This window comes from Dendrobium catenatum, unplaced genomic scaffold (assembly GCF_001605985.2).
Source record: "Dendrobium catenatum unplaced genomic scaffold, ASM160598v2 fragScaff_scaffold_1456, whole genome shotgun sequence".
Lineage (NCBI taxonomy): Eukaryota > Viridiplantae > Streptophyta > Magnoliopsida > Asparagales > Orchidaceae > Dendrobium > Dendrobium catenatum.
In genome coordinates this window covers 1,006,081-1,078,169 of record NW_021319918.1, presented here as the reverse complement: position 1 = coordinate 1,078,169, position 72,089 = coordinate 1,006,081, and the positions used below count along the sequence as shown (strand labels likewise).

Below are 72,089 nucleotides of genomic sequence, written 5' to 3'. Positions count from 1 at the left end.
TTTTTTCGGAACGTGGGAAAAAAATAAATAACATCAAAGTCTCCTTTCTCTTATTCATGTTTGGCTTGAACGCTGAATTGGAGTAAAGAATGTGTTGGAGACATTGTTAGCTTTGAAAAGACATGCCCGACAATGAGATGTTTAAATATCTTTCTCGGCATTCATTTCTTTCTTTTTGACATTTTGTTGGGGCTTTTTGCGAAGTATTTTTTTTTTTTTTTTATGTTGGCAATTATATTGAAATATTTTATTTTAAACTTTTGGGGAGAATAAATTTGCACCAAATCAACTTTCTTGTGATTATAACTTAATAGAGATTTAACATTAGAAACACTACTTGCTTGTTGCTTGATTGTGGAAAGGTGTAGTCTTAACTTTCATTATTAAAAAGTGTGCGGTTTCATCGTGATGACTTTAGTGGAAATGTAATGGACAACTTATCATGTATCCAAAATTTTGTTTATGACTTTCCAAAACATCTTTTTCTAGATTCGGTTAGCTCTTGATTTGTAATATTATATTGGCATAAGATCATATTTGTAAGTTTAAGTCAAATATTCTTTTGAAACTTTTGGGTGACATATGGGGTGGTTGTTGGAAGGAGGGAGAAGTGGTAGCTCTCTTTTCTTCTCAATCCATCCTCTTATTTCGTTATTATTTCTCTATACTTGTGTCTTATGATAAAATATAACGCTTACAAAATTCAAATATCTAAAAGCCAAACAACCAAGTTGGTGTCCAAGCCAAAAAAAGGTATGTTCTTATTTAATTACATTTTATTTTGATTATTCGCTTATTATATATGAATGTGCTCTAATACAATCATTCTTTTCTTTTTCTATGTTTTGCGAGACACCTTTTGGGAAAACAAAGTAGAAGAGATCATTTGGAGTTGTTTGGCAAAGAAGCTTACATAAACAAATCAGTCGTCCCCATTCATTCTGGTGGGGGTGCTACGGGCGGAACCACTGGGTCACAGCCCCCGGTACCGTGTCTTCTTAAAACTTAGAAAGCCTTTAAGAATCCTCATGGTTGCACCTTCCCCCACCCTTTAGGACTTTATAGAAACTTCATTTATAACTAGGATTACTTTATTTTAATTTAGATCTCTAAACCCGTTGACACATGTGCGTATGTCCAAAGGGTTAGAAACAAAATTCTTTTTCATCCCACAACTCTAGTGACACCTAAGAACAAAAATTAAGGACCGAGTCTTAGTTAATATAGACTTAGGATGTATGTTCCCTATAAGATAGAGACATTGATCATAGAAAATTTAATAATACGTTGTCTTAAGTTTAGTGTGCCATAACTTACTAATAATCAACCAACAAATCAATTATAATCCAAGTCAAAATGCACTAAAATCACTTAACTTTTAATCAAAACCATAATCAACATGTATAATCACTAAAATACAAAACTTGAATATAAACTTGAACTTAGTCTAACCAACCAATTAATTAATCTCTATCAAACCTAAAACTTAAAAGATGTGGACTAAATTTGGAGAGTAAACTTAAATTAAAATTTATTAAAATTAAAGAACCCATACTTTAATCATAACCCAAAACCTATTAACTCACCTAAAATTTAATTAAACTCTTAATTAATATTTTTAAATCAATCGACAAATCCCTTAATTGAGAATAAATCATTTAATTCACAATTCTTTTTAATTTATAACAAACTAAACTAATTCAATAAAATTGGTTACTACTGGGTAACTTAGGCCTACAAAACTATTAAGTTAGCCCCAAAGAGGGTGAAATAAACCTCACGGCCTAGATGAACAACAAAGGTGTTAATCAATTAAACACTAAAATAAAATTCTCAAAATCAATATTAAAACTTTAATACTTAAACTAAATCCTTTCTTAACTTTTAAAAAATCAAAACACAAATAACTTGAACTAATCATCCTATATAAGACATACTCAAAATCACAGGGCCTACTACACACACCTTAATTTGTTTATTAAGACACGACTTCTAGCTCTAGGTTAGACCAATATTTTCTTTTCTTTCTGTCTCTGTGACGTGACGTCTTGCATGTAAAGCATGTGCTGATTGTTTTGCCACTTGTGTTAGTTTTTTGTGATGATTTATGTGATGTTATTATCTATTTTCTGCAGTGTTATTAGCGATATACTACCCATAGGTTATGAACAATTTTGATACTTATAATATTTTTTGCAGGTGGCCGTGCTCACACAATGCTAAAAGGGGGTTAAAAATTAATAAAATTATATAACTGCTACAGGTGCTTCAGCTGCTTAGCTCTTAAATAAATAAGAGCACGACTAAGTTTGAGTAATTTTATTTTATATATAACTGCTTTAGATGTTCGAATATAACTATTTAAGGTAACCCTGGAGGAGAGTCTATATATTTTTTTATAATTCTAATATAATTCATTTAATGTATAGAGTTATGAAAGTCTGTAAAATGGGGCATTTTAATAAAATATTAGGAATCCAAAGGGAAAAGAAAGTTCATCTACGGGGAATTTCTTTTTCATTTGGACATCCTATTGAGGATGTACCACCAGAAGATTGAAGGAAGACGATTCATAGAAGAACCAGAGGATGAAGAGCGAAGATTAAAAATGAATCATTTTAAAACATGCGTCATTCTATAGGATTAGAATCCAGGTTGTCAGTGGAGCCTGACCACCATTACTTTTCTGTACTCTGGTTTGTATATTATATGTCACTTGCCATCGATTTTAGACACTCTTTTTTGTGATTTTGATGTGATGATTGTTTACTTTGCTTGCGCAATAGAACTGACATATTTTTCATAGGTTTCTTTATTGCATGTGTATGTGCTTGAGTTATGCTAGGCTCTTAGGAATAAATGTTTTTTAGTCTTAATTAAAATTAAAATTTTAAGAAATTAAATAACATAGAAACATAATGATCTAGGGAATAGCCAGAATCGCTGGGGTAGCATGAATATCAATGCATCCTCTCTTTCTTTTTTAGACATTTTCTTGCGTGCGGGTAGAGTTCAGATAATCCGACTTATGAGGATTAGATTCCGAACCTAGGGAAGATCAGTTTTTTTTAAAAAATATTTTTTATAAGCCTTTTTAAATTTTCATGCATTCTTGATTTGAGAGATTTTTAACTAGCATACATTGCATTAATAACTAACTAAAATTAAAATTTAATTACATTAGTTTTAGATGCATAACACTATTTATAAGTATAAGGCCACTAAGGAATTTCTCTAGATGTCGGCCTCAAATTTAAAAAAACTTGACCACCCACGTATCTTTCGTAAAGACCAGACAACATGGATTTTATACGACTAGGTGATTTTAGTTGGCTTTCTTTTCAGACAAGATATAAGTCTAGATTGCATTAGTTAGGTCGTGGATGTTAGTATTGCATGTACAATACTACATCCCTTATAAATTTAGGATCAAAGGTTAGTGGTACGAGTGTACCACTGTATGCCTTAACGATGGGTAAGCTCTCTATCTTTTGGAGGCTATAAATCCTACATATCTTCGTCACACGGATGACGCCACCTTCATTTTTCTTTAACGCATGCTTGAGGTGTAATGTTTTTTTTTTTTTCAGTTTTCTCTTCTTCAGACCAACCGGGTGAAGATTTTGAGCCACATATGTTGATTAAACCAAATTGAGTCTATCTTTCTCATTTGATTGAGAAAGCCTAGAAATTCTCCTATGCGCCAAACCGTTCTGAGAGAATAATATAACATCCTTAATGGAGATTTTTCTTAGATCAAGGTCTAAGATGCAATTAATCATGGGGGCTTGCGCCCGTGAAAACCGATCCCCACATCAAATTAATTTCATTCGAGCTGATGTATCGAATGGGGGGAAATCTCATGTCTTTGATTAGATTATATATATTATTATCCATCGAGGTGTGTAGGTGAAAGTTGTTATCCTCTATGTTTAATCGTATATATAATCTCATATACTCTTCTATTGGCCTGCTTGTATAGAGAGTAAAGGTTTACGATCATTTTGTCCTACAGGATAGTGCGGTCGTACCCTTTGCATTATGTTCCCTACGAGCATAATCCTTTCGGAGACCCACATAATTCTGACGACCACGGTGGGACAGGTTTTTCTTTCCATCTTCGGATGTTATATGATTCTCTCTCGTGTGCACTCCGGGTTTGGTGCCCAACAGTTAGGTTCCTTCCTAGCCTTTTAGGCTATTCCATCCCTTTCTTTCTCTCTTTCTTTCTCGTGGTTTTATTTTGTGTTAATTGTTACAATTTGTATTAGCAAATAGTACAATGACTTACTCCGGTCCTTCTGTTTCATTCTGTTTTGGCTCTGACAAACGGGTGACACTTTCCGAGTCCCTGTTTTCGAGCCTATCTGCGGGGGGATCACCTTTGAATCCTTTATCGATTCAGCCTACATCACCCTTAGTGGGCTGACCCTCTCCGAGGTTGTTGCCTTCTCTCTGCCACAGAGGAGAGGGTGTGTATCCATGCGTCTTTTTGGACGCCCAGTTGCTCGACAGCCAACCAGGGCACCTATTCATCCCATTACTATCCGTACGCAGCCAGTGCGCCTAGTGGCTAGGTAGCCATTGCCTTGGCCACTCCATGTTCAACCAGTGCACCCAGTGGCTAAGCAGCCAGTGCCTAAGCCACTCCCTGTTCAGCTAGTGCGTCTAGTGGCTAAGCAGCCAGTATATCCTTCAGATTTGGGGCCATAAGACCATTTATATTCTTCAACAGAATCTTAACTGCATGCTGCTCCTACAACTAAGGCTTGCACCGAAGGCTAAGATTTCTCAACCTAATAATATAGTTAGGTAGAGACTCGTGGGGATGCTGCCTGATCACTACCAACTCTCAAACTATCACCCTACGCTATATATTGATGAACAACAACATCAAGTCTTTATCACACTACTTGGGGTCGGCTCCATGAATCATTTTTCTTCATTGTGTCCTATTAAAACTCAAATTCTCGTTTAAATTTAATAAAGAAAGGTCATTCCTAATATTTTATAACCAAGTATTTTTAGGTCCTCCCCTACCTTTCTTAACACAAGTCAAATCTAATACTTCTACTCTCTTAACCGGGTCATCGGAAGGCCGCCTTTTTATGTGACCAGACAATCTAAGGCGACTCTCTCTAATCGTATCTTCTATTGGAGCTACTCTAACCTTTTCACGTATATGCTCATTTCGTATCCTATCTCTAAGGGTAAAGCCACTCATCCACCTGAGCATCCTCATCTCTGCCACAGTTAACTTAGTACTATGCTTCTCTTTTAATGGCCAACATTCGGCACCATAAAGCATTGCAGGCCTCACCAATTTATATCTTTTATCAAAAAATTAATATTTGATAAGATGTTTTTTGATAATTTATTAATTTAATTAAGCATAATAGGTTTTATTATATATATTTTTAATCAATGAAATTTTATCATTAACATTGATATTTTAGGTTTAGTGATGAGACTTTTTGTAGTAGCTTTTTTGAGGAAGAAAAGCTTATTTACAATAGAAGACTTCATGATAGGTGGATAATCAGTATCTAGAACATCCTCTAGTAGTAACATCATAACCAATTCTAGTTTTGTTACATGGGCACCTATGCACCAGAGTTATGGAATATGACATTCTAGTCAGTGCTATAGGGTGATTGGTCAGTTAAATGTGATCAAATAGGGCATCAGGTAGTAAAGTATCCACATGCAAGATTTGACTAATGTTCTGAGCCCATATTTAAGAGCTTTATCAGATGATAGGGAGATCAAGGGAAATTTCTGTTCATACTTTTTTGAGGGACCATTCGATAGAGCTGGTGATTCTAGTTCAGTTGCAAGGAGGTCATCTGATAGTGGTTATAAAAAGCCTAGTAGTTTTATTGGTATAGCTCCAATATAGTTATATGTATGTAATTTGACTTAGGAGGAGGCTCGTGATACTCCATATATACAATTTGATTTTATTACCCATTTCCTCATATAATTATATTTTAGGTTTGAATTAGTTGAGTCGGTATGAAGCTCAGATAGATTGCTTGAAGAAGCAAATTACACTAGTTCTTGGTAGTGAGAGTTATGTATTTCAAAGAGTTAAGAATTTTTTATCCTGTCTGATTTCTATAGTATAAGCAAATGATTATGGAAGAAGGGCTGCATGCTATTTCTAGCATTAGTCTATGATAGGTATATAGATCATGGTCTTCTTTCTAATGTCTTGATAGTACGAAAATTTTCAGATATATTTTATGAGGAGTCAATCAGTTTGCCTTCAAATAGAGACATAGAGTTTTGTATTGATATATTTTTGGGCATGACCCGATTTTCAAAGCAGTATATAAGAAAGCACCTAAGGAGCTTCAGGAGTTGTCTGATAAGGGATTTGTTCATCCAAGTGTATCTCAATGGATTATGAAGAAAAAGGATTATACGATATGTATGTATATTGACTACAAGGAGTTAAACAAAGTCATTATCAAGAATAAATATTCACTGCCATGGATTAATAATCTATTCCAATAGCTTGCTGGATATTCTGTATTCCTAAAGATTGATCTATGATATGGTTACTATCAAGTGAAGATGAGAGAGGCTGCTGTGATGAAGACAGCTTTTAGTACTCGGTACAAAAACTATGAGTTTTTTGTCATGCCATTTGGGGTGACTATTGCACTAGCTATCTTTATGGATTTTATTAACAGAGCATTCTGTGTTTATCTAGATTAGTTTGTGATTATTTTTATAGATGACATTTTGATATATTCTGATTCTGAGAAAGATCACGCTAGATATTTGAGGTTTACTTTAAAGACTTTCAAGCATCATCCATTATATGTAAAATTCTTCAAATGTGAGTTATGGCTGACGAGCATTACTTTTATGAGGCATGTGGTGAGTAGTGCTAGTATTTATGTTGATCCCCAGAAAGTTCACGCAGTCATTGATTGACCCAGGCCTAATACAATGTTTAAGATACACAATTTCTTGCGTATGGCAGTATATTACAAGAAGTTTGTGAATAGATTTTCTTAAATTTATGTACCTCTAACGAGACTTACTCAAAAGTCAATAGCTTTTGTTTGAACGCTGGAGTGCGAGGTTAATTTTTATAGATTGAAGGATTGTTTGACTTATGATCTAATTTTAGCTCTTTTATCTGGTATAGATGGATTTTAGGTTTTGGTGATGCTTCATTGAAAGGTTTGACGTGTTTTTTAATGCAACACGATAGAGTTATAGCTTATGCTTTCTAACAATTGAACCCACATGAGAGAAACTATCCAACGCAAGATCTGGAGTTAGTTGTTGTTATTTTTATTTTGAAGATTTGGAGATCACTATAGAAAAATTGCCTATTGTTGGCAGATTTTTCCGGAGAAATTTGCAATTTCAGGCAAAAATTAAGTATTTGGTGGCTTTCCAGCGGATATTTTTTCACCGGTATTTCATAAATTAGTGTAGATATATATTTTGATGAAATGAAAGAAAACTAGTAGATGTGTTTATTTTGAGTATTTAAATGCTTTAGTAACCATATAGTATGTAATTTATTTTAAATGAATATTTGTAGAAAATTTGAAATAATTCTAAGAGTACATCTTGAAATTTTTTTGTCACAGCTCAACACGGTTGGACCTATCCTAATCGGGTTGGGTTGTGCCCCACAAGGTGTGTCTTATGTGTTTGATTTTTCTGGGAATGTTAAAACCGGTTAGGAAGTAAATTCAATTTGGGAATAGGCATACTAGGTAATCAATTGATTGCCTAATACAAATGAGCCTCTGATTTTACTTTACTCTACATACACCCAACAAAATACAAAAAAACATTCACTTTACAGACAACTAAATAATCTCAAATATTTACTTTACACTGCATTCACTTTACAATCAACCCAACAAACCATTTTAAATAACAACAAAAAAGTATCACTTGCCCATTAAAAATTCAAATGATATAGTTAATGAAGGCTTGTATATTATGCAAATAGTAAAATTTAGTTGCTAAATACTAAATCATGAAAATTTTAAGACTATATATGCAAATTTTTTTTTATTATTATTATGGTAGTTTTATTTTGATGGTTTCAGTAATGATAAAATTCAATTTAATTGTTCTTTTTATTGCTGTTTTGTCATGAAATATTTTAAAGAGAATTGTTAATTTAATACAAATTATGGTACATATAAAATTTCAATTAGCACATGCCTAAAAAATGATTACACAACATAAAATTTTTATGTATTTACACATATCATTTAAATCATTATAACTATTTATATATCATTTTAGTGTTTGCATTAAGTCAAAACATAAGCATGAGAATTTATGTTTTTATTTTTAAAAATTCATGATAGGAGTATTTTTTTTAATGTAATTTAAAGATTTGAGAGTTGTATAGGTAAATATAAAAATGTCAGAGTTAGAAATGTAAATACTTAGAATGTTATGACATGCATGCAAATCTCACTAAAAATATAAATTCATGTTTAAATCAAACTTGATTTAAAATAAAATATAATTTAAATTGGAATAAAAATCATTCAATATTAAGGCTTTGTTTGGGACAACATTCTTACTGCTTTATAAGGCATTTTTCTAGTACAAAAATTTTAAGTCAAAAAAATTTGTATACTAGAAAGTTGATTTGTAAAGCAGTAAGAATATTATCTCAAACGAAGCCCAATTTATCTTCGAATTGATTATGAGTTAACTCAAATTAATTTTGATCAATTTTTTTATAAAATTATTCATATTATTAAATATATTATTTAATTATTGTATTATATTTAATATATACTCATTTTGAGTCTTTTTTTTTAGTTTCATTTATCATTCAAGTATTTAAAAATTAAAACATAAATAAAAAAACAAATGTTACTTAACAACGAACCGGTCAAAACCGGGTTGAACCGCCGGTTGAACCGGCCGACCGTTGAACCGGTCCGTTTTTTAAGAACCGGCCGGTTGAACCGGGAACCGGCCGACCGTTGAACCGGTCCGTTTTTTAAGAACCGGCCGGTCTTAAAATAATTAAAATTTGAATATGATAAATATTCATTTTTTATGTTAAGTATAGTCCTCCTTATATAAATACTTAAATTTTATAATATTTAGTGCTATTAAAAAGCTAAAGGATACCTATTTAAGTATATTAAAATTTATTAATCATCATAGAATATGTGAACTAGGTTTGCGCGCGCGTGCGCGCACACACACACACATGTGTATATATATATATATCACACACAACTAGAAATTTGGACTTTTCGCATCGGTTTTAGAACCGCTTCTAAAAATCTGTTTTAGCATCGGTTAAAATCGGTGCAATTAGCACCGGTTTTAACAGGTGCTAATTGCACCGGTTTTAACCGATGTAAATAACTCCTTATTAATTTAACCCCCGCTGAAGCCCTAATTCCCAGCGCGCAAACTAAATTTCGCGAATCGTCTCCGGAGCCTGGCCTCTTCTCCTTCCTGCGCGTGACTCAAGCGGACCATTCGAGGCTTCGTCTTCGATCCCTCTTCTCCCCCGTTCGCATTTGCTCGGTATTCTCCTCACACGCGACGACACATCTGACTGGCTTCATTGTGACTCTCCTCTGCTTCTTCCTCTTCTTCTTCCTCTTCTTCTTCTTCCCATTCATCTACTTATGGCTTTTTTATTCTAATCAGCTTCTACTTCGTGATAGTATGACTAGTTGGCCGGGTGTTTTAAAGATTTTCTTTTTGTAGCTTATTTTCGTGTGAAATTTGCCTATTAACATGGAATGAGATCTGGTGAGCGCTGCTTCAGCTCCATCCATTGGTAATATGGGAATGCGATGATATTGCTTGTATTCAGCTCAATATCATATATAGCACTTTCTCCTCCCTCTTTCTTTAGTTACAAGTTCTCCCTCAATCTTCTCCTCTGCAATGATCATTATTTAAGTGCTTTGCTAAGAAGAAAAATAGTAATCTTGATCATGTTATAATTGTTAGATAAAATGGCCATTGGAATCTAAAGGCTGTGATCGTTAGAAGAACTGATAATATATGGTTAATTTTTTCTTATTAGTAGGAAGATTTTAGTTATCTTCAAGCAAGAAAATCTTACACCGTTAGGCACATTTGGTTAGAAGAACTCATAATATATGTTATTAGTAGGAAGATTTTAATTATCATCAATCAAGAAAATCTTAGACTAAGACACACTTGTTTATGATTCAAATCCCAAAATAATTATTTTGTATTGTAAATCTCCCTATTCCTTGATTTTTTCTTATATGTTGTAAGTTTGGACTTTTCATATTATTAAATATTTCCCTATAACAAGAAGACTGATTTCTTTTGCTTCCTGCTACAAATTTCCCTATACAAATGACACTGTTGCTTACCCTCAGCAGGTTCCAGCCAAGACCAAGAGTCGCGGCGATGATGATGGTTTCTGGAAAGGATGGTAAGCATATTAAGATTTTTTGGCCATTAATAGCCCTTTGAAACCTACTATAAAGCTTGAAGACTTGTAAAACAGCTTTATTCTAACTTGTAGCTGCTGTGTTTTGTTCTTGTAGTTGTGCTGCACTGTGTTGCTGCTGTGTGTTGGAGACGGTTTGAAAGGTTTGAAGGGACAAACAATATGTGATCGATGGTAAGTTAGTTATGTGTACTTTTTGAGGGAACCAGTTACTATGATTGTTGCTTTTCTTACCATTCTAGTAATGAACCCGACGACTCTGTCTTGACAAGAAGATGCCAAATTTCAGTATTTTGTCTCCTTATGCTAATATTTGGAGCATGTTAGTACCATTTCATGGCTAAGGTAAAGGATCCTTAAGCTAATTATGGATCTTGATACCCAATTAATGCAATACCTTGAAGCTGGAAGATTCCTTTAGTGATAACTTTGTTATTGAAAAATGTTTGGAAATTTCTTTACTTCTATAAATTGGAAATGTGTGAATGAAAAAGTAATTCATCATCAACATGATCGTCATCAATAGTTCTTTGTTGGATATTTGGGTTGGCTTTATAAATCCTCTATTTATTCTTGTTGAGTGCTACAGGAGGTCTAAAACTATTGTGCACGAATGTTTTTGCTTGACTTCAATCCAAATTAATTTTGGCTAAACCATTTTATTTTATACCAAGATATGCCATATATACATCTTAGCATTCTTAATCTTTTTCTAACATTCTCATTTTTTGCAGCTAAGCTAACTGATGTTCTATAAAATTTACCTTTAAGGCTCGACAAAAATTATGTTATTACAAAAGTAAGGGCTATGTATATCTCCATTCTTTGCTAGAAAGTATTCCACTAGTCAGAGTTGCATGTTATATGCATATTGAGGTCGTCCTATTTGATTTTGTTGATTGGGTTTTACTTTGCTTCTTCTTCCCGTTAATTTGGGTATTGCATTGTTTTCACTCCGAGATTAGTTAAGTTTTTTCTTCCGATCGATAACTTGTTCTTGTGTAAAGCAGTGTGAAGTGTTCTCAAGATGGAAATGGATCCACGACAAAGAGAACAACCCTCCACGACCTATATGAAAGCCAAGGACAATCACCGTGGTATGATAATCTCTGTCGTCCTGTTACAGATCTTTTGCCGCACATAGCTAGTAGGGTTAGGGGTGTCACCAGCAATCCAAATTATCTTTGCTAAGCATATTTACCAAATACAGCACATAAATAATACACCTGACCATAATTTATTATTTTTCATCTAAATTATTAATCAAACTTTATCTTATATTTATTTTAAAATATATTTAAAATTTTTAAATATACCATATTAAATTTTAAATCAGATATAATTTTTGATGGCCAAAATTATATATATAAATAATACTCATATAACAATAAAATTTATTTAATTTTTTTATAAATAAAAAAAAAAAAAAACATATTAGTTTGGCTGAGCATCATTTTCAAGCAATCAATTATAGATATTCTAAAATTCAAAAGGTTCATAAGTGATAGCCATTGAAAGTCCTCAAAAGACAAAGTAGAAAGAATAATTAGTCATGAGTGGATAGAGATTCTTTGCAATTGTCCCCAAAGGAAGGCTAATGATTGCCATCATTGCTCTCCCTAATCCTTTCTTAGTTAATTATCATCATACCCTTAAAGATACCAATTTCTCTCATATCATTAAGAAATAGTAAACATGGATTTGTCAAATGGTTAATAGCAATTTGAAGATGAGATTATAGAGCTCATATGAGCAATGAAAATATTGGTGAAATGATAACAAGTGCTCGATTCCTCTTGAGCGGCAACGCTTTTTAAGTGGGGCCTAATGAAGTGCGGGCCTGGAAGTTTCTGGGGTGGGTGTCTCTTCTTAGTCAGCCGAGAATTAGTCACGCTGCCAAGCACCTTTTTGGTGTGGCAACGTGTGGATACCCTGTTTAAAAGAAGAAGAAGTGAATTTGTTCTTATTTGATGATGTTTGTCATTAGTTGATGAAAAGTGATGATTATTAGGTCAATGTGAATGTCGATGTTAGTTGATGAAAGTAAAAAGTTGTTAGGCAATGGTGGTTAGTTGATGATTGTTGTTGATTGCTCAATAGAGTTTTAAATTGATTTAATTTAGAGAACTCTCTCCACTCAAGGTCCTCTTCAAGGGTGAATTGAGGGCCTATTTATAGAGTTTATCTAGTGGCGTTATAGTTATTATTATAAAAAAATGTGTCAAATTTCATAATTAATCTAGATATAGTTATATATCAACCTTAAGTATTTTTATCCTTTGATCAGAATCCTAAACTCTCCCACTGAAGCAAAAAATCTAACTTAGGGTTAAAAAGGGGTTTCCACAAAACTTAGGTTTTGTTTGGGACAGCTTTCTTAATATTTTTTTAAAGTTGTTTTTTAGTATAAAAATTTTTTGAACTAGAAAATTTTGTACTAAAAAACTGTTTTAGAAAACAGTAAGAAAGTTGTCTCAAACTATGATTTAATCTTATTCCAATCCCCATTAGAACATCTTAAAAATTCTAAAAAAAAAAATGAAGTAATCCATATCACATGTAGACAAATTAGATCAATTCTTTTGGGCGTTTTTTTATTCCAAGGGTTCTATATAATCACCAAACCAAAACCCAAAACCTCCATGAAAGGAAGCTCTTAGGTTTTGACTAAGGTTTCGTTTGGGACGGCTGTCTTACCGCTTCTTAAAGTAGATTTTTAGTTCAAAAATTAAAAAAATTTGATAAGAGGTACCCCTAATATTTTCTTGATTTTTTTGATAAGTTCTTATTAAAATGAATAAAAATGTAATAATGTTTATTTCTATAGTTTAATGACAAGTTATAATTACATGATCAAAATAAAATACAGATATAATTCTTCAAATATAAATTATAGAGTGTGGCAGTCCGTAGACAAGTGGAGTTACAATTTTTAACTTAAAAAAAATTACTCCTTCTATAATTATTTTATAATCATATTTACAAAATGCTACAGTTGCCCTAATCAAATCCTGTGTGTGCTAACACCGACATAATTATCTTAGAAAAAAAATTTATTAAAAGCTCTAAACTAAGCACATAGATATTATATAAAACATTTTTTATTATGAACTAATAGAAATAATATTTAAATCAAATTTAGTGGACATCATAAATTTAAAATAGAAATAATATTTTTATGGAACTATTAGCTAAAGATAAATAAGAGAAAGTAATTGAAAATGTTGTGTCATTATGCTTAATTATTTGGTCTATCTTACATAATTTATATTTGGGAAATTTACGTACATACCACTTTATAACATCCTATTTACATATCTAACACCTAAAACTTTAATATTACATGAATACCACCCTATATTATTTTAATATCAAATATACCACTTACATTTCTTTCCTACCACTCATATATTTCATTTCTACCACTCATATTTGGTATGAAAATGAACTATGGGTGGTATGTATGTAATATTAAAGTTTTAGGTGTTAAATATGTAAATAGCATAGTATTAAGTGGTATGTATGTAAATCTCCCTTTATATTTTCATGATTTTAAAGAATATTTATTTTATTATTAATATATTATTTAAATCCAAAATGCCCCATTGCCGACTTTCATAGCCTTGATGAGTGGCACAACTGTAATATTTATAAATCTTAGGCCGTTTTCCGGAGGTAGCCACACGAGAAGCGACTGGAGAAAAGTGAAGGCCGGATCCGAGTCATCCGACCACACACTATACAGAAATAAAGTACGAGATTCCGCAATTAATTGTCTATGCGGATATATCTTAGACCGTTTATGCTTAAAAAAAGTTTCATCATATTAATCCTGATCGTTGAAGTAGTGCGGAAAGGCGCATGAGATTGAAGGGAGGCGAACGGCAGTGGACCGCAGGGGAATCCTAATGGCAATAAGATGTAAATAGCACTGTGTTTGGGGGTTAATTGGGATGGAGGTGAGATATAGAGAAGCTGAGGAGAGAGGTGGAAGGTGGAGCTCGTCGGTTGGTGATGGAGAGGGTAGCGGTGCTCCGGCAGCTCGTCGGTGAAATTCAGGCGTTCCGCGACTTCTATGAGCGAAGGCAATCTCTCTTCATCTATCTACTTATTTGCCCCCGTGCTTTCTTGTTTAGGGTTTTGTTTTGTTTTGAAGATTGCTTTGGGTAGTGAAAGGTTTCTGAATTTTGTTTTTTTGACTGTTGCACTGATAATTTCGGATAGATAGAGTGGTATTATGAATTTTTATTCTTTTTCCTGCCTTTAGGGGATTGACATTTGAGATATGGAGCGCTAATTGGGTTCTTTGAGTTAGAAAATATGTTTAGAAAAATGGTGAAATTTGTGTTGTCCATTTTGGTGGATGTAGTTAGAAATCAAATAATGGTTTCGAATTTAATACGCCTTGTCAAAGTCACTTAGATGGATTGATTTCATTTTCACACAAATAAGCCAAAAAATGATATCATTATTTTTCCAGAACATGTTAGTTAGAAAGCAATCAGATAAGCCCTAATTTCAATTGCATGCCTAGATTCTTGTTCAGCTGTTACTTTTGATGCTGCAATTATTTATGTTGAAGTTTTTCTTCGATGGTAGGAATCTTGTGGTCTTTGTGGAGTATCTAGTGGTTTCGTTCGGCGTTCTGGTTTTGATTTCCGGCATATCCTCGGTTGATTTTAGTTTGCTTTACGTTTATTGCACAAGATGCGCCGCCGCTTTATTGACATTATTATTTATATGCTTCTGCGAAGAGAGGTAAGTTTCTAGATATGGCTTCTACTTTGATTTCATGGAGAGTATGGTATTGGTATTTTAAATTGTTCTCTTAGATGGCTGGTTAGAAGTTCATTGTTGATGAAATTGAAGTAATTTGTGTTTCCATCAAATGTGTTTGCCACTTGGTTTCTGCTGTTGCATTTGATTACTTATTCTGGCTCATATCTTTGTTTCCTTTGTTAATTATCCTCATTATTTGGTTGTCATTGTATTGTCCTTTACAAAAAAAACTTACCATTTTCCTTCCTCAAATGACATAACACTCTGTTGTGTTTTTTATTTTATTTTATTGAGTTGATAGAACCAAGAGATACTTTAAATCTATGGTACAAATTTGAATTCACATAATGCAAAATTCTTATTTTATAGGATGTTCTGATTCATACTTTCAATTTATCTGTAGTTCTTAAATCCATTCATCTAAATCATTGTGATGCATTTTGTTGGCCCCTTCCTACAAGGAAGACATGGCCGGTCAAACATTATCCAAGGAAAGTTGACTTTGCATTTCAGGATTTTGGGGTGATGTAACCTTGATGCTTGTAATCTACTTATAGTCTTTATATAGATTTTTTATCTATCTTTATCTATGTTGCCTGAAATATGGTTTCATGTAGATCCATGGAGCATAATGAGCATAATTTGGCCTTAACTTTGAATTGTGTTGGCATGGATCGGCCTAAACCTAGATTGGATTGTGTTAGACCGATCCATTGGAGTGGTCCAACCGGTCCACGCGGGACCGGCCCAGGAGGAATAGAGGCGGAACGTCCGCCTCTTTCGGCAGCCAATCTCGCCGCAAGTGCCAAACGAGCATTTAGGAAGGATTTTTGAGGGGTTTGGGAGAGAAATTTGAATGTAGGGACTGTTTAGGGATTTTTTTTTTTGATTTGTATGCATTAAATAGTTTGTTTTCCTAGGGTTAGGACATCTTGAATTTGGCTGAAATTTGAGATATCTTAGATTTAGGTTTTCTTTTGGGCTCTAGCGGCGTCTAGAGGTTTGGGAGAGATCGATCCTCCTCTCGAATTGAGGATCAACTGTATCTTGCTATTTTCCGTTTCTATTTCATCAAATTATACAAATTTTTCTAATGTTTTCATGCTTTTGTGTGGATTTTGGTGGAGAAAACTTGTTGGTTTTCGAAGATTGATAGGAGATACTTGAGATCTATAAGTGTTTCCTATCAAATTGGTATCAGAGTACGTCGATCGAAGGGGAACCAATAGCTGGAAGGAATTTGAAAGTTTTGGAGGGAGAATTTGGGCAACTCAAAGTAGATTTTGAGGAAAAGTTGGCTGATTTTCAAAGTCAGATTGCATCTGTCAATAAAAAGATCACAACTATTTATGAAAATTTTTTGAGATTGGAATTACAGTAAGTATAGAAAAAGGTAAAGGGTTGGGAGGAGAAAAGTCTTATTAGGAGCAAGATGCTATAAATCACACTAACATTAATTTTAACGCGCTTTTAACATAGGATTTTGGTGCAAAATTTGATTCCTTCATATTGAAAACTTCATTGAATCTCAAGAATGTTGAGTGTTGCATTTAGCATTATTGAAATAGCAATTAGATTATAAATCTAATAAAAATATATGATTTTATATTGTACTTCCTTAACTTCCTTTAGATTTTACTTTAAAAGGGAACTTAAGAAGTACTCTAAAAAGAAATATCGAATTTTACTGAAGTGATTGAACTCCCTTACAAACATAACATCACAACTATTTATAGGACAACACAAAAAGACATCTGACATTGCAGCGCTTAAAATAGTGGCGTTGTGGCTCCATTAATTAAAGTGAATTAACGCCTGTCGCTGAAACTTTTTCACCGCCGTGGTGCTTGTTGACATGGATCGGGTACTTAAGCGAATAGTTGAGTCTCTTCACTGAGAGAATGTGGCCCTTGAAAGTTACAACTGCAACACCGCAACGCTGTTGACATTCGAGCTCTGCGACGCCTAGGGGTGTAAACGAGTCGAGTCTAGTAACTGCCTTATTAAGCCTGGCTCGTGTAACCCTAATTAGAGCTCGAGTTCGAGCTCGATTAGTGGGCTTGAGCTCGACTCTTTTAGAAAATACCAAGCTCGAGCTCCAGTCATTTGAAAAGCTCGAGCTCGTTTGAAAAGCTCGAACGCGGCTCGTTTAATTGGCTTGACTCTTTAAATGTAAATCATTTTTTTTTTTTTGAAATTTAGTTCTAGAAGAAATCAATATATAGTGAGCAATCATCTTCCTTTAAATTTTTTTTTTTTTTAAATTTGATCAATATCAAGTGCAACTTTTATGCAATTAAGTACAATAAAAATTTGATTAATATAAAAATAAAGCATTCATATCAATGTTAGACCAAATTGTATATCATCACATCATTAAAAAAAAGTAATTAAAATTATACAATCCATTAGGAAGTTTCATGATAGAGCATAAGTAAAAAACACAACAAAAGACAATTATTTATTCCATGTCTGTCTGATATTCCATATTCTTCAAACTCTTCCATCTCTACTCTCTATTACCAATTAATATGATGCAAACCTGAAAAACTAAGAGAAAAGCTAAATAATAATTATTTTAAAATAATAGCAACATAGCAACTGTCTAACATGTAATTTACATATTCTATAGATCTCAAACTTGATGCCTCATATTAAATATTAATATACCTTGATCCTATCATTGGAAAATTTTTTCTCTTCAGCAGATTGTGACCAATCCTTCCCCTGAAAGCAGCAGAAGGCGAAGGACAAATAGATAGATCCTCATTAGGCATGAAAAAGCTGGGAGCATATGATCGGTTCAAGAGCTTGAGAGGGATTGCTCTTGTGATAGCTATGATACGCAATGTGGCCAAGTAACCCGACAACTAGAAAATGGGAATATTGTTTTTGCAATGCTTGAAAATTATTCTCTGATTTGTTAACAAATGGAAATTCTAGTTTTATGGTAGCAACTAGCAATAGATAAACCATGAATTCAGTTCAATTTCAAAACATTTTTTTTTTGAAAGCTGCTGTTTTTATTCTATATCATGGTTGCAACTAGCAACTAGCAATATTTTTGTTACATGGTAGCAACAAGCAAAATTTGAACGTGCAAATTTGTTTTCAGAAAGCTTCTAGTTTCCTGCACAAAACTATTACATTATATTTTCATGGTGTGCATATAATGTGATGATGACAGTCAACCTCAATGGAATAAAATGAAACTTCACACCAATACTATACACCAAAATATCAATTAAAGATGACAATCAGATTACAATGACTACAAAGTAAAATATATTTTTGACCTTAGATTTTCTCATATAATCGGTAAGACAATCTCCACCTCTTCATCATCTTCTTCCTCCTACAAAAGCAAAGATAATCTAATGTGGTTATGTAAGTGTTTGGGATAACAAACAAATGCGTTGTATCTTGTACGTACCATTATCATTCAGGCCATAATGGAAGCGAACCCAGTTGGAGCCACATAGAATAGCTTACATAGTGTCGACCCCTAATTTTGATTGATATGTATCAATCACTCTTTCCCCAGTATTGAAAGTGGAATCTGAAGCTACTGTACTAATAGGGATATATAAAATATCAACAGCCATTCTCGACATTATGCGATATTTGGCTTGATTATTTTTCCACCATGCAATCACATCAAACTTTTGCCCTTCACTACTACAAAGTTCTAAGCCATCTTACAAGTAGTTGTCTAAAATTGATTTTATAGGTCTTGTTCTTGTTTTGTATGAAACATATAGGCACGAATCCTAGCAGCACAACGGTTCAAATGTCTTTTAAATTGAGTAGTTGCACCAGTAATTCCTTCAAGTAGTTACTTTTTTACCATGCACACACTCTCCCTTTCTTTGCCCAGGAATAACCTAAACTCATCTCAAACTTTGGTTCATTTTTTACTTTTATTTCTTCTTATAATATCATCAGCTTCTTCAACATCATTCACTTCATTTTCATTAGTCCACCTTTTAACCTCTTCATAAATCTCAATATTATCATTATGTGTATTATTCTCATTCACAGGTTGACTACCAATATAAGAGTGAAGATGATCATCAAGTCTTCAAGTCTCAGTATTTACATGCTTAATATTATCCCCTTTCATATTTACTGGTGTTGACATTCTAAAAAAAAACATTGCCAAGATTATAATAAATACAATAATATTCAAACATTAATAATATATAAATGTTAGATCTCAACCATCAGCACAATTAAATTAAAACACTTTAATAAATTTTGAGAAGGATTACAATATAATAAAATCCTTTACGCGCTCACAATTATACATGAACATGTTCCAATAAATTTTGAGAAGAAATACAAGCTAATTATCCATATTAACAGAAATATGATTACCAAAAAGATCAAACAAATCTAATTCAACTTCAAATTAAGCCTAAACATTATTACAAAGAATAATTTATTCTATCGTTAAAATGAATCTAAAAACCTTAAGAAGCTGAAATAAATATTAATTATTTAAAATGGCATGCGAATGTGACCAGCATTGAAACTCACCTAACAGACCACAATACCTTTCATTATTTCATATTTACTTGTCTACCTTTCATTATTTCATATTTACTTGTTCAGATACTGAGCCATAAGCACACAATGACACAATACATAATGATCTAGGCATCAGCTTGACGATCTTTTAATCGTTTAAACTTTAAAGAAGACTAGGAATTTACTTTCACATTTATATTCAACAAAATATATAAGCTGATTATAAAGATACTAATTGAAAAAGAGGAGGGAAGTGCCTGCAGCCTATTGATCTCTCACATTTCGGCCCCGCTTCTTACCTCATCTTAGTCATGCCTATTAGCTTCAGCATTATACATATGCTATTACTTATCTTCTTCAATCTTTGTGTATTTTTTTTGTTATTGTAACAAGTCATCTTAAAAAGTTAAAAAGGAGTATACCTGGTCCTGCAATGGTGCAACCGTGAAGACAGGCGTGTAGCCGTGAACACAGGCGTGTACCCGCGAACACAAGCGTGAAGCTGTGAACCCTCGAAGGAAGCCTTGTCGAAGCCTCGTCGGAGTCACAGTGGAAGACGAAGTCATGGCTCACAAATCTGGAAGAAGAAATCGCGACTCTGGAGGACAAACCGAGCAAATGCGGGCTACGGCTCTATAGATGAGAGCCGAAGAGGAATATGAGAAGATTTAGGGCATAGTGCATGCGGCGGGCCAGTGGGGTTTTTTATTAAATAAGTTTCTAAATATTATAAAAAGTAATATTATAAATATTATATATATATATAATTTGTGACACTTCAGCAGTATTGAAGGTGGCGCTGGGACGTTGTTTCATCGAACGCCGTGGCACTACAGTCTCCTTAGAATTTCTGTCATTTTTTAGTTTTTTCTATGCACAAAATAATTAATATAACATATTTTCATAAAAAAGTCAAATATATAACTTATAAGTATGTTATCCTCCAAGCTTTATCCACCCGATCTTCTTTCTTTTGGATGTATAGACCTAATAACAAAAATACTACCAAATTAGTAGTTATAAAATTTAATTGCACAAGTGTTTATTAAATTTTGGTCGCTACCTTTCTACTAGCCCTTTGTTTGATGATCATTGTGTGCACCCATTCAACATGGATCTTGTCTACGAGCTACAATATTGACCTAGATATGCTGATTGGATCAAAGAATAATTGCATTGAAACGTTCACACATAATATTAAGTAATGTGGAATACTTTGAGATGCATGTAACATGTGATCGTGACCATTCTCTTGGGTGCTTCTCAATAAACCATTTATGAGCATTTATATCCAGTTTTTCCAACTCATCCATGTTATATGTAAATTGATTAACTGTCGTACTACTAGCAGCTGCCCATAAAGTATTTTAAATGTTGGTGCATATGACGTACAAAAAACCTATTTGTAACATTTAGCAAATTTTTTTCAAATGCAGGAGCTAAGCCTTCCTGTTTATCCGATATGAATGTAAATTTCGTTTGGTTTTCGATAGTGTAAATCTATTGCCAAAAATTCCAAGAACCATTTCAACTACTTTTTTATTCACTTTCAACAACTGCCCATGCTATGGGAAAAAAGTTATTGTTCCCATCCAAACTAACAGTCGTTAGTAGTTGACTCTTTAAAAGAAGCATCCGTCAACTCCAATAATTAGCTTGCAACACTAAGGAAACCCCTTTTACAAGCGTTAAAACAAACATGCATTCTCATAAATATTTTTTTGACCTTGTAGGTCAGCTTTTCTTGTTGTTAAAATATATTGTGGTGCCTGGATTTGTTCTTATGATTTCCAAACAGTAATCCCAAATCTTTTTGAACTGATCTTCATCCTTCATATGCACCAAATTTTGAGCCTTGCACATGGGCTTCCTTGCCTGTGACTGTAACACTTGCAACTTTAATTCATCAATAATTTCTCTTGGAAAAAAATTTGTCAGGCAATGTGGATTAATTCTAACTTTCTTCACAAGCTATAATTGTTGATGCTAAAGTCTTATTATGATAGTTCCATGAACATGCTTGCTCCTCCAACGACCTAGCGTGCTATGAATAACTTCCTTCGTGCTTTGAGATGTAGAGGAGAAAAGGACAGTTAGGCCTCCCGTAACTAACTTTGCACCATCTTGTCATTTTTTGAGAACTTTATTTCTTTTCTATGAACAATTTACCAGTTCTAAACAACCTCTTTAAATTCTTTCTTGCCATTGAATAATATTCTCACTTCAAAATTTTGCTTCTCATAATCAATCAAATATTGGATTGAAAACTGACCATCTTGCGCTATCATTTTTGTCACCATTGTGAACACTAGCGTTATCGTTGGAATCCATACATTCAATTTCATAGTTTTCAAATTTTTATTTAAATTTATATTTTGAACTCAAATTTTTTCCCATCTTTGTGGTGCTTACATATCTAATAGAAGCATCCACCTTATTTTCAAATGGCTCATCATCCTCACACATCTTATAATCACTGTCATCAAATTGCTCATTGTCATCTATTAAGTTATAGTCCTCGCCCTCATCTTCATACATCTCATCATCATGATAGCTACTCCTGTTAGGTGCCACTACATCCTTATCATCAACATATGACAAATTAACAGCGCGGTTGGTTGGGACAAATCACTAAAAAGTTGTAAGAAATTGGAGCCATCTTGCCACTCAAAAACTAATGCACATAGTCCACCATTCCCTGTTGACTGCTAAAATATATACACATATTGAACAATACAATCATAAATAAACTCACATATAAATTAATGTTCATGCTTATCAATGGAGAAAATCAATGAAAAACTCACTAAAAAAACATTCACATTGATAGTTGATGACACTTGTCGTTGATCACCCTTAATGATTTCGAATGTTTTGCACGAAAAAAATCAATCAAAATTAAAATAACCTTCAACGACCAAAAAAAAGTAGAATGCATAATAAATACTAGATGATTCCATAACATTATTAGAAGGAATCGGTGGTTCAATTGTGTTTTCCCGATTCTCTCCGAATTGGGATGGACCTAATAAATAAAAGTAAAAAGAAGAGTATTAGCAACTTGAATGACTTATTTTATGATATTTTTAGATATCACATACATGATATTGATGTTATCTGAATTCTATCAGAATTCTATCAAAATTAATATCTACAGTCTAGAAAAAATCTTTTATATTCATTTAAAAGCAACTTGAGTAGTCTTTCCGGCTTCTTTCCCTAATTCTTTCCTACTAGTTTCTTCTTCAATCAATGCTAACAAATAGTTTCTAAAATTATACTTTGTTTTAATCTTGCTGAACAAATGATTCCTAAGAACAAAAAAATCAAAATCATATGAACAAACTAACAAAGGATATTAGACAGATAAACAAACCTAACATTAACCGTCTCCGTCTCCTTATGGATTTCGTACATTACTTGCCGTCTTCATCTCTAGATGTCAAAGTGCATCGTGGTTGTTCACAGCAACACGTTGCCTCCCAATGTACATCTCGCTTGTGGCCTCTCGCATCTCACTCGGGTCCTCTTGCTTCTTGATTGTAGCGTGTCGTCTCGCTCGTGGTTTCTTACATATCGCTCGCAACGCGTCTAAGCTTGGAGAATCGTGGTCGCTTGCAACAGCACCATTCGGTCTCCAATTTCGTCTCCAGGGGATTATAGAGGTAAGGTGAGGGATTGGGCAAGAAGTTTTTTTCCTAAAATACCCACAAAAGAACCGAATGCTTACGGCTTCTTCTGTTAATTTAAGTGGAAAATCTAATTGAGAGACTAAATTTGACAATTTTAAAGTTGAGGGACTAAAATGGGGCAATGCGAAACTCTGAGACTAAATTGGGTATTTATTAATACTACAACAACAACAACAACATCAAGCCTTTATCCCACACTATATGGGGCCGGCTACATGAATATGTTTTCTCCATTGTGCACTGTTAAAAGTTAAATTCTCATTTAAATCTAATAAAGAAAGGCCATTTCTAATATTTTCTAGCCAAGTGTTTTTTGGTCTATCTCTATGCTTCTTAACATAAGTCAAATCTAATACATTTACTTTTGTAACTGGGTCATCTGAAGGCCGTTGTTTTATGTGATCAAACCATCTAAGGCGACTCTCTCTAATCTTATCTTCCACTGGAGCTACTCCAACCTTTTCATGTATATGCTCATTTCGTATCCTGTCTCTACAAGTAAAGCCACTCATCCACCTGAGCATTCTCATCTCTGCAACACTTAACTTAATATTATGCTTCTCTAGTTGGGACTAAATTGGATGTTTGAGCTTTTACTCTTATTAAAATGGATTTTTTCAATGCTCTTATTGAATTCTTTTATGGGGCCTTCATTCCTAAATGTTTTCCCTCCACATCTGTTGCATTTTACCCACAAAAAAAAAAAAATCTCATAAATGGAATGACTTTCTACCTATGGGAGTCTTTGCTAGAAGGATCAGCAAATTATTGGATAAAATTATCTCCTCAAATCAAAGTGGTTTTGCTGAAGAATAACATCTAAGACAACATTCTTCTAGCTGAAGAAATTATTCATAACATCAATTCATAACAGAGGGTTTGAATCATGCTGAACATAGATCAGTATATCGAGTTCACATAAATTAATCATTTATGGTTTGACTCCTCTAACACTTATTTTATAACTTTGGTCTTGATTTTAGTTGCAATAATTATAGATTTTCCTTAATTGTTTTTTTTTTCATGATTGATGAATTTGTGCTGGGATATGCTTTGTTGGACGTTTTGCTGGCTTATAACTTAGTGCGTGTTGTTTATAGACTTTTTTAATTTTATGTTTGGCCATAAATTATAGCTTAAAATTATAATTGCTTTTTTCTTGGAACTACATGTTGTTTGATCACTGATATGTACGCAGGTGGTTTGAAGTAGTTATCTAACCATTGTGTTATTATTATTATTATTATTATTAATATATATCAATATGAATATAGACACATTGTGATCTGATATCGAGCTAGCTTGATTTTTGGCTCAATTGAAATTCGACTTGATTTGAGCTTGACTTGTTATTTGGCTAGTTTTATTTTACTTCCAACCAAAAAGTGAACTGATTATTTATCGACCTTCAACTTTGGAGTCAAATTTGGAGCCCTGCTTTTTAGTTTTTATCTATTTGTTTCTTTAGATAAAGGACGAGTCCTGTATGTATGCCTTGAAAGTGTTATTCAAACATCACTTCTTTTCTTCGCGTATGTTTCTGATTTGTTAGTCAAAATGCTCACCTTGTTTTCTTTTGTCTTATTGCAGTGTTTTTTTTTTTGTGGCCCGAGGAAGAAAGTGGTAATTGGTAGATTTTAATGACACCTTTTTTCTGTGCAGGTGGTGTTCATTTGATTTTGATGGTAGTTCAATTGAGGATGATTATTGTTGTTTGGATTTAGAAGAGAAATCTGAAATTGTTAATATGTTGGAAGCCAATATGAGTCCAAACAAAAGATCACGGAGTGAAAAGAGTTGCAGAATATTGTTTACTATTCCAAATTTAATCGGTACAATGGAACAAGAAATATGGAAGGAACTCCCTGAAGATCTTCATGAAGCTGTGATTGCACGACTTCCAATAGCCACTTTGTTTCGTTTCCGCATAGTATGCCAAAAGTGGAATTCCTTGCTGACCTCTAATAGTTTCTCACGGCACTTTTCGGAAGTTCAGCTAATGAATCCGTGGTTCTATACCATTGTTCATGACGGGTTTGGTTTTGATAAAGTTGGTGGAGCCATTTATGACCCTTCTTTAAAAAAATGGCACCACCTATCCATCCCTGGAGTTTATCCGAAGATGTTTCTGTCAGTGGCTTCAGCTGGTGGTCTTGTTTGCCTGTTGGATCTCAACACCAGGCACTTCTATATATGCAACCCTCTCATTAAGGCGTTCAAAGAACTTCCACCAAGTTCTGCTCGCTTTTGTTCCCGTGTGGTTGTAGGAATGGTTTTGACAGACAATGCAACTAATAGAAGTTACAAGGTAGTCTGGCTGGGATGCAATGGAGATTATGAGATCTATGATTCTGTGCAAAACAGTTGGTCTCGTCGAGGATCTTTGCCTCAAAGTGTCAAGCTCCCACTCTCCATAAATTTCAAAGCACAAACAGTTTGTATTGGTAGCACAATCTACTTTATTCGAGCTAACCCCGATGGAATTTTGAGATATGATGTCTCCACAGGCATTTGGAAACAGTTCATTATACCATTGCCTTTGCATATATCGGACCATACAATTGCAGAGTGTGGTGGAAAGGTCATGCTTGTTGGACTGCTCTCAAAAAATGCAGCGACATGTGTTTGCATATGGGAGTTGCAGAAGATGACTCTTTTGTGGAAGGAGGTTGACAGAATGCCAAATGTCTCGTGCTTAGAGTATTATGGAAAGCCCGTAAAGATGAGTTGCATGGGAAATCAGGGGATGCTCATGCTGTCGTTGAGATCAATAAGGTCTAATCGTTTCATCACATATGATTTGTTCAAAAAGAAATGGGAGAAGGTTCCAGACTGCACTCTTCCTATTAACAAGAGGAAGCAGTGGATAGCTTGCGGCACCGCATTCTATCCTTTTCCTACTGCTCTTCCTTGATTATGTTTTTTCATCTTGCGAGGAGGTATGTGCTCAGTTTCTTTGCAGATTGTCTGCTCTCCAACCAGTAGGCTCAAGAGTAGTTATGACTTAATTGTTTGGATTTCAGAATTTATCTACTTCCTTTTGGATAAGTTCTTATTTAGTGAGTCTATGAACAATAATGATAAGCTTTTCTTATGCCATCCTTGTGTAGTCTCAAATAGATGATTTGAGGAAGCTTTAAAGAAGTTGAGGGAGAAAGTGGGAAGTGAAGGGAAGAGGGAAGAACAAGGGTCTCAGTACATAACCTAGGAGAGAGAAACGAACAATGTAGAGTATTAAGTACTAACCATTACATATCAAGAAAACAACAAAATTAGACCCGGACTTCTAGGATGGGCTCATTTTGATCTCAAACTTCTGTTATTTTCCATTTTGTTCTATTAATATCTTAAAAAATGGCACTTTTGGTCCTTGAAAATGACTATTTGACCCCTAAACATTACCTTTGTTGATAAGTTGATGGACCAAATTCGAGAATAAGAAAAATCTAGGTTCCCTTAGATATTCTGGAGAGTAATTTCCATCATTTTCTCATTGCATTATCCCTTATGTCTCTATTTATAATAGAAGATCCTATAAGATAAGATTCAATAAACAAACTTCATCTCTAAACAAGGTTGGAGTAGCTCCAGTAGAAGATAAGATTAGAGTAAGTCGCCTTAGATGATTTGGTCACATAAAAAGGCGGCCTTTCGATGACCCGGTTAGGAGAGTAGAGATATTAGATTGGCTTGTGTTAAGAAAGGTATGGGTAGACCTAAAAAGACTTGGTTAGAAAATATTAGGAATGACCTTTTTTTATTAGATTTAAACGAGAATTTGACTTTTAACAGGACACAATGGAGAAAAAGGATTCATGTAGCCGATCCCATGTAGGGAGATAAAGGCTTGATGTTGTTGTTGTTGTTGTTGTATCTCTAAACAAACACATGCCAATTTTGCACATGAAAATTTAATTAAAAGATGAAGGCTGGTTATGAATTAAGAAAATCAATGCAATTATATGGACAAAAATACTATGAAATAACACAATTCATGTTTGTCCTATATCAATTCTTTGAGGTGCAAAGAACATTACTGTGGAGAATCTGAATGTTGTTGGAGAAAGAATTGGAAAGCCTTATGCTACAATGGAAGAAAAGTTTATTCGGACAGTTTGTCCCAGAAAAGAGATGAAGGGAAATTCATCTCGAGTTAGACGATATGAAAGGGCCATAAAGTGAAAAAATGGGCGAAGAACATCATGTGTAATACTGATGTGAAACAATCCGGTTTAGGAGTTACTTTAAGGAAATTAAAGAGAGCAGATTAAACAAAATAATCCCAAAATAAATTTATTACTTATAACAATGATTGATCCTGAGAATTTTTAGTTTTTAACTTGCTTAGGCAAAGAAGAGCGAAGTCGGTTAACCAAACAATTTAAGAAAATGCCAAGATCAATTGTAAAACTACGACGCTAAACAAGAATCCGCGATTTAATAATGAGAACTTTCACGTTTGGAGCTCATACGCTCAACTAGTCTAGGCTTTAGCGGAACAAGAGTCTCCACATTAGAACTGAGGTCACTCCGAGGAAGAAGGAGCCTAAGATTGTCGTTCTTGGATAGGTGGCCGGAGTGGTGGAGGATGGCGGTCGTCCAAGGATGATCCAACGTCCCTTTGATCTTTGCTCGTATATCACATCCACTAAGGTGTAATGGATACGGTCGATGTAATCTTCAATAGTGTCGTCGAAATCGAAGCCCACGATAAAGAACGGTGATTGGAGGATTTCAACTTGATCTTGATCGTCATGCACAAACCCAAAGTTCCATTCGGGTTCCGCCATGCATTATTGTCGGGAGTTGATGGAGCATCCGAGAGAAGATAGGAGGTGGTCGGCTAGGGTGGAGAGGCCAAGAGGGGAAGTAAGGATTATCAAATCTGAAATAGTGTCAGATTCCTGAATTGGGAGGAAGGACTTGGGTGGAGAAAGCAAGCCAATTCCCAAAGAGGTGCTCGGGTGGGAGAGGGAAAAAAAAAACTTCAGAAAATATTTCATTTAGGAAAGTAGTAAAGGATTCAAGGAGAATTTGATATTTGAATCCTGGAACCATGGGAGGGGGCCGGCGGCAAGCCTGGATGGCTGCTAAGGATGGGCGGCCGGGCCTCTTGGCCGGAGGTGGGATGCAGCCGGCGGGCAGTTGGCGGCCAGATGGGGGGCGGCGGCAATGAGCGAGGGAGGGGAAGAGGTAGGGAAAATTTACAGATTCAAAGAGGGAATTCCAATTTTCCACAAATGCTTCAACCCGAATCTCCACGACGACGAAGTGATCAAGAGAAATAAAGGAAAATAGTAGAGTAAGAAAGAACCTAGAACTCACAAAGAGATGTAGCTTCTCCTACGAACCCACTAAGAGATCGTGGAGGTTTGCACTCACAAAGAGAACAAGAAATGTCAAATTTTTCATTCATCCAAAACTGAAATTACAATGCATGAGGCCTCATATAAATAGACCAAAATGAAATAACAAGAAATGACACAAATGCCCTTTTGGGCTACATAAGCGACTCAATGTCCATAAGGGCAAAAACGGAAAAACATCAAAATAAAATAAACTACTATATAAAATGACAAAATACAACTCATGCTCATGGCCGTCGATCTCCGGTGTCTCATAAAGGTACATGTGTCGAAAATGCTGACGATGTCCTCATCAAATACATCCATAGAAGAGCTTAGTTGTAGAGCCTCTTGAAACGATATCAGTTCTATAAAAGGAATCTTTATTCGAAAGTTTTTGAAACAAGTGCATGAATTGTAGACAAATTTATTTTTAAATCAAATACAGGTTGTTGGCCAGATAGAGAAGATTCAAACACATTTATTCTTTGTTTTTGTGTACTTCCACCAATGTTAAAATCATGCAATTGCTATCTCTAGAAAGATTTTAAATAATGAGAACTTCTTCATGCTCTCCCAAATACCTTAGTGGAGAGGGTATGTCGTGTACTTTAGATTTTGTGTAACACTAGTTGATAGGATGTGTCATGAAAGCTTCCACAATTGACTTAAATTCTTGAAGAGATATTTGCTCTGATAATTGTTAGAATAGCACGACCCAATATTGAGATAAACATGATCAGTCATATCACCTCCTAAATTCCTCCAATCATTTTGTATTTGACATGTATGAAATTTGGACCTCATTGAGCTCCACACTCATTTTAATCACCAAGATTGGGTTTGCTAAGCTTGACTTCAATAGATGGTCGATTACAACATAAATCAAGTGTGCTTGAAAGTAAGGACAAAATTGCTGCGCCGAGATAATCAAAATATAAGACAAGCTTGTATGATGCAACTCAACCCTACGTAAAATTTTGCTCACATAATAAATTGACCATTTGACTTATGTTAAGAAAGGTAGAGGTAGACCTAAAAAGACCTGATTAGAAAATATTAGAAATGATCTTTCTTTATTAGATTTAAATGAGAATTTGACTTTTAATAGGGCATAATGGAGAAAAGCTTGATGTTGTTGTTGTAATAAATCGACCATTTCTTCATCACTTCATGAAAAAGGATTGAGCTGATCGCCTCTTCACTGACTTCGATATATAAGACCAAGTCCTCCCTCTATATGTTAATTTTGAATTAGAGGTGGTGAAGAGGAGTGATTTTAGTTGTTGAAAGATGAGTTTACATTCTTCATTCTAGGCAAAGTGCTTAACACTTTTTAGAATTTTGAATAATGGTGAGCACTTTACATTGACTTTAATATGAATCGACTTAGGCTAGCAAATTTTCCCTATCAACCTCTGCAACTCCTTTGCGTTTCTAGTTGAGAGCATTTCGAAAATTGCTCTAACTTTCTCCAAATTCATTTTAATATTTTGAACTTATTATAAACCCCATGAATTTGCCTTTTCCCGCTTGAAAGGTGTACTTAAAAGGGTTTAGTTTTATGTTGTACTTTTTTAGAGCAGAAAAAGTTTCTTTGAGATCTTCCATGTGTTGTTTTGAAGTTTTGCTTTTTGTTAGGACTTAGGAGATCATCAATATATGTAGCACCTACATTTTTTAAATCGAAGGACATTATATTATAACAATACAATCTTTCACTTGTGATGAATGCTTTTTTCTTGCAGTAGTTGGATGTGTGTTGATTTGATGATATCCTGAGAAGTTGCACAAAAACTTATTACTGGGTAGCCAATTGCAGAGTTGACTAGAGCATCAATATGCGGCAACATATAGTTGCCTTTGGGACAGTTCGACTTCAAGTTGGTGAAGTCGACACACATTTGTCATTTGTTGTCATTTGCCATTTGATTTTTATATTATCACTAAGTTTGAGATCCGTTATAAATATTGCATCTACTGAATGAATCCGACCTCCAATAGATTTTAGACTTCTTTGTGAATGGGCTCGGCCAGCATAGTTACCACTGATCGAAACTTCTACACTATTGGCCTTCCCTTCTTATAGAAATTTAATCTGAAAATCGACATTGATATTTGCACCCGAAATTTTGTTGGTTGATCAAACGAATACCTCCACATTCACCCTAACTGTTGAGATCAACTCAGTGCTTCGCTCTTCATCAAAGAAGATACTGAAGTTCTCTTCAGAAATCAGCACTTTCTTGATGACTTTCACAGTCTCCAACATTGATAGGCTTTGCACTTTGAGTTGAAGAATTTCTTCGTGTACATTCTCCATTGTTTAGAGGTAGCAAGCTCTTGATTGAAACAAGTTGCCTCTAACTGTCACTGCATAATCACTTGTCGGGAACTTCATGGCGACATGATATGTAGTCGACCATGAAAGTGAACATCCTTTCTCCTTCTCCCTAGACTCCTTTGAGGTATTCGTCGAGTTAACCTCTCTTAACTTAAGTTATTTGAAGCTAGCTTGATGAGAAGGCTCCTCACCAGGTCCTCCGTGAATGGTGGGAACCACCCTAGCAATGTTCGCCTATGTTGGCACTGGTTAGTTGCGGACTTCCTCCATTAATGCCTTCCCTAACCTTCATCCTACATCAATAATAACAAATTCTTCAAGTTTACCTACTTTGATTTGTTCCTCTACCAAAGTTCGCAGGAGTCGAAAAGCCTCAGTGTCGTGGTTGTGTTTGTGATAGTAGGAGCGCTATTTTGATTGATCATATAGGCGATCGTTGGCCCTTATGAGCACCGACCTTTTGAAATTGTCCTTAATGTTCCCAATTAACTTGACCATTGAGACTCATAGCAGAGTCACAATTGATAGTGGGCGAATTAGAGGTGGTAGCGGCCTCTCAATACGGTGATCATCATGCTATTCTTCATTGCGTACTTGTCCATCAACGAACTATTTGATGCTAGGTGGATCTTCTTTTATTATGATAGAATCTTCTTTCAACCCCCTCACTCCTTGAGCAACTTCTTTAGTCCCTTGGAAATTATTGGAATATCCCCACCTGATGACTTATGTCATTTCTCCTGGCTGCAGTGGAGGTGCTAGTCTCCATATTGTACTATTTAGCATTTATGTGATTGTTTGTGAGATCAAGCAACTAAACCAAAGTTCCCAGCTATTGCAATCCAAGTGGATGTAAAAAGGTCCTTCTTGAAGACGTTGTGTGAGTGCAGCTCAACCGACAGCTAGCTCTAAATCATTCACATTGAGGATCTCCTTCTAAAATCAAGTGATGAAACGTTTCAATGATTTACTCTGCTCTTGCCTAGTTTATACTAAGGCTTTAGATGATGTAGAACAGGTAGGAGGAGATGCTCGGGTGAGGGTCTCCTCTCCAAACTCTAAGGGAATTTGATTTCTTTGCCCAAAATCTGAGATTCTTCTCAGGTTTTCTCTTGGTTTGATAGAGGTTGCAAGCTCCAAAATTTGAGGACAAATTCAGCTTTTGTTTCGTCCGAAAAACTGCAACAATTTCTTTACAGGAAGTCTGAAATATCTTAGATTTTCCTCTCAGAAATCTGAGAGGAAATCTTGCTCTCGGTGTGGGGAAGAAAGAACTAGCAGGAGCAAAAAGTTCTGGCAGCAGACTGGGAGTGCAGGAGAAATAGGAATTTGGAGAAGGAAAACCCAGTAAAATTACTAGAGAGGGAGGCGGGCAAGTGTGACCAGATTTTGGATGGTTGTTTCCCGCTTGAAGGGGGCTGAATTTTGGGCCCAGAAAATTGAGACGGGACTTGGAAATGAAACCTGAAGTTGAATGCAGATAAGGGGAGACGGTTAGCTGGGAGGAAATACCAGGGAGAGGAGGTGTCGGGATGGATAGGGGTGGCGGGAGGAGTTAGGGAGGGATTTGAAAATTCCTTAATTAATTCCTTAGATGAGGGAATTAATTGAGTTACGGGAGGGAGAGGGAGCTCGGGTGGGAGGAAAAGAGGGAAGAAAATTGATTTCCAATTTCAGATTTGAAATCTGAAATAAAACCTAAAAAAAACTGAAAACACTTAATGAGGGGAAAGGTATTTAGGAGGCATTTAAGAGGTGGTGATGTGGCAATTAAATAGAAAACAATAAGGAGAAGGCCGGCCAAGCATAGAGGAAGAAAATGTTTAACTTAAGTAGGCGGGGACCACTTTGGCTAACAAAGCTTTAAATAAAAATCTGAAATATATTTCAGGTTTTTAAGCTAGAGAAGTTTCCTAATAAGAGGGTATTGACGGGTGATGCGTTGCCCTTCTCCAAGGGACTTCAACTCACGAGCCTGGACCCATCCTGCGGCTGGTGACAACTTTGATTCCTTCCCATAGGAATCTCACTCTCATTCTCTCCCAAGAACAAAGTGTGGAACACAAAATTTTTTTCATATCAATCAAGCATCCTCTTACAATAGCTTGAGGCCCTATATATAGGCCACAACATGAGAAAATTAAACATTACAAAATTGCCCCTTGGGCCATAACACTCACATAAACTAACCTAGGGGTAAAACAGGAAATAACCGAAAACAAGAGCTAAAATTCATAAACTAAATTTAAATGACAAATTAAATTAGAGCCGTCGATTTACGACGCCTCTTGTGATAGATGCGCCAAATCTTCGTGCCGATGTCCGCATCATTAGAATTCTTCAACGACCTTTACACGCTGGCACTACATCATGAATATTCTCTTAAACTCGACACTTGAGTCATTCTCTCCTCAAATTCAACAAGCTGTAGAACAATCACAAATTCTTAATTCTTTTTTTTTTCTTTTAAATTCTTAATTCTTCTTAGTGACAGATTCCTCTCCTCTTCTTGGATGTTGTTTTGCTTTACATAGCACTCTTATTCTAATTACTGAAATGCTTCACACTCACCACACCTTTAAAAAGTTGAATCCATAAATGTTTGTGAATTACACCAAACTATATTGAGAACACTAACTAAAAAAGAGATTAGAAAAATCGAGAGAGATAAGAATACCAGGGTATGAAGCTCTGGAATTTCTATAAAATATTTTTTATTACATAAAATTGCGTAAGCTAAGCTGACTCCTTCGCCCCGTATTTATAGATTTTGGTTAAAGCTTATGCGTAATAGAATTCACTACTTTCATGGCTATATAGAAAATAAGAACAAATACAATAATTTTATAGCCTAATTAGAATGTCCGACATGATGAACTCTTTTGCCAATCTTTGAAGAAGTCATCAACTTGGTGTATATTGATGGTTGGATAGCCGAGTAGTTGATTAATAATTTTCCTTGATTAATTATCCCTTTTTGAGTAATCCCCAAGACTAACCTTATGGATAATAGTCGTAGGAGCCAACTAATGAGCTTTACACATCGCCTGGAAAAATTCTCATTGTATGGTCACGTATTCAAGGTGAGTTCTTATGTCCATCAATTATGAGACATCCTCAGAAACGCCTTATATCAAGTTTAGGTTATAAACATGCCTAGTAAGCCACTAATGGGTTAACCTAAACAAGAAAGATTTTTTTTTAGTTCTTTTCTGTCATCAGAAAACAAATTAATTTAGTCTCCAAATTGCTATATTCTAGTTTAAGTGAGCTGTTTTTGGATGCTCAACTTCTAATCAAAGCATTTCAACTATTATTAGCCACATGCATCATATATTTTTTTTGGAGAAACAAAAGCTTAGGGTTTGTTTATTTTCACTTTTATTTTTTATTGTTTCATTTGTTTTATTTTGATTTTATTTATATTCTAACAAAAAATAAAAATATATTTTAAATTCTTATACATTGATTATTTCCTAAAATTTAAAATAATAAGTTATTAATATACAATAATATAAAGTGAATATACTTAAATATATAATATCAGAAGAGAAATAATAAATTTCCCTCAAGCCTTTATACCTCTTATCAGAAACAGATCCTCATGACTCCCTGTGCTAGCATATTAGAAAACATGCCTTTATGATTTCCAATGCTTAACACATATTAGATATTCAAAATTTCGGTCCCTTGTGACCCTATGCATATAACACCATAAAAGAATTTCCAGCACACATCAGATCTACTCAGAGTCACAAATTTCAAGTAGATAATTATATAATTCGTTGCATTACAGTAAAAGAAGTAGAAATAAACCAATTTCAGAATTTCATAGAAGGCTATATCGATAGGCAATAGATTCAACTATTGAGCAAAATCTCACTGTTTCAAAATAGTACTAAATTTTTTTATAAAAATGATTTTAGATATTTTTATAAAAAATCTACCAAGCGCCGCATCAATCGACCCCAACGCCGCAATGAAGTTCATTTTCCAAAATTTGGTTGGAGAGCTCAATTTCGCAACACTACGATCCCAACGCCGTAGCACTCCTAGGATATATGTATGTATGTGTATGTATGTGTATGTATATATATATATATATAGATTTTCAAACACATGCAGACAGACTTTTAGGACCTATTTCAGAACAAATTTAAATACACTTATGCAACGTTAGTTCATTTAAGCAAGGTTATATATTATTTATTTCTTGGCATAACTATGTGATTGGCTTATGTGGTACTGATTTTGATGATGATGCATTAACTTTATATACCAAAAATGACTCTTTTCTAACAACTCGAAGTTGAAATAGTTATCCACCAAATCACAAATAAGGCTCTAGAGTTCTTTAGCAATCAACTATCTTAGGATGTTATTGGTTCTTCCATTTGATAAGAGATTTGTGTTGCCTAGTGCCATTTGTAGGAGCTTCATTTGAGATTGTTTGGTTCACCTAAAAAAAAATAGGTGGGTGAGACACTTGATATTGGTTAAAGTGTAGTAGTGTTAGTCTCTAAAATTTTAGGTTACAAATTTCCCTTATATGTTAAGAAATCTTTTATATTGAAAGCTCTACCAATATGCATGTCTGATGGCAAGTCTAGATGATAAGAATTGGACCCAACTTTTCTTGTGATTTTGAAATCATCATAAACCCTTGTTTGAAGCTTTTTTAATCTATGTGAGGGATATCGTTTCAAACAAATGCAAACTAATACATATTCACCCTAATTAAACTCTCTAGTAGATCTTTTTAGGTTAATCTTTCAACATATTTGACATTGTTGTCCTTTTTTTGTTATCTCACTTCTTGATGAGACCAGTAAAGTTATTTGTAGAAGTAGATGGGATATTAGATAATATGTGGGTTGGCATATGTGCAATGTCAAGAGGTCTTTTAGGATTATTCCCATAGACAATCTGAAATGGAGTCATATGTAAGTGTATCAATAATTGACCTGACGAAAAATTTGAGTTCGGACTGACTCATATAATTAATGGGTCAGATTTGGGTTGGGGTTTTAGACTTGTTTATTACATAGATCGGGTTCGGGTTGACACATGAATCCATTTTTTACTAAAAAATAACCCGTTTAATTTTTTTCCTTTTTTGTGATTATAATCTTCTTATTTTTTATCAAATATCTTAAACTTTATAGTTAATTATCTATACTACAAATTTTAAACATTAGCTGGTCGGGTTTGGGCCATTCGGGTTTCTAGAGGGTCTGGTTGGTGTTTTTGATCGTTTATTAAAGGTGTATGGTTTAGGTTAACTATATTCTGGGAGGGTCAATTTCGGGTCAGGCTTGAACCTGACCAGTGAACCAGATTTGACACTTCTAGTCTTATGAGCTGTTTTAGAGATTATATTATTATATGCAAATTCAAATGTTAGCATATGTAAACCTCAAGTTCCTAAGTGTTTTTCTACTAAACATCTCAAGAGATTGCTTAATATTCTATTAGCAAATTTTTTTCCTATCCATTTTAGAATGACATGTTGATAAAAAATTAAGCTTTGTCGCTATAACCATTCATAAAATTTTTAGAAGTGAAATGAAATGATTATCTTTATAAAATATAATAGTAGACGCTAAACCATTATGCCTAACAATTTTTTTGAAAAGAATTTCTATAATATGCGAGGCCTTGTTGGTTTTATGAAAGGGCAAAAAGTGTGCATTTTAGATAACATATTGACCACTACAAAATGATACTACAAATCCTCTTGGTGTCTTAAGTAGTCCTAAAGAAAAATCTATAGTGCCCTCCTATGGTTTATATGGAATAGGAAATGCTATATTTTTTCTTCTTGTTGTTTTACTATGTTACCTTGCCTCCCAGTAAACAATGTGATAACTCTATTGACATCTTTCTTGAAAGAGGTCCATAAAATCTGTGGAGTCAAAGATATGATTTTGTCTATCATAAATTGACCAATAATTCTATCACTATGTAATTTCCTCGAATTAAATCATTACTTAACTGAATAAGAATTTTAACCACACTGAAAGATTTGGATTCAAACTCATGAAAAATATGGTGAAAATTTAAACAATCACAATCCATCTTTAAATCTTTCAAATATAGGAATATGAGATTGTACTGAAGAGATGATTAAGGAGGCCCTAGATAGGACATCAACTATTTCGTTTAAAGTCCCCAATTTAAGATTTAGCATAAAAGAGTAATCTTGAAAAAAAATTGACTCACTCTTCATGTTGGTGATTTGAGTTTTTATTTTTATTTTTGGGAATTAATATATTTTAGTGCTTGATAAGCATGAATTTAATGTGAATTTCTTATGGAGAAGAGAATGTCTCAGATGTCGAAGTGATTGAATGATAACATAAAACTCTTTTGTCATATATAGAATATTTTTATTGTGCTTTCTTGGATTTCTTAGTAAAAAAATGGCACTAGGTGTTTTTCTTGAGTTAGTACCCTTATGCCTATTCAAGAGGCATAATTTGTGATTTCAAAGACTTCCTTAAAACCAGAAAGTTTTAGTGATGAGAAGACTTGATTAAGATATTGATTTACTCAAAAGCTTTTTCAAGCATTTGGAGCCTAAGCAAATTTATCATTTATGAACATTAGTCAGAGGAGTAAGAGTAGAACTAAAATTCCTAATGAATCTTATATAAAAGGGGCAAAATCATGGAAACTTCTAATCTTTATAGGAATAGGTTAATTGAATGGCTTAGATTTTTTAAGGACGAGGTTTAAGTCTAGAAGAGAAAACAACAACCTCAGAGTAAGTAACCTCATCATTTATGAACAAAAACTTCTTTATATTTATATAAAGCTTTTTTTTTTCTCCTAGCTTTTGAATAATCTTAGGTATTTTAAATGTTCTCGATCTTGAACACAGAATGTTCTATAGGATTTATCTTATAATGTGGTCAAATAGGCAATTGAGATTATGGTAAAAAATCTATTGCATGTTGAGTTTCTTTTTATTGGAGGTAATTCATTAGGCAATTTATAGGGATCAATATCTTTAAAGTTTAAATTTAGCTATCAATGTCTAAAATCTCAGATAAAAGATTTGATACTGCATGGAAAACTCAAATTCTTAAGTAGGAAAAACTTCAAATGAAGGAAACAACGGCTTTCTTATTGCTTCTTAAAGCACTTTCAATTACAACTAAAAAAATGTTTTAAGAAGCCGTCCCAAATGAAACCTTATGCCTTGTGTGGGACAGTTTTCTTATTGCTTTCTAAAGCAAATTTCTGATATAAAAAATTCTTAAAAGCAGCAAAAAAAACTGGCCCAAATAAAATCTGGGCGGGTATAGCAGATTTCATGAGCTTACAATTGATGCAACTTACTTCTTCTGCAGGTACATGAAGACTCAATAATTCATGTGAGTATTTGGCCATTAAAAATAGATTCTTTGTTGCAGATTCAGCCTATATGAGATCACATTTACCATCCCATACTGTCTGAATGCAAATATTGTTCTGTTTTTAATAAACCAATTTTGCTTCATTGCATGTTCTCAGTTATTTTTCATATATTTATCATTCCATCAAACTAATCAAATATTTTTACCTCTCCAGGCTTGGATTCACATCACCTCTACTCTGCTGATGAATAGGCTTAGATTTTGTTCCTTCACTTCTTCTCTGTTGTGCTCAAACCTTGTTCTAATCACACACTCTTTCTAAATATGTCAATGCCATTACCTTTACTGAGTATTTTAGCTTTGGTGATGGAGAAAACTTACAAAGTGTTGTGTAGAGAAGAATCTATGAATGAGAGTATTGATAGATTAGATGATTGAAGTATGCATTTATTGAAATCATATAGTTGAAGTTATTATATTTATGGTAAATTGTAGTGTTTGAGAAATGATAGAAATATGTATTTATTGAAGGCGGTATAGTTAAAAAATATTATGGTTTCGTTTGGGATGATTTTTTTTACTGCTTTAAGAAACAGTAAGAAAATCGTCCCATACGAAGCCTATATTTAGATAGGTTTTGATATTTTTATTCTAATGTGTGTGTTTTTTATAAACTATTCTAGAAGCTTCTTTTATACCAATGTAATCTTCTTCTCAAGTGAGTCTTTGGATTGATCACTAAAGAATGTTTCAAATGCGAAGAACTCAACTATGTGGAGTTGCTTCAAAGCTCATGGAGTATTAACATTAATGATTTAATTATTATTTAGATTATTAGTCTTAATTTCATTTATTGGGCTTAATCCATTAAAATTTAAATATATATTTTGTCATATCAATACAAAAGCATTACAATCTTTCATATAATTGACTATGTTATGTTCACATCATTCATGATGTATATTTTTATCATGAAATTAGTGTGATAGCAAAAAAAGATGATGATGTTTTTCACATTTAATATTAACAAACATTTCATATGCTCTTTCACTTATTCAATATATGAAATTATAAGAGAAGAGGAAGAAGACATGAAATTGCCACTCTATAGGCAGCCTTAAAAATCATTTCAATAATTTGTGGCTCTCCATGAAAATTGATAACATTAATTATATAAGTTTAAGTCGATCTATTGAATAGATAAGAAATGAGCTAACTTAGGCTTCGTTTGGGACGGCTTTCTTGTTGTTTTTTAAAGCAGCTTTTTAGTATTAAAAGCTGCTTTAAAAAGCAAAGAAAAGTTGTATCAAACGAAGTCTTAGACAAATCTATCTACTGTCACCCATACGATAACAAATGCTTGTTTAGACCAAGACCAATCTTCTCACTTTCTCAAGTGTAGGCAAGAGTTGTGATAACCCATTAGGTTTTTCATTCATTGTCTTTTGTATGAAATCTAACATTTAACAATAAACTCAACTCTCTCTTCTTAGCTAAGCTCATCAAAATTGTCCTTTTTTCTCGTTTAGATGTTATGTTTAAAATGTTGCAACTTATGTGAAGTTTCTTTCGACATAAATATGATTTCAAAAAAAAAATAACTCATCAATGCTAATGTCAAATTCTCATAATAGGAAAACTACATCTTATCGTTAGCATTAATGGAAGTTTTCTTTTGATAATTTTTTATAGGAAATAATAAATTAATTTTCGCCAGAAATTTTGTCAAAATATTCATTATATGCTTGGATATAACAAGTAACTCAAGGCTTCCTCTATGCCCCGTAATTTCTTTTGCCATAGTTACTTCATCTCTTGTCTTTCTAAAGGCTTTGAATCTTTGAACCTCTCGTGTTGACTTGAGGCAAATACACTCTATTGATGTACCTTCTCTCTAAACCAGAAGTCCGGATAAGTTGTCGGTCCATAGGGAGTCTATTCGTCACCGAGAATCACATTTTCTCATCAGTCTCATCTTTCTCATTTTAAGGTAAATTCTCTCTCTCTTTTATATATATATATATATATATATATATATATATATATATATATATATGCCAAATCAGCTTGAGTCAATATAAATGATCACATCAACTGTTTTTCATAATATATGAGGTCAGCCACTTCCTCCCTCACATATGCACCAACCATCTCTACAAATATAGAACCACCTTATGCCTTTGTGGAAATTCCAATTTCAAATGTAATACTTATAGAAATTATTTTAAGAAGTATTGTATTGCTATGATTAAGAGGATTGGGGATTTTAAATGAATTAAACATTTGTATTTTCTTTTCATGCATATCCCCAAATCTTATACAAGGAAATCCAACCCTGTTTCGAAAACAAATTCAAATAAATTGCACAATTTCTTAAGTTTACCGAATAACATTTTCAATTTCCTTTGCTATCAATTCGCCACTCTAAACTCTTTGAAAAATCCATACAAAGTGCATAACTCAACTACAAATATTCTTCTATCATTTACAATGTTATCCAGGGTCAGTAGAGGTCCAACCTTTTTCAAACCTTATTTTCTTAATTGTAAAAACAAGCTCTTGACTAAAGGGGATCAATCCTTATTTAGTAGACCCTAGCCACCCAAACACAATAATACAATCCTTCATATTCAACCCTTAGAGTTCCTAAGAGATATTAGTCAATTACTATAACAAATATAAAACTTTGGGTTATTCAAATCCAGACTCCTATTATCCTATATGATTTATGAAACTCTATTCCATTGCAATAACTGGTAATAATATAATCCAACATTATTAGCTTTTCATCACAATATATTGTTGTTATTGCATATGTTATCTTGTACGAACTAAAACTATTGTTGTTATATTAGAGAAGCTAACTAGCCATTTTATAAGCCTTGAATAGAGGGTTTAGCAATGGTAATGTGAAATATACATGCTGTTTATATCAAGATGAATCCTATGAAGAATTTTAAGATTGGAGCCATATTTTGGTTTATGATAAAAGTAGAAACAACAGGGTATGCATCTATAAATTTGAGTTATATTCATGCTTTTATGAATATTAAGATTTATGTGAAAGCACAAAATTATATAATTATAATTAATTATATTAGTCGAGGGTTAGAATCATTATGGGGTAGATTACACTGTTGAGTTAGTAGTTCAAAGATGTTGATAAGTCAACATTATAAAAGTACCACCTTGCTGCAAGTTAGAGATGACATCTAAAAGGAAGAAATGGGTATCCCAACATGGAATGTAAGGATTAAGGTTATGAGTTAACCTGACTCGTGAGCTGGCTTAGACTCGATTCGATAAATGGCTTGTGAGTTGAGCTCAATAAGTCAAGCTTGAGCCAGCCTTGACTCAACTCGTTAACTCGCAAGCCGGTTCTTTTAAAAAGATATTAATGTAAAATGCACTAAAAATATAATAGCATTTTGAATTTTAAGTGAAAATTTGATGATGAAAAATCATGGGGCCATCCTCTTATCGCCTAGGTTTGTCTTCATTTTCTTATGTTAGTCTTCTCTTATCTCTTCCATATATTTTATGTTCCATATGTTAGTCTTCTCAAATCCCTCAATTTAGTCTTCTTTGATTTCTATCTTTAGTTTAAGTCTTCTTCGATTTCTATCTTTAGTTCCTTTTGGAACTTTTTGAGTTGTGAGGTTTCATTCCCTAAAATACTGTGGAGTTATGATCTTTGATATTTGAGCATACTATCATATCTAGGATATCATTTAAGCAACAAATTGACAATTATTTTTCTCAAATGATGATTGTGTAACAACTAATCTCAATTATAGAGGATCCTATCATAAAATACCTTTAAAAAATATTCTTTTGGGTTAAAATAAATGTAAGTTTAATATTGAACAAAGTTTATAAAGAGTCACTGTTATATTAAGTGTTTTAATGCGACTTCACTCAAAAGTCTTATGCCCATGAGAATGTGACATATATTAGATGATAAGATGATTTCTTAATAATAATAATAATAATAATAATAAAATAAAGAATATAGAAAGTCAATGAGTCATAAGAAAACCTCATACAAAATTTTAAATACTATGGATGAGATGTGCCCTCTTTTTCTACTTATGATGATAGAGGCTAAATAATAATAAAATGGAATCAATAAATAATTTATAAATTATTTTAAAGAGAGTTTCATTGAAATTAAAAGAGATGATCATAATTAATATTTTTTTTCATTATATTTATGTTGACAAATTTAATTTTTGATATTAAAGTCATAGCAAAAATTTTATATAAAGAGAACACTTTTTTGCTTTATTTTCAATATATTTTGTATTTAATATTATTTTTTTGAAAAATACTCTGAATATTCTGATATAATATTAAATGTAAAAAAATAATAAAATTAGGTAAAATAAATAAAATTGGTTAGTTTATTAAAAGCTATTATTTTTCACAATTTGATTATTATGGCTTATTGGACATGGTAGCGTAGCAACAAAATCACCGCTTAAGAAAGCGAGATGAGCAGCGGCGGAGGCGAGACGGGCGGCGGTGGTGGAGGTGGCGGGTCTGTGAAGACGCCAGCGGATTTCCTGAAGTCGATACGCGGACGTCCTGTCGTCGTTAAGCTGAACTCAGGGGTCGATTACCGAGGTCCATTCCTGACTCTTTTCTTATGCATCTATATGCTCCGCCTTCTTGGTGCTATATTGCTATCTTTTCTTTCTCTTCCGATTCTTGAGATTGTAAATGCTTATGTTTAAGATGGTTGTTAGATTACCTGACTCCTTTTTTGAGTTCTAGAGGCTTTGTTTTGCCTTCTTCCAATGTTAGGGTTTCTGAGGGTTAGCTCATTTATTCCTAAGCTTTGTTGGATTGGCTACTAGGGAAAATAAGGAATGAAGCCCACCATTTTCGACGGAAGATGATTGCATAGTTAGTTCACGAAAGATGATTAATGACATCTTTAAAATTCACTGCTGTTCTGAGAAACTACATCAGCTTTTCAGAATAAACCGAAATTAAAATTTCGGTTTAGATAGCTAAGCCTGTGCCTTCCATCTTGTGCTCTTCATGTTACCATTTCTGATGACTGTTATCTTCTTCCAGCGCACCACTAGCATCATGGTGGTTCTAGTCTTGTTCATGTATCTATTGTGTGCTTCAAGATACACGATTTTCTCTCAAGAAATTTTATGTGTAGATTTTTTAGGCCTTCTTTTTACCTGTAAAACATGGTTTATCAGTAAATGATTAACAAAATGCTTGATTTTCTTGCGGTTATTGATATATTGCCTTCAGCCGCACCATTTGCATCATGGTAGTCATAGTTCTGTTGGTTGAACCTCTCAGTGTTATTGCATATGCCTTCAATGAGATTTTATATTGGTTAGAATATAGTTTTAAGAAATTTTATGGAGCTTCCATATCAATCAATTAAAGGTGTGTCGAGTTCTGTCTCGTGCTATAGTTGAATTCCCTATGCTATCCTCTCCTCCTACTTGCTGCAGATTGCATGTTTTATCTCTGTTTTCTTAAATATCCTCCACTAGACAGTAAACGAACCGCTTGAATCTTGTCCTGGATTGGATTGTTGAAAACAATAATCTGGACTATTTTTCTTTGCTGGATGGAAAACACTCTAGCTGATTTTGGCTTGCTGTTCCAACTTTTATGGCATACAAAAACATCGAAGAAGTAACTGATGACAAGGCTTTTTTATTATGTGATTTGGCTTTAAATTAACAGAAAGTAACAGTTGTCTCCTGACAACTTCAATGACCTCAACAACGGCTTATCTAACAGTAACAATTATCTGATAGGCATAAAAAGAGCAGTCGTGAAAACTAGCAAGAGCAGCAATGACAGCAGGTAAGGAAGCAACACACCAACTGGCAAGCAACAACAGTAGCACTCTAGAGTTGGGGCTTATGCTTACCTACCTGCAGCTTTTAGCTATAGGAATCCTGATCAATTTTGTTTGGGAGAGGAAAAAGTGAAAGAAGAGGAAGGATTTTTCGGAGAAATTTTCAATTGCTTTCATTGAAAGAATCATTTCCTTTAAATTGCTAGTCACGACAAAGGATGAGTTCTTATATATGCTTAAACAAATTCCATACCAAGAGGAAACCAACCTATAATAATAGCCTACATAAGTTCCAATTAAATTATAATCCAAGTAGGAATTTCCCTAATATGAATTTAAATTCAAATACAAACTTATCCAAACAACTAATTCAATTTTATCCTTATTTTGATGTTATATAAAATTTGATCCATGCTCCAACTTCCAAAGACTCATCTTTCTCAATGATGTCTGATAGAAAATTTGATCCATGCTCCAACTTCCAAAGACTCATCTTTCTCGATGATGTCTGATAGAAAATCTGATCATTTGTATGGATTGCTAGTGACACTCTCTTTGAATTTTGATAGTGTGATCATCATTCAAAATTTCAAAGAATACAAACTCTTTAACTTTTCATCAATGGATTTCCAAATCTTGATGGTAGTTTCGACTAAAGGACTTCTTTGAAGTGGATGGTCGGATTGACCATCTCCTTCATGATCGGATCTCTGAATCACAGTTCCTCAAAAGTTATATTGTGATATTCATTCATATTTAGATGGCCTTTCCGCCTAACTAGGGTATGATGACTTAACTTCAATTGGGTGCATGCAACCTTGTCATGGGTGTACATCATGATGACTAGCTATAGTGACATTTTTAGTAGTAATATTCCAATGTTGATGTTCTTGGGACTTCTCCCTTCAAATATCAATTTTGGTATATTATGATTTTTGTGCAAAGAAGATAATAAGATAATATTCATGGAGTTATAAAACATGTTATAATGGGATAATATTAATTATACTATTTCTAGTTAGGGGAATATCTTTGAATATGTATTTGATGGCTATGAGGTCAAATTTACACCTATTTTGTGGATGAATTTGGACATATGCAGATCACTCAAACATTTTCATGGGAATGGTGGAGATAATTCTAGTTTTGGGTAAGTGCAATAATAATTCTTCCCAAGATTAGAAAAAAGAATATGAGAAGACGTTCTATTTATGAGATATGTTGTGGTTAGTACATCTTCTCCCAAAATTATTTAAGAATATGGGTAGTAAACATGAGTGATTTAGCTATCTTAAGATGATGCCTATTTTTCCCCGTAGCTATCCTATTTTATTGCAATGTGTCGACGCATGAGCTTTGATGAATAATTCTCTGACTTGTTAGATACTCACTAAAGATTAAGCCAAAGTATTTTTTTTATTATGAGTTTGCAATACTTTATTTATGAGACAACTTGTTTGGGCCAATGAACTTATAGCAATCATGATGGAGATAGGGATACATTTTGTTTTGCGATTGATTGAATAATTTTTGGAGTAGGTCTATTTGCTTATTGCGAAATATGTTTGGTCTTGAAGGAGAGGAGTTATGCCTTTAGGTGGCAATGCTTTATTCGGTCTTATAGGAGAGAATTGCACAATAAGGCACTTAATTAGAGGAATAACAAAAAGATTTGTCGATGAATACCAGAGATTGACGATATTAGATGGTTACAGGAGATTAATAAATCATGATGAAAAGCTAGATCAAACATTTATTTAGTCAGTAGGTATAGATATTGAAGGTTGACAACTATAAGAGATTGATAGGCACACTTGGAAAGCATGATTGACAAATTTGCATGACTGGAGATCAATGAATCAAAAGGCTAGAATCTTGTTGCTTCTAGAAGTTGTTGTTCGATGGTGATGAGAGGGAGTTGAGATAAAAAAGTGTGTTGTGATAATGAGTTGGAGGAGTGATTCACAATGTAGTAATCATTGAAGGCAATTTGCGATGATGATAGATGGATGCTATGAAGGTGATGAAAGCAAGTTGCAAGAGATGCAGACGAGTCATAATATGTCTCACATAAAGAGGTTCAACATGAAGATGGATCGCAATATCAATCTAGGCCCAATGTGGAGATGATGCACCTGTTGAGGACAAAAATGAAGCTAGAGACATCAAATGTTAGTGTGCATGCAAGTGTTAGTCAAAGATTCAGAGTTTCACACGAGGAAGTCAGTGCTATCATGCGATGAATCCTATGCTTCCATGGGTGAAGAGGGCTTGATGTGGAGAGGAATAAATACTTGTAACCAAGAGTGTTGTTGAGAAAAGAGAGAGAAAGTGCTTATGACATTTGAATTTAGGGATATTATGATTGTTAGACAAATAAATTGATATAAATCCTTCGAGTTGAATGCAAAAGGAAGCAAGGATCTTAATCCAAGCTCATATCCTATAAAAAAATGAGAGAATTGTATTCTTCCTTTCGGCATTTGAACTGCTTATGAAAAAAACAAACATGGAGGAGAGAAATTTATTCCTTCCATATTCCATCAAATTAGTGCTTGATTACATTCTTTATACTTTTCTTATTACAATAAGTAAGCCATCTATTGCACTTTATAAATAAATCAAGAAATAGCATAATATAAATAAAAGAAACAAATAATGATACTATTTAATCAGTTTGCCTAATATGGCCATCTTATTCAATTTTCTACATCATATGCAAATCATACTTTTCAAATTACTAGATTTATCGTTTTTATTGAGGGCTTCAGCAATTTGATTAAATTAAGCAACTAAATGTTTCAATTTAGCTTTGGAATTTTGATGATGGCTATTCTATTGGGTCCATTAATGACATGCATTTGATTTAGATCTTTAATGAGCACATGTAATTACGGGTTCCTAATGAGGAACATTTGGGGTGGTGATTTTTATCAATAGCAACCTCCCCTAAGATTTAATTTATAAGTATTTTAGACTAGGTGGATTTTTTAAGCCCTAGACAATGATGATTACTTTATTTATCGTGTTTATGATGTTTGACATGATGGTCACATATCCTTACTAAAGCTACCCTCAACTTGGGCCTCCATAATAAGAATTTTTATATCCCCTACCCCAAGAAATTACCCTAAAAATAACGTTGTTTCCTGACCATTATTTTTTATTTTAGGTCAGCCACTTTATCATTGCAACAATGCCCTGAACATTAATGTGAATCTCTAGTTAGGTTGTAGTCAAGGTTAGACTTTTTGTTGCCACGTTACTTGATCCTGATAAGGGCAATATATTATTGCACAATGATACATGTTGATTATCTTGCCTTAATGGCATTTCAATTGATTGTAGGGTACCATTTACACACACATATCCAGCAAACGTATGTAGAAGATTTTGATAAAATCTTCACTTAGCTAGTAGTTCTTACTAGCAAAATCTCCTCCATTTTGAAAGCATGATGTTAACACTTTTCTCAAAATATGATATTAGCACCTCATTCAAACAAGAGGTATTGCCTTGAGGAAGGCCTTTGGTGCTCAAGGCAGTGACTTAGTAGTATAGTTTGAATTAAGCTTAGATAGTATCCCCTTTCGAACCCTTTATGATTACTAATTTATTGATATAAAATACATAAATATGAACACAAGCTGGGAAGAGAGGTGGATCTAATGTTTATAATTCGAGACAATGATGGAGTTCAATTTTGGTGATGGCCGCAAAGAGTGAGCTAAGAGGCGGTGATGGATATCGAGCTTAGATGTGATGATGATAATGTTGGGTTTAGAGGCGGCTATAGTTGATGAACATGGAGATCATGGTGGATGCTAGATTGGAGGAGAGGGGATTGATATAAAACTCGAAGGTGATGATGGATATGAAGATCAAAGCTAGCAGTGTATGTTGAGATGGGGGAGGGGACTCTAGATTTCAATGCAATTTATAAAAGGACAAATATCGATGTTGTTGAGATGAAAATGCAGGTTAATATAACAGAGATGATGTTGGATGCCAACATAATAAAGACAATGACAAAGGTTGACATTTTTGAGAAGACAATAGAGTCCACCACAATAGAGAGGTCTATGAAGCTTATTTTAGCTATGTTTACTTTAGCTTCATTATTTATTATGGACAATTTCTTTCATTTTGCATATCAACATGAACATTCAAGCAACTAAAGGACTAACATCTATATAAATATGACAAGCAATAACAATGAAATTGTTGCTTGCTATCTTCTTTGGGAGAGCTATTTACGAGATGCCATCAATGACATCAAGTTTATCATTTAAGAGAGAGAATAACATGTGTCACTGCTATGTTTTCATCAACGGCAGGTGGGTGGGGGTTGGGGGTTGGGGAAGGGGGTGCAATTAGACAAGGACAAATATCAATGTCATTGATATGACAATGTAGGCCAATATAACAGAGATGATTTTGGATGCCAGCCGAATAAAGACAATGATAGAGGTTGACATTTTTGAGAAGACAATAGGGGCCACCACAATAGGGAGATCGATGAAGCTTATTGTAGCTATGTTTTTCCTTTAGCTTCATTGTTGATTATGGACAATTTGTTTCATTTTTGCACATCAACATGAACATTTAAGGAGAGTGGCGACAAGCAATTAAGGGGCTAACATTTATATAAACTTGGTGAATAATAGCAATGACGTTGTTACCTACTATTTTGGTTAGGAGGGCTATTAACATGATGGAATCAATAACAATATATTTGTCGTTTAATATAGAGAATAGTTTGTGCACCTACTATAATTTTCTATCAATGTAGCTATAGATCTTTAATGAATCCATATGCTGTAAAATGAGAGGTCAGCTTTGTCTACACCAAACAACAAGGTGGTGGCATCCTATCCTCCATTTCTCCATCCTCTTGTGGGAAGAGCGCCATATGCCTTAGCTTCATTCCATCATGCGCCTTGCTGTTGTCTAGAGAGATAAAGAGACAGAGAGAGAAGAGGGGGGGGGGGGGGGGGCTGATTTCAATGCAGTATTCATATGGATTTTCATATGGAAAAAATATTAATGTCGTTGAGATGACAATGTAGGCCATTGTAACAGAGATGATGTTGGATGGTAACACAATAAAGATAATGACAGAGGTTGATATTTTTGAAAAGACAATAGAGGCCATCACAACAGAGAGATCGATGAAGCTTATTGTAGCTATGCTTCCTTTAGTTTCATTGTTGTTTATGAACAAATTCTTTTGTTTTGCACGTTAACATGAACATTTAAGGAGATTGGCGACAAGCAATTAAGGGACTAATATCTATATAAATATTGCGAATAGTAGTGATAATCAATAATGCCACTGTATGATAATACAATTTTTTCTACTACTATAAGAGACATTTCTTATTCTTTTTTATTGTATTTCAGGAATGTTAACTCGGAAAGATAGAAAGCCACACATATCTTAATGCTACTTATTAATTTTTTTAATCTAAAATTTGAAATTCACACATTTAAAACATTTAGTAACACAATTAAGATCTCTTATATGTTGGCTTCTTGACATTAAATTGCAATTTAATTTTGGAATTTTGAGAATAAAGTCATGAGTTGAATACTTTGAAATGATGACGCACTTATAGTAATTTCTTTTGAGATTGATCTATCAACAACTTAGACCATAAAAATTTGTCATAACTTGGGTTATATTTATAAAATATGGAAGCATCTTCAGTTATGTAATATGATGCTCCCAAGCCCATTATCAATGGATTTGAATTTTCCAAATTTATATTTAAGACACCTAGACGATGACCTTTTTTGCATTAGAGTGTAAATATCATTAGAAGAGTTCTTGTGTTGAGTTTGCTGAAATATTTTTGTAGGATTTCTATTTGTTCTTCATTAAATGAACCTGACTTGCAGAGGATTGATCTCATTTGTAGGGGTGTCAATTTTGTGTCATGGATCGGGTTCGGGTCGAACCCGGAACTTACCCGACATTATTTGTGTTAACTCGAACCTGACCCGTTTTTGTATACGGGTTAGTTTTGCGAACCCGAATCCCACCCGCTTCGGGTTCGGGTCAACCCGACCCGACCCACTTTGGATTCGACAGTGGCACGCCGAGTCATGCTTCGGCGTTCGACAGCAGCAGCGGGCACTGCCGCACTGGGCAGCTGCGACTCGCGGCGGACTCAACCGCGGGTTTGCGCCAACGGCTGGGCAGATCGCAAATGTGACTGGGGACTACTGCACTGGACAGCTGGACTCGGCCAGCTGATGTGATGGTGACGCCGCGACGGCCGCGTCAGTGCGTCACGCGTGGCACTACCGCTGCGGCAACGAGTCGATGCATGCGGGCAGAATGACGCTGGCAGATCGGGCAACCAGGTTATTTCGGGTCATTTCCGGGTTTCCAGGTCAACCCAAACCCGACCCGTTTTTTGAAACAGGTCGAAAACCTTAACTCGAACCCGACCCGCTTCGGGTTCGGGTCAACCCAAACCCGAAATTTTTGGGTCGGGTTCAGGTCCGATTTTCGGGTCGGGTCCAATATTGACACCCATACTCATTTGGGCTGCAGTCTTGCCATGGTTGTCCTTGCCTCGAGGGTGGCATTATGGCTTCCAATAGACTGATTTTCATGAAACTTTTGAACTCATTTCCTTTGTGTGTCCATCTTTTTTGCAGTGCTCACACCATGATTTGCTATTTTTTGTCAATTTTCACTGATAAATTGAGGCAACTAGGGCCGAACATCCTGGGCTAATGCCTTGGGTTCTTAAAATCACATTTTCCGGTTTTCATCTCTCCAAACTTAAGAGAAGGATTTTCTGAGACTTGACAATTGGTTCTTGCTAAGAATTCTTACCTATACGTCATTAAGGGTTTTATTAAGGCCAATTAAAAATTTGTGGATCCACTGTTTTTCAATAATTATTTTGTATTGTTGATTGTTCTTAGAATATTTTTCACTCAAATTCAAGGATATAAAGTTGCTTCCAATTTATTGCCAGAATATTGAATATTTGATTAAAGTGAGTTTATCATGCCTTAGAATATAGAGTTTTGTCATCATCTCAAAGATTTTTGATTTATTGTTTTTGTTGGGGTATTTTTTAGTCATTACATACTATATCTATGTAGTGGTCTTATGGTTCATTAGATTTTCTTTGGTATTATCAGTCATGGAGTTGATTAACCATGACATCACTATATATTTTTTCAAAATTAGATTTTGAATTATATCATTCACATGTGGAATCTCTTCAGTGAGGTAATCTTCCTTTTTTTTAATGAATAAATAGTATAATGGATTGTGACCTTTTGACGTAGTTTTGCTCATTGAGTTTATGTTGGTTCGACTAAAATTCTTGGTGATGATTCCTCTTGGATTGGATGCGACCTTTGAGGCAAAACCATGCCTTCCACTGGCCATGTTGTATTTTGTCATCCCACAATTTACTATACTATATGGTGAAAAAAGTCCTTCCTTTCTTGATTTGGATGGCACCGAAGGTAGAAAAAAAGCAAAGAAGAAGCTATCGTTGGAGTAGCCAATCGATGAAGAAGAAATAATGCAAAAAAAGAATTACTAGGAAAGAAATAGGGATGTCAATAAATGATCCTATATGATATATCGCAACACGAATCTAAAAAAAAAAGAATTTGAGTTGACAGATTGGGTTCGGATATTATCAAATCTTGACTAGTTTAAATTTCTTGTTTGGTTCAGGTTGACTCAGGAACTCGAAATTGATTCAAAAGTGATCTGATTGCTATTCAAGTTTGGGTTAAATTGGTCATGCTCGGATTATATGGGTTGTGTTTGGGTTAATTTGGTCATGTCGATAAAAAAAAAAAATTACATTATCCATATAATAGATGGGTTAAACTAGTTGGGTTTGAGTTAGGTAGGTTTGGGTTCGGGTCAAATATTTTGATCCCCAAACATCCCATGATAACTTTCACATGACTCCAAATGATCGTATGTAGGTAAAATGGAATTCTTCCACTATTAGCTTCACCCCATTGTAAATTCATTCCCAATACATTCATGGTCAACTTGCTATTGCCCCCTCTATCAAAATATGGATCACCTTCATCCATACTGCTAACGGGGCACTTGAAAGGAATCAAAGATATATTATTAAGAATATTTTGTTATTTTATCTGCAAAATATGTGATGATTCAACAGAGATACTATACATGTTAGCAGTTATATTTTTTGCTGCTCCAACAAAATGCTCAATTATCTAACTTTTTTCATTAATATATCGCAGTACAATAACCATTTGTTATTTAGCAAATATGTTATGAAATTCATCAACTAAAATAGAGAAGTAATCTTCTCCAATTTTCTTAATTATGAAGTTTGTTATTACAATCGATGCAGCACTTGTAATATCTTTTTGAATGTAAGACGAAGTTAATTTTAAATTTTCAAGAGCATTTCTTAGTACCACTTTATTTATATTGTTATTATGATAAGTCATAAGCTTCACTAATATAAGAATTTTTTAAATTTTTTTTTGGATTTATAAGACTAATCATGTTCTCAAAAAGCGAGTGATTATCTTGAAGAAACCTCACACAATTGATAAAAGTATTCATATGAGTATTATATGCTATTTTAGCATGATTATATTGCTTCTAAAATATAAAACTAATATGTTGACTCGGTTTTATTAAATCCTCATAATTTCATCGTGCATTATTATTGTCATTTTTATGACCTTGAACATGAAGTTCAAATATATATGATTTTTTCTAATTTAAAATTTTATTTTTATTAGATGTCTTATCATCTTTATTTCCTCTACCTGCTTCTTTGAAAAAATAACAACATAAATGATATGCTTTACATAACCAATTAGAATCTTTATCAAACCAACTAGGATTGAAACATCTATTTTTGTTCCAAATTTACTTTTAGGAAAGTCATAAATGTTAGGCTAACATGGCCCTCTTTGTAAGTATGGTCTTCGAACTTAAGCTTGAATATTTTGGATATGATGTAAGATTTTCTATATCTTATTAAATTTTGGTTGAATCAATCTCTATTTAACTTTATTTTTGTTTTTCTCATCTAAAGGTGTTGATAAATTTAATTTTGATGACTTCTTAAAACATCTCTCCATAGATGTTTAAACTTATAAGTTGAAAAAAACGAAAAGAAATAAAAAATTTAAAATTGAAGCTAAAAACTTTTTTGTTTGATTGTAAATTTAAATTTCCCTATAAAAAGTCATATGTAAAACTAAATTCTATAAAATTGCAAGCTTCAAACATGTTAATAGCAGCACATGGGCCATCATTCAATAATGTGTGTATTAGGTTAGTTAGTGAAAATTAGAAAATAATGAAATAGAGGTTAATTAATTATTAAACACAATCAATATCTTCAAAAATTCAAAAATAAATTGCTTACATGTAAAGGCATATGAGTCATCTTTCAATGATATGGGTGTGTGTTAGTTATATTAGTCGGTAAATATTCGAAAATAATGAACATAGAGGTTAACTAATTATTAAACACAAAAAAAAAATCTCCTCAAATTCAAAAAAAATTGTTAACAAGTAAATGCATAACAAGAATCTACCCAAAATTTTCAGCAATTTTTTATTAGTCATGTAATATAATTCTTAAATATTAATATTATGCATTCAAAAATTCATAACATGCAATCTAATGATCACAAAAAATGTGATAATTATCTGCAGCTTGATATGATATAATCATGTTATATAAAGAGTTTGGGAAATTTCAAAAACCATTTCCTATATTAATCATTTGAATCTATAAATAATGATTTTTTTATAATTAAAAGATAACATCAAAATTTAATGAAACTTTTTGTACGAAATTCCTTGCATTCAATGACATATTCAATTAAAACTTTAAAGGATTTGGCATTCTCAGGTGATCATAAAAAATCATAAAAAAAGTGCTAAAATGTTCCTAAGGAATATTGTCACCACTAGATCTATTTTAAACAGATCTAATAACTCGCATTTTGTCTTCCTAGGATTTCTAAACCTTTAGGGATTTCTAAATCAAATGGTGAGATCAGTTTGAGCAGTTTACTTATCTGTGATTGGAGATTGTTAGATCGGTCCAATGGACTGGTCCAGCCGGTCCACGCGGGACCAGCCCAGGCGGAGAACAGGCGAAATCTCTCCGCCTCTTCCGTCAGCCGCACGCATGCAAGGCTTGAGAACTCTTTTTAGGAAGGTTTTTGAATGGATTCTAGGAGGGAAATTGAATGTAGGGATTGTTTAGGGATTTCCTTTTGATTTGTATGCATTAAATAGTTGATTTTCCTAGGGTTTGAACATCTTGAATTTGGCTGAAATTTGAGATCTCTTAGATTTAGGTTTTCTTTGGGCTCTAGCGGCGTCTAGAGATTTGGGAGAGATCGATCCTTCTCTCGAATTGAGGATCAATTGTATTTTTGCTGTTTTATTCATCTACTAGTGAAATACAAGGGTTTTGTTTGGTTTTTTCTCAGATTTCTTGTGTAAAACTCCAGTTTTTCTCTGTTTGTGGGCTGTTTCCTACTGTGGACAGCAATATCATCGCTGCAGTTTACTGATTTTGGCTAGGAACCCTTGTGAATCCAAGTGTTTCCTAACAGAGATAAGCTGTTTTGAAGTTTGCTGGCGACGGCGAGGCCGACAAGGTGGAGCAATTAGGGCAAGCCATTTAAGAACTCTAAGCTATTAAAAAAAATGGAGATGAGGGTGGGAGGCTGCGGGAAGCAGGGCTACCTCTATATGTATTATGGAGTGGATGGTTTACATTAGATCAGCTTGGCTATCTAGCACCAAAAAGGTGCTCAGAACTAATTTTTCATTGTACTGTCAAGGTCATAATGAAGAGTGTGATTTCTACTGTGACATCAGAAAGAGTTTGGAGAGCTATACTAAGTTGATCCTGAGGTCCAAAAGAATATCAAAGCATTCGAGGAAGTCAGTCACCAACCTTTTGCATGGAAGATGGCCTTCTTTATCATAGCCATCATTTGTGTGTCCCTTAAATGAGCCAATTAAATCACTTGGATTAGAGGGGCTCACACGTTAAGAGAGAGGAATTTGGAGTAGAAAACTTATTGTTGACCCTGGAGTGGCATGCTTGCCAAAAATAGACTTGGACTTGAACTAATTTTTTATGAACTTGTTTCTCTTCAACACATCTAAACTCGCCAATCAATAGTGGGCCTATACATACCTTTTCTCATACTTCGGTTTCGCTTGGGACGGCTTTCTTACTGCTTCTTAAAGCAGCTTTATATTAAAGCCGCTTTAAGAAGCAGTAAGAAAGCCGTCCCAAACGAAGCCTTAGCCTGAGAAAGCAGCTCCATCACTTTCCTTGGATGCCTGCCCAAGACTAAGAAGGACATTAATTATCTATTTTTGTTGATGGTGATAGGTTTAACAAGAAGACATGTTTGATTCCTTGCAACAAAAGCCATCATTGAGTATTTGCAGTAAAGCTATTCTTTCAGAAAGTGTAGAAGCACTTTGGCATACTTCCATCTGTTTACGGTCAACATTCTTATATTTTTTCCAAAACTTGTAAAAAATACAGAAAATAGTAGTTTTTTTTTCGGATATTTCATACATATGAGTGTTATACAGATATAATATGTGAATTTACTAAGTTCTAAACTTCATGAAAATACGTTATGCAGGCATTCTAGCTTGTTTGGATGGTTACATGAACATTGCCATGGAGCAAACTGAGGAGTACGTTAATGGCCAGCTAAAGAACAAATATGGTGATGCCTTCATTAGAGGCAACAATGGTGATTCCTCTAAATCTTGTTGACTTGTCTACAAGTTTCATGAGTACGAGAAATTATTACGTGCAGACTACACATTTGTGTACAAGTGTGTATTCCAAGCAGATGGAGTACACACTTGCGTACTTAGGCTTTGTTTGAGACGGTTTTCTTACTGCTTCTTAAAGCAGTTTTGTAGTTGATTGTTTGTTCGTACGCCGTATATAACACAACCTTACACTTGATTGTTTGTTCGTACGCCGTATATAACACACACCTAATAATTTCTTCTTGAGTACATCCTAATTTCATTTTATTATATTGATAGAAGCTTATCTGTGTCTGCAGTTCTCTATATCAGTACCTCTAAAAGGACAGTTGGAGAAGGAGCATGACTGTTTTTGTTGTTGTACCAAGACTTTTATTAGGTTAGAACATTTTAAAGTTTTCAAGCAAGAATGTAATTTAAATTATTGCTTTCTTATCTCTGGTTTCTTATGAGGATTATATCTAATTTTAGTTTTGATATGAAAATTTACATTCTATGAGCTCTTTTATGCAATATATTTTGTGTTTTTGATACTGGATCTTCTATTTTCTTGTTCCACTGTGAACAGAAGGCACCATGGAGGATTATTGTCCTGTGATGGTTTGGATAGCTTTGCATTACTTTTTTTAAAATAATTTTTTAGTACAAAATATTTATTTCAATTTTTTTTTTTTAAAAAAGTTATTTTAAAAAACATTAAAAAAACTGTTCCAAATGAAGCATAAAGCTTGCATGTTTGTTTATAAATTTACTTATTTGAACTAGTTTGAGCAAAATGTTTAAAACTATTCATATAAATGAATAAGATTGAATATGGACTTGCATGTTTGATGTTTGTTTATGTTTGTGAATATTTTAATTTGTTGTTCAACAAATAGTTCATTAAAAATATGACAAAAGCTCATGATGATTTATTTAATATTAATATTGCATGATTCTTTTTTTTCTCCAGTCATTGTGAGAGTTAAATTTTCATTTAAATTTAATAAAAAGTCTTTTCAGGTCTATCTCTATAACATTGACCAATTTAAATGCATTTACTCTCCTAATTGGATCATTGGAAGGTTGATGTTTTATGCATTCAAATCATGTAAGACAACTCTCTAATTTTATCAATCATTGGAGCTACTCCAACATTTTCACATACATAGTTTTACTTTTTGTCTCTAGAAGTGAAGCCACTAATCAACATGAGTATTCTCATCTCTATTACATTTAATTTTATGCTTCTTTTTTAATGGCCAATATTTTACGCCATAAAATATTGCAAGTCTCACCAATATCTTATAAAATTTTCCCTTAAGTTTTAGGGGTACTTTTCTATAACATGATTGTTCTGATGTATTTCTTCATTTCAACCATCTAACTTGAATTCTACTAATAGTATCCCCATCTGTTTCACCATCTCTTTGAAAAATAGACCCAAGATACCTAAAATATGTACTCTTATTAATAACTTGGTTGTCCAAAGGCACAATCCCTTTACTATATCTATTATTATTAAAATTACAATTTATATATTTGATTTCAGATGTACTCAAACAAAAACTTACAATCTATAAGGTTGACCTCCATAATTCAAGTTTTCCCTCGTCTCCCTCTCTAGTTCTATCTACAAGAAGAATATTATCAACAAAAAGCATACATCAAGTTACATCCTCTTGTAAATGTCTAGTAAGAACATCAATGACTAAAGCAAAAGATATTAGCTTAAAGTTGATTATTGATATAATCTAATTGGAGAATGTTTGATCAAATCATCTTGTGTGTGAACATAAGTAACAGCTCATGCATACACATCCTTAAGCATTGTTAACTCTTTTTGTTTTGTAGAGCTCTCCAGAGTGCTTCTCATGGGACTCTATCATATGCTGTCTTTCTATTTAAATTTAAATTTAAATTTTTATTTACATTTCTCTAGATGAATTCAATAGCATCAAATAAAGTATATTAATCTTTATTTATTATAAATTTAATTATATTTAGTAATTAGATTATATTTTTAAATTAATAGAAATAAATGTATAATTAGTTCGGTTGACTTGGAGCTTTATTTATTTTTTAAAATTCAATAAGAAAATTAAGCTCAATTTTGTTTTGAATTTGGTAAGAAAATAAATGACTGAATCTGAATAATGTAATAGTTGGCTTGATTTGTTCATTTATAAGTCCAAAGTTTCATTAATGATAAATTTAAATTTTGATCAATTCATTTAGTTATTTGTTCAGCATTTTGAATCTAATATATATATATATACTAATACCTATGGTAATATAAATAAAAATTTAATATGCATAAGGTAAAATAAAATTGAAATAAGAATATTAATGAACAAGTGGATATAACTCCTGTATAATGAAATATTATATTTATGAAAGTAAATGAATGAGGGAAATAATGTTCAATTTTTTTCATTTATGTGCCAATGGTGCCCACACCAACTCTCATAATATCATCAAAGGACAATGACCTAACTTTTCCTCCCTTATAAGAGAAAATGTAGATATATTTAGTTTAAATTTTTAGTTAAATTGGATCTAAAAATTTTTAGATCTGATTTGAGTTGTGCTTAAAGATTCAAGAGTTTTGAAGTAAGCTTGACGAATACAACAATAACAACAACAAAAACAAGTTTTTATCCACCATGTGAGGTCGGCTACATCAATCTTTTTTCTCCATTGTGTCATGTTTATGGTCAAATTCTCATCTAAATATAATAAAGAAAGGTCATTTCTAATTTTTCTAACCAAATCTTTTAGGTCTACCTCTATCTTTCTTAAATAAGCTTGACGAATATTTGATTAAAATTTATGTGTTGTTAAATCATATAAGGGCCATGTATCAATATATGCATTATGTTTAGTGTTTGACCTAGGTTTAGCTTAGAGTGGATAATTGTCCACCTTGGAAATTAGTTTTCTTTAACATCTTAAGTGTTTTTGAGAATTTGCCCCGCATTTTCAAAATATCAAATTCATTTGGCAAAATTAAGAAAACTCCTAAGGTTCATCATGTGTTACTGCATCTTATCCCACTCCACATTCTTCTTTTTTTCTTCTTCAACATTAATCTATCTCTCCCTCTCTCCTTCTTTCTCGGATGTCAATAACCCTTGCGAGGACTTTATGATCTGAGTTTTGATTTTCTATAGGCACAAGTCCCTATAGTTAATTACCCCTCCCAATCACGAGAGAGAACTTTCAATTAATGCTAGTCGTCAAACAGATACGTAGAGATACACATTATCTGACATATAGTAGCAGCATTGATTTAGGTATTTGAGAGTTTGATATTTAAAATTAAAAATTTTTACCATCTTTTAATTAAAGTGGATGATGAGGGAAGTGATGATGAACCCGATTATGATCCCATGATTCTGTCATCTTGGGCCATCGTGGTCCCTATTTTACTTAGTCATAGGAGGTATTCTACCCAACGTAATGGGAGGATCCTTGTCAGCAGCCTTGGGTTACATCGTTGAAGGGAACCTCATAAACCTTGGGGGGGGGGGGGGGGCTTTTTTCCAGGGGGGGGTGCTTATTTTATCTAAGTGAATAAATTTGAATCCACCTTAACTAACATAGGGTATTGTGCCCTATTGATTCATATTTCAAGGATGTAGTTTCATTGGGGAGCATACGAGCTTTGGCCATTACCATAATTTAGTGGTGCCATTTGGTTGCAAACCACCAGTTCAGAGGGCCCCGATCATAACCAATTACCTACATAACAATTTAGCAGCACAATCACAATTTAGAGGACATGTGTCACGTCCTTGCTGGCAAAAATGCTATTTGAGAATGAATCCTAATGATATTCTCGACCATATATTAACTTTTTGTAAGGTAAAGTAATTTTTAAATTTGTCAACATCGATAAATTATTGTGAAAGGTGGATGGATTTTCCTTTAAGCATTTGTTGATTGATTTCAATTTTAAATATATACATTTAGGTACTTTCTTGGAGTTTTGAGTTTCACGGTCATTTGGTTGATATTCAAAATATTTAGAATTAATACCTTCGATTGAGATTTATGTTCAACAAGGCTATCATTGGGATAATTTATGAACATTTTTATGTTGTTGATTGAGCCTTGTGGACTATGTTTACTTGCTGATAGAGGATCAGATTTTTCATAGGTTTTACACATTTGTTAGTGAATTATTATTATTATAGGCCTTGAAGGCCTAATATAAACGTATAAAATAAATGTCTCAGTCGACGTCGTGATTGTACCTTTGTTTAATGGTTCTAGCCGTGTCGAATCCTATCTACTCACGTAGGAGAATCGGGTATGAACTTAAGTTTATTATTTAACCTTCCCAACATCATCAGACATCACATATTACCCATAACACACTCGTCGGGACCCATGCGGGTGTATGATGGGTCTTCTACGATAGCTCATATTTATTGTATCCCTCTTGTATTTGCCCGTATATGACATGTTGAGTGCATGACGGGTCTTCTATAGCGGCTCGTAGGAGTTTACATTTGTTGCATTTCTTCCTATGTTTATAGTAGCTCGTATGCATGTTATTGTGCGTGTGACAAATGTTCCAAAACTATTAGCGACCACTTGCATTTACCATGCTCTTCTATCCTTGCTTGTGTACAAATTCATGCATTCGTTTGTAAGCTTATGTTGCCTACTAGCCGAGCTGCATTTAACACCAATCTATCCAAACATGTTCATTGTTATTGACTATGAACGAGCTGCATCCACTACAATTTGCCCAAGCATATTCTTTTAGTGAGTTACTCTCTTCTTTACAAGTAACCCATCACATTCACTAATAACCCATCACATTCACTAATAACGCTTTTCGTTGATGCTTTCAAACTTCTCCACATAGACTTATGGGCTCACTACATGGGCATTACAAGTTTTGTATATTCATCATGAACTCTTCTGATGAATTAACATATTCATCGTAATCATCCGTAGGATTGATACGAACACCTCTAGCATTGGTAAAGAGTGGTAGATTTCACTTGCTAATTAATTGTCGACATTTGAAGGGACATTATAGCATTCATCATACACTGCACTATGTGTGCTTGTAAGAAGCTTCATTATACTGATTGGCAAATTGCTACATTTGCATGCATCTCTTCTAATGCTTGTGGGAATTATTATATGTCTTTGCTTGACATCTAGTATTGGTCGCAAGAAGGTTGCGGCATTCACAATTTAACCATTGTTGTCATTGCTTGTTGACATTCATTTAAGTGTCTAAAACTTGTCATTTTAGGTCTTTATATTTTGGCTTTATTGCAATCTCATCAGTTTAAGGTCCAAAATCTCGTTATATGAATTAAGTTCAAGTTCAATCTGACTCCTTTTTAAGTGTCGAATGCTTAAATCATTTGTAGTTCACTTAATTTCAAATTATGTGCACATTCATTTAATTTTTAGTTCATCGTTCATTTTAAATTCTGTGTTGTTCAAGTCAAGTTCAAGTTCTCTGTTGTTCAAGTCTTTTTTAGGTCCTCTGTTATTCATTTAATGTTTAAATCAAGTCCAACTCTTATTTCACTGAAAAATTCAGCAACCTCTAAGCGTTTCCCATGTTTGGGGGAAATTCAAGAGACATAGCCTTCCCCTCAATGTTACGTAAGTGCTTCATGTAGGTGTTGGATGACACCGCGACAACATTTCTTCAATTCTTGCCATGCTACTTGAGCGCTTAAGGGTCTTCGGGGAATTCATTTAAAAATGTGCAATTCTCTTTCCCCCGCTATGTTTTGAGAGCGCTTAAAGGTACTTAATTTCATTCTCATTACGCTATATGAGCGCTTCGAGGTTTACCAGTCTCATTGCGAGTGTCGCACCATGTTCCCTCCCACCGTGCAACATGAGCGCATAGGGTGGTCCGCCAGCTCACCATAAGCGTCGAATGTGGGGTTTGAGGGTTTAAAAATTATACATGCACGTGATGGTGTGGCAATGATGATGACAATGATGACAAAACTTCTTTTCCTCTCCCTTCTTTTTCTTACACGTATTTAAATATACATTTTTAACCCTTCTTCCTCTTCTCTCCTTTTTGTTCTTCTCTCTCTTTTTTTTTAACATATATATATAAATATAATTAATGATAATAACATGAGTAATTAATATCACCAGCTAATGAGACTGCTACATTAATTAACAGTAACAATCACCGCTAATGTTAGAGGTAATAAATAAAAAGTTAAAAAGTGAAGGCTGTTTGAAAATAATGGGATTTTTAGGCTTTTGGTTTACGGTAATGACGATAGTGGGCCTTTGAGTTGGGGTGAAATTGTGGGCTGGGTGAGGGCCTCAGTGGGCCAGAAGTGGGCTTAGAGGCTCTTGACGGGCTGTTGCCCACGTGGGCTGAAGAATACCAGCTTTAAATCTCTCCGAGGCTTTAACGTGAAAACAACGAAGAGCTGAAGGAGTTACTTACCTTCTCATATTGATGCAAGCAAACGACGACGACGACGTTGTAGGCGAAGGAAGCGACGCAAAACAACTTCCGAGGATTCCGCCGGCGAGATTTCTGGAATTTAGAGAGGATTTTATTGCAGAATTTTGGCGGATACGAGGTGATTTGCATTTAGTTCGATTTGAACATGCATTTGACTTTGATTTTTTTTTTTAAAATTGATAATAATGTTAATGATTTGTTATTTATCCATTTGAAACGACGACAATGCGTTAATTCAGGTGCATTTTCCTATGCAATCGACTTGAAACTCTTGTTTGATTTACACGCGTGATTTTCATTGGTCAAATTTATAGCATATTTTGGATATTAACGGCATTCCGAATACATTGGAGAAATTCATTTTGCTATCAAATATCGTTTGGGCAATGTCGCACGTCCATTTTTTTGATTTGCACTTTGTTGCCTTGAGACCTGTGCAAATTTCCTCGTGTACATTTCATTGGCCAAATTTACATTGATTCTTGAGTATTTGCGCCGTTCTGAATGCAACGATGAAGTCTGTTTTGCTATCGGACATCGTTTAGGCAATGTCGCACATCCATTTTCTCGATTTGCACGTCGTTACCTCGGGACCTGCATAGATTTCTTTGTGCGCCTTTTATTGACCAAATTGACAGTAATTTTTTTAGTATTGGTGACGTTTCGAACGCATCAGTGAAGTCCGTTTTAGGATCAGATATCGTTTGGGCAACATCACTTGACATTTTCCTCGTTTTGCATGGGTTGCCTTGAGATGCTTGTCGATCTTCTCGTGCGAGCTTAATTGCTCAAATAGATTGTCACTTTTGAGTATTGATGATGTTTCAGATGCCATGGTGAGCGACATCGCGCACTAATTTTCTTTAGTTGCGTGTCATCATCTCGGGATTGGTGCCGTTTCGTCGGTTGATGCCAAATGAACAAATTAATAGCGGGTTTTAGGTGTCGACGAAGTTCCAAAAGCAATGTCAAAATCCCTTCTGCAATTGGACGTCATTTGGGCAACATTGCGCTCAATTTCAGGTGTCGGTCATCCCTTTGGATCAGTCTCGTCTGATTTGCCTACGAGGAGTCCCCATTTAGGTGAACTCGGTATCTATATTGAAACAACGTAGACTATTTGGCAATAGGAGGTCGTTTGATCTTTAAGTGACGCATCGTGTCAACGCGCGTGTTCCTTTGTTCACCATTTTTTCTCTTTTGCGTGTGGTTTGATGTGACCATATATATACTGATGGTTGATCGCTGCACCTTTCTCTCTCACTTTCCTCACCAATGGTCGACGCCTATGTAAGCAAAACGAGGAGCTTGACAGAGAGTAGCATGTAATTACTAAAATGCTTTGATCTTGCTTCGAGCTTTAATGAGGCTTCCATTTCTTAAAAAAGTGATTGATTGTATGCCATTTTTGTTTGTAGGGTACTTCGAAATTTAACTCTTCTCAATGAGCTCAATGATTGTCTGATATCTTATATTGAGAAAAAAATGTCTTGACTTGATTCTCAATAAAATTGTTATACATTATTATCTAAAAGAAAAACTTGTCATCATAGTTATGTTCATAGATTATAATGAAATGAAGGTCTTTATTTTGAATTATGTATTTTTTTAATATTTAATTTATTTATGTAATATGTTTATCTACCCTAAAAAAGGACACTAGTTCTTCCCTAATTATATCATGTTAAAATAATTGGAGTAATCTATAACAACTCATCATCATCACCAACATTTCATGTTTGGTGCAAGTTGCAATAACTAATAGTACCTTTTAATGAGTTTTTTTTCTTATAAATTGTGAAAATGACCTAACACCGATCTTCATTTTCTCTCACTTATACACACAATCTTGTTCGCTACTTCAATCAAACCGAAAACTAATATTTATTTAATCTATTTATATATTTGGCATGAAGATAAAATATTACAATTGAAAATACGAGTCACATATTTTACGATTCATTTTATTTATTATTTTCTAAACTCAATCAAAAGAATATCGAAATAAAATTTAAACATTTTAATGATAATAATAATAATATTTTCTTAATCACATAAAAAAGATATTTTTCATAAAATATTGTCTTAATCACTAAAGAAAAAATATTTTAAATACAAATATAAATAAATTTAGCTATATGTAATGAGACACTATAATTATAGTAATAAGATGTTAGTCCTATGAGCACCAAAGGTTTTGAAAAAATAGGATCAAAATATCACACATGAAAAGATATATGTGGCTCATAAGCTCCTAAATAATTCAAGAGACGTATACATTTTTACACTTGTCATAGCTTGATCCCCTAAGGACAAATGAGAAAGAAAAGTATGTACTATTGAAAGCAACTCATTCATCTAATAGGACTAAGAAGGAATCTGCTTACAGACAAAGATGGCCTCCTCATATATAGAAGAGATTATTCTGTGCGATCATCAGACGACGTTCATAGACGAAACAAGATACACAAAATTACTATGTACTGTTATATACTGGATAAAATGGCGCATCCTAATTCACCTCTGAATTATCTGATGACCGCACAGAATAATTTCTCCATATACAGAGCCTCAAACAAACTTTTATATGTTTTAATGAAATGCAAACAAGTTTATCTATAGCAAATATGAGAAGAAAAATGAATACTTCTCATGACCAGATACAAGGAAAAAAAAAACACAAATAGCTTAACAAACTGATGAGTCGCCACAAATGGCTTCATTTCTTAAAATTCATGAATCTTTCATCATTGGTTGTTTATCGGGTGATATATCGCATCCTGATTCGCCTTTGAACTGTCCAGTAACCGCATATAATAATTTTCTCCATATATAGAGCATAAAAAAAAACACACAAACAAAAACAAAAAACAAAAAACAAAAAACAAAAAACAAACAGCTTAACATACTAATGAGCCTCCACAAATGGCTTCATTTCTTAATATTCATGAATCATTCATCATTGGTTGTTTATCGGGTAACATATCGCATCCTGATTCGCCTCTGAACTGTCCAGTAATCGCACAGAATAATTTTCTCCATATACAGAGCCTCAAACAAACAAATTCAAACAAACATTTATGTTTTAATGAAATGCAAACAAGTTTATCGATATCAAACATGAGAAGAAAAATGAATACTTCTCATGACCAGGAAAAAAAAAACAAAAACAAAAAATCACACACACACAAACAGCTTAACAAATTGATGAGCCTCCAAAAATGGCTTCATTTCTTAATATTCATGAATCATTCATCATTGGTTGTTTATCGGGTGACATATCGCATCCTGATTCGCCTCTGAACCGTCCGGTAACCGCACAGAATAATTTCTCCATATACAGAGCCTCAAACAAACAAATTCAAACAAACATTTATGTTTTAATGAAATGCAAACAAGTTTATCTATAACAAACATGAGAAGAAAAATGAATCCTTCTCATGATCAGATACATGAAAACACACACACATAATCATCTTAACAAACTGACGAGCCTCCACCAATGGCTTCATTTCTTAATGTTCATGAATCATTCATCATTGATTGTTTATCGGGTGACATAGCACATCTTGATTCACCTTTAAACCGTCCGGTAACCACAAAGAATAATTTCTCTATATACAGAGCCTCAAACAAACAAATTCAAACAAATCTTTATTTTTTAATGAAATGCAAACAAATTTATCTATAGCAAACATGAGAAGAAAAATGAATACTTCCCATGATAAAAGATACAAAGAAAAAAAAAAAAAAACACAAACAACTTAACAAACTGACGAGCCTCCACAAATGGTTTCATTTCTTAAAATTCATAGAATCATTCATCATTGATTGTTTATCGGGTGACATCGCATCCTGATTCGCCTTTGAACCGTTCGATAACCGCACAGAATAATTTCTCCATATACAGAGCATCAAACAATTAAATTCAAACAAACCTTTATGTTTTGAAATGCAAACAAGTTTATCTATAACAAACATGAGAAGAAAAATGAATCATTCTCATGTTCAGATACACGAAAAAAAAAACACACACACAATCATATTAACAAACTGATGAGCCTCCACCAATGACTTCATTTCTTAATGTTCATGAATCATTCATCATTGACTGTTTATCGGGTGACATAGCACATCTTGATTCCTCTCTGAACCGTCCGGTAACCGCACAGAATAATTTCTCCATATGCATAGCCTCAATCAAACAAATTCAAACAAACCCTTATGTTTTAATGAGATGCAAACAAGTTTATCTATACCAAACATGAGAAGAAAAATGAACACTTCTCATGATCAGATACAAGAAAATACAAAAAAAAAAAAACACACACAAACTTCTTAACAAACTGATGAGCCTCCACCAATGGCTTCATTTCTTAATGTTCATGAATCATTCATCATTGGCTTCAACTTTCAAGATCATAAATGGAAATATTCAATCAAGAAGCAAACTCAAGTTTGAGTTTTGCCATAAAGATTTGCATAGACAATCTTGGTCCTATAAACAAGAACCAAACTCAAGATTACTGCAATAATGCAGAGTCCTGACATGATCATGGAGGAAAGGAAGAAGCAAATAGCCCCTTCACATAGAAGAACTTGTTCTTTCAGTCTTCTTCTGTAATGGAGTTCTTCAGTGACTGATGTGAGGACATGGTGGTTTTGGTTTTGCTTCTGTGCTTCATAGTCATATATGCTGCTGGCAATAAGGCCTGAGAATATTAAAGATCCAGCAGGATTTGCTACTGTGAGGAAATTATACAAAGCTCCAAAATTTTTTACACCGAAAAGCTCCGAGGCCGCGGCAGGGACGATAGCCCAGTGGCCTCCATAACCAAGTCCTATCAGAAGAGTTCCAATGTACATTGCTCCAGGCCAACCCATGCCGATGAAAAAGTGGCCTACAACCATTACAGCTTGAGCCACTGCGAGAGCTATTGGCCTTGGATATGCGTAATCACTGGCCAACAAGTAGAGGGATAAGGAAGATATAAAACAAAAAAGCACGCATGAATTTGTTGTAATATGCAACGTTTGATTGATAGAGACCAACAGTGAGAAATAGGGAGAGGGAGGGAATAAGAGATTACTGAAACAAAGTATTTTGTAGCTTGTCATTGATAGAAAACAGTGGAGAATTGTTAAAAAAGCATAACGCAAACATAAATTGAAGATCTTTCTATAAGGGAACCAAGGATAAAAGAAAATTAAGGTAAAAATATAAGTTTTAGAAGAATAGAATTACAGACTATTGAAGAACTTAGTAAAAATGAATGGAAAATGAGAAGCCTAATATGATCCAAAATAGCTGGGACAGGACATTGCAAACTAGAATATTTATGACCATGGACAGATGATTCATCATCTTATCTTTGCATGAAAATCTCATAAATAAATAGAAATAGCATATAGCACACATGAGATAGAAAGATCAATTAGAAAACTTCAAAAAGAAAAACTACAAGGCCTAATCCATTTGGAAAGGTTCAACATAGTAATAGAATATTACAATGATCCACCTCTCTTCAAAACCGGAGGCGGCAAAATTACAAGATTTGAAATGTAGGGGTTGCCTCGGCAATGATGAGGGGAATTTTGGAGAGCAGTAATGTCCGAGGGCAAATGGAAAATGATAATGGATGTTGGCATCAGTGATAGACACCGGTGTTGGAGAACGAACAAAAGTGAGTGTCAATAGTTGTGCGACTTACTGTCATCAGAGGATGAATGGTGGTGATCGTCAGAGGATGAGCATCAATGGTCACGGTTGTGTGACTGACTTACATATTTGCCTCATTGAGATGCTTGTTTCAACTAAAAGCATGCAACTTGACCCCTTAAATGACTTAAGAAGTTTTCAATTATGCTTATTGGTTTAGATCCATTTGGATTCAGATCTAATGGTTATTAGTATTGTTGAGTTCTTCTCTTCAAATTGCACTATCTCGACTATAAATTTGCTGAAAATGAAGTTTGAATGATCTCAAATTCAAATTTTATCTTCTAAATATTTGGGTACTTTGAAATATGAAAATTGGGTTGAAATATGTGCAAGGGAGCAATTGTGATGACCAGCATATGCATGGAAACGTCCACAAAGTGGACAACTTGATTACTGTTAGATTCTTCAAAATCTAGCAAGCAGTTTAGGCCTATGAAAGGGTTGTATGAATCCAAATCAAAGATAATTCAGGCGCAAGCCTCTTGCATTCATTGCCATTCATTTCAATTAACCTAAAACAAGTACTATGTTCTGTTGAACAATAACTTAAAAATGATAAAATAAACTAAAAATTATATGAAGAACTAATTGTGAGCACTGATCATACCTCACAATGACCTCAGAGAAATAGCCACCACCAACGCGACCAAGAAAGTTCCAAATACTAGTCATTGATACAAAAATGTGGGTTTCATCGTAGCCCAAAGATTGGCTCATCTGCCCTAAATTATCGATAACCGTCAATCCTGAGCCAGATCCCAGCAAAAGAGACACAAATAAGAGCCAAAAATCCGCCTTTATGAGAGCTTGTCTCAAGGTGAAGTTCTCTCCCCTACGCGGCCCTTTCCTTCTCTTCACCCTAACAGCTCCATCTGCCGCAGCCTGTAATAGTCTTGCTTGCAGGTGCTGAATCCTCTTCAACCTCTCTGATGCAGGGAGCAAATCTACCTCTTTCGGCTTCTCATCCTCGACTTCGCTTAGAATAACCTCATTCTGCTCAGAAAATTGTGTCGTCTGACTTGTCGCTCCTTTTTGAGGATCAGACAAGAGATGCTCTTGATCAGGAGAAGTAGCAGGAGTACCAAAGGTTAATATCAAAGGAATTATGATAGGAACTACTAGTAGAATGACTAACACAACAGTGAACAAGATGATTACAAAATGATTCAAATCAACAAGGTCTTCAAGAAGAAGAACACCCATCAGGTAAGCAGCTAAAACCAAGCAGACACCATAAGTGAACACAAAACTGGAGTTATCTGATGGCCTTACTTGTTTGTGCCCACCAACTGGTCTAACAATGAACATAAGGGCTATTACTACCATGGAAGGCCCAACAGCAACCATAAAGATGAGAGCAGACTGATCAGGTGACTGTATCATAGTATATATCTGAGTCAAGATTGCACCACTCAGACCTGCATAGCCCTTCAGAATCCCCACTATAGGCCCCCTGCTCTTGGGAAAATTCTGCACGCAGGAAACCAGTGCTGCTGTGTTGAAGTATGTCTCACCATTGTTACCAAGAAAGATTAGAGCGCACATCTGCACAATAAATTCCATGTAAGCCGATCATCGATTATTATAACACATAGAAGATCTAAATGCAAGAGGTAACATAGCAAACTCTTGATGAAAGATGATTCATCATATGAAGCAATAAACGCTGGAAGAATGGCAATAAAGAAATGAATGCCTCGGCGGATCCCCCATGTAAATGCCCACCCTTTAAAAAAATATATTAAATATTTAGAGGGGATATTTTGAAATATTTTGGGTATTTTGTCCCCCCTCAAAAATCTTTTTTGCCCTAATTTTATCAATCCTAAGCGTCTTTGCCCATCTCCCATAAAAAAAAAAAACAATTTTATCCACCCTAAAAAAAGAAGTTGGATCAGGAACATGTTTCAAAAGCTACGATATGTAGTCCTCTGAAAGGAAGGCAAAGGCCGAACCCTGCAAGGCAAATTTGGAATTTCAACTAAGATACTTGTAATAGACCACATTCAAAAAACATTATTATTACATACCATATTTTGAAACATAGCTTTTTAAATGTGTAGATTGTATGTTGGTCTTACATACTAATTTGCAATATCAAACCAAGGTCCTTCCAGACGCCTAACGGTAAAATAGGACTCAGGGGATTATTATCCATAATAGATGATTTTACATGGTTCAATCAATCTTGATTTTGCAGCAAGAGGAAGAAATTTCATCAAGCTATCTAAATTGGCCATGTGATATCTCCCGATCTTTAATAATTTAAGCTATCATGTAAGTCTCTTAGCACTTGTTACATGATATATCTGTCAAAATCCTAATTTTACATGATATATCTGTCAAAATCCCCATCTTCAATAATTTAAGCTATAAAGTTGATTGCCACAAGGCAAACAAATAAGGTAATAGATGCATGTAAGTTAATACCTTTGGTTGATTAAAGTTTCATTATGTGTTCCTGAATCTCAAATTACTCAAGCCATAACATGCCGCCGAAAAGAGGTTGCAGGAGAGTAACAATTGGTTAAGGAACTTTGTAAATAAAGTAAAAATAGAATGATCATATATCAATGGAATAGGTTTATTTAATAGGAAGAACTAATAACTTGTAGCATCACAGATAGTGAAAGATTTAATTAAAAAATAAAAATATCAAAATATTGACTTGATATTGATATTTATTGAGAAACTTTACCGACAAAAACATCATTGACATTTGATCACAGTAAATAGTGGTAATGCTGATAAGACTTTGACCGGAATGTCTTAGAAAATAGCAGAATATTTACTTTAAAAAAAAACACCAAGGCAAAATGTTATCAGCATCAAATTTATAGAATTATTATGAAACAATGAAAAGTAAGACAAAAGCATCATGTATGGATGAATCAAATTAGGAATCTTACCTTATCATATATACAAACTATAATATTTTGCTTGTTTCATGCAACTCTTTGTTCAGTTGAGCAGTCTACATTTGTTCCTACACTCCCTCTGAACAAATATGTCGACATTGAATTTTTAAAAATCAGAAAAGATTAACACATTTCCAGAGATTTCACGCCGGATTCTTTCTTTCTAGATATCAAGCAATTGTCAGTACTGATTGGGAGTCTTAGCAAGAATCAACATAGCTTTTGTGAGAAAGACAAGCTTAATCAAATCAAAGAAGGCAAAGGAGACAAGAAGCTCAAAATAGCTTCAAACTCCTCCAATGCTTATTCAAGGAGGTAAATATATGGTCAACCTAGAAAAGATTATTAGTGTCTCTTGAATTCTAATAATTCAAAATAAAACTTTAATTATCCAGCTTGTAACCGCACAACTTTCCAAGAGATCAATTCAAGAACAATCCATCTCAACACACCACATAATAATAACAACAACAACAACAACATCATCATCAAGTCTTTCCTCACACTATGTGGGTTCAGCTAAATGAATCATTTTTCTCCATTTTGTCCTGCTAAGAGTTAAATTCTCATTTGAATCTACTAAATAAAGGCCATTTGTAATCTCAACACACGACACTAAGGCGATTTAATTCAAGAAAGATTTAGTGAATCTTATAAATCCGTGTATGGTAAATTTTGAAAGGATTAAAGCCTGAAAATTGTTTGGCATGACAACTTGTAATATGTTTGATTATTTGTTTCAAATTTTAATATTAGCTAAAGGAGAAACCCTTTAATTTGCACATGGTGGGATTTAAGAAATCATAAATTTAACCAATATTTCTCAAAAATAAT

The 72,089-nt window shown here is 33.9% G+C and overlaps 3 protein-coding genes across 6 annotated transcripts in view; 2 read left to right on the top strand and 1 right to left on the bottom strand.

Moving 5' to 3' along the window:
* Positions 1 to 14,388: 14,388 nt before the first annotated feature.
* Positions 14,389 to 38,989, top strand: LOC110103459 (F-box only protein 6). Of its 4 annotated transcripts, XM_020832189.2 has the most exons (5): positions 14,396 to 14,541; positions 15,056 to 15,214; positions 25,120 to 26,396; positions 38,502 to 38,525; positions 38,722 to 38,989. In XM_020832189.2, the coding sequence occupies exons 1-3, from the start codon at positions 14,471 to 14,473 to the stop codon at positions 26,369 to 26,371; spliced, it is 1,482 nt and encodes a 493-aa protein (XP_020687848.1). In that variant the 5' UTR covers positions 14,396 to 14,470; the 3' UTR covers positions 26,372 to 26,396; positions 38,502 to 38,525; positions 38,722 to 38,989. The 4 variants fall into 4 exon arrangements, with proteins under 4 accessions (XP_020687852.1, XP_020687848.1, XP_020687847.1 ...); XM_020832188.2 differs by lacking the exon at positions 38,502 to 38,525; XM_020832191.2 differs by lacking the exons at positions 15,056 to 15,214; positions 38,502 to 38,525 and adding an exon at positions 17,944 to 18,093 and having other exon boundaries at positions 14,399 to 14,541.
* Positions 38,990 to 42,944: 3,955 nt separating this feature from the next.
* On the top strand, positions 42,945 to 56,691 carry LOC110103467 (U6 snRNA-associated Sm-like protein LSm6). Its single transcript, XM_020832204.2, has 3 exons — positions 42,945 to 43,133; positions 56,020 to 56,133; positions 56,458 to 56,691. Exons 1-3 carry the CDS (start codon positions 43,001 to 43,003, stop codon positions 56,502 to 56,504), a joined length of 294 nt encoding a protein of 97 aa, XP_020687863.1. The 5' UTR covers positions 42,945 to 43,000; the 3' UTR covers positions 56,505 to 56,691.
* Positions 56,692 to 66,806: 10,115 nt separating this feature from the next.
* Positions 66,807 to 72,089, bottom strand: part of LOC110103458 (protein NUCLEAR FUSION DEFECTIVE 4-like) — a 6,695-nt gene continuing 1,412 nt past the window's right edge. Inside the window, exons 2-3 of the mRNA XM_020832187.2 lie at positions 68,945 to 69,882; positions 66,807 to 67,575 (exon numbers count right to left, since the gene is read on the bottom strand). Coding sequence (XP_020687846.1) covers positions 67,068 to 67,575; positions 68,945 to 69,882 — 1,446 coding nt within the window. The 3' untranslated portion in view covers positions 66,807 to 67,067. The remainder of the gene's footprint in view (positions 67,576 to 68,944; positions 69,883 to 72,089) is intronic.

Bases quoted from the DNA above. Each gene is read 5' to 3' on its own strand.
- LOC110103459 (XM_020832188.2), top strand. From the start codon at position 14,471: ATGGAGAGGGTAGCGGTGCTCCGGCAGCTCGTCGGTGAAATTCAGGCG. The intron at 14,542-15,055 runs GCAATCTCTCTT...CTTCGATGGTAG, and splicing joins CGCGACTTCTATGAGCGAAG to GAATCTTGTGGTCTTTGTGG. The intron at 15,215-25,119 runs GTAAGTTTCTAG...TTTTCTGTGCAG, and splicing joins ATATGCTTCTGCGAAGAGAG to GTGGTGTTCATTTGATTTTG.
- LOC110103467 (XM_020832204.2), top strand. From the start codon at position 43,001: ATGAGCAGCGGCGGAGGCGAGACGGGCGGCGGTGGTGGAGGTGGCGGG. The intron at 43,134-56,019 runs GTCCATTCCTGA...TACGTTATGCAG, and splicing joins CTCAGGGGTCGATTACCGAG to GCATTCTAGCTTGTTTGGAT. The intron at 56,134-56,457 runs GTGATTCCTCTA...CTGTGTCTGCAG, and splicing joins CTTCATTAGAGGCAACAATG to TTCTCTATATCAGTACCTCT.